This window comes from Amblyomma maculatum, chromosome 1, assembly GCF_055883805.1.
Source record: "Amblyomma maculatum isolate TAMU_Amacu chromosome 1, ASM5588380v1, whole genome shotgun sequence".
Classification (NCBI taxonomy): Eukaryota; Metazoa; Arthropoda; class Arachnida; order Ixodida; family Ixodidae; genus Amblyomma; species Amblyomma maculatum.
Genome location: NC_139344.1, coordinates 236,863,368 through 236,935,456, shown reverse-complemented (window position 1 = coordinate 236,935,456; position 72,089 = coordinate 236,863,368). Strand labels below are relative to the sequence as shown.

Sequence of the window (72,089 nt, the reverse complement as noted above, 5' to 3'; positions counted from 1 at the left end):
CGCTGGTGCCGCTGTAACAGGTTCAGTTTGAATTACCCGCGCGGTGCCACGTGGTTGTGACCTCACATAGCAGCGTAGCCAATCAGAGCGACGGCACAAGATTTAGACGAGTCTTCGTCGCTCTGACCTTCCGGAGTTTTTGCTTTTGAACTAATATACGAAGAATATTTCAGTAGGGACGAGGCTAGTCGCGTTCATGCCCGGGGTGGACAAGAACGCAGGGAAAATGCATGCAGCCGGGACTATCTCAGGCAGCACCGTTTTCTTTATGCTAATCTTTCACTCAAACAGCTGCGCTCGTAGCAACTGGGTTGCTATCACGCCGAAAAAAGAAAACAGGCACTTTTATAGAGTTTTCGCAGTCATGTTTCGGATATCGCTCAGACGTCTTAATGTCCTTCGAGCAATGTGGAAACGTAACGAGCGGTGCAACAGGAACGCGCAAGTCGAAAGATAAATCCTTAGGAACAGACACCATCGCACTGATATTTCCATTTGATCATCGTGGCATAATATATTGACTGCTTTCAATGTTTCAGATGCTGCAAACAACAAGAAGAATCCTAACATTTTGAACTACACCAAATTCTACAACAGTGCCTTGGACCATATCGACCGGATGTCTGAGTACTACTGGTGGCAGTCTCCCGGCAAGCACACCAAGTAAATTATTTTCAGCCTTTCTACGCATATAAAATCTTTTTCTTGATATCATTATAGGCTACAGGTAGTTTTTGAGGTCCTTGGAAAACAAAGACGTTCTAGGTAGGGCGACCTGTACAAAAAAAAAAAAAAAAAAAAAAAAAAAAAAAAAAAAAACAGCCATTTGGGGCCACCTGATGCTTTCAGATTTTACGCCTGAATACATTCCGCACTTGCTACATAAAGGCCCAGATGATGGTCTGTCAGAGAGGACAACTAAAATTGAAACAGTCAATTCAACTTGGAGATCGACAATACAGTGACCATGATCCGTGTGTTGCCGGTGAAGCAAATAAAGAAAATAAAATTATGTGTGGCTAGTGCTAACGATGTCCAAAAGCGTATAAATATTTTGGGCTCAAATTTTCGCATGGTGTTACAATTCCGCCTAACAGGTTCATACTTTCCTGTAGGTTGTTGTACTGCCGGTGCCCTTTTATACTGAGCATCGTAGCCAAGAAATCCATCTTACAGCGAGATTCGGAACAGCAGATGATATTAAATGCAAGGGTAAGCACACTAATAGATCTAGAACATCGTGTACTCGTTCACAGCGACAGCTGCACTAAATTATGTTAAACCCGGCTAGGCCTGCTTTAGTCTAGGCACGCGGTGTTCTTTTCACGTTCCTCTCGCTAACTGTTCCCGCACGCTAAAATGAACGAGATTCTGCACGATTATAGGCACGCTTCCTGATTGGCACGCTTCTCTTCTCTATCATGTTGCGACGTGGAGAAAGGCCACAGTGGACTTTTCCCGCACATTTCTTGAATCACATCTGGTCAGGGAGGACGTTAGGCCGGTGGTCCTTAGAATCGAAGGAGGGAGACGAGGCAGAGCAGGGGGGCAGGAGGTAAAACTATCACCTTCACTTCACTTTAGAAGAGGACAGAAAGCATGGAAGTTTTGAAGCGAAATGTTCACTACGCTAGGTAGAGGCGGTTGTAGAGTGGCACTAAATTTGACCTTCGGTGACCTTGACCTAATAAATCTGGGTGTCCACGATTCCGTGGTGTCCATCCAAAAGTATACTCCGCCTTTCTTTCTCCAAAACCTAGCTGAATTGGAGAGACAGTCCTCTGTTGGTGCGATGTCCGCGCACGTTAAAGGCCCCCTGGTAGCCGAAATTACTTCGCAGCACTTCACTACGGGAACTCTTTCACATTTTACGCTACCACTTCCACCTTCCTCCCTTCCTCCAAGTCTGGCAGATACTGCTCCTTTCCTTCCTTATACAACAATGTACAATTTACAAGAGAAAAAATATGAAAACATGACCTTGACCAGTTTTTGTGTAAGTGTCCACCATAACCGTGGTGCCCATCTAAAAGTATAATTGGCCTTCCTTTCCACACAACGTAACTTAAAGAAAAAATCTGAAAAGAAAAGCAGCGGACTGAAAAGGCGTTGTTACAGAGGATATCGCTGCAACACTCACAGCTTTCGCTCTATCACAAGGTTCAAGCCATGCTTTACCCCCATGTTTTTCTTGTTATTTTTGCAATATTTCAAATTCTGAATTGAAATATATCCTCCGCATAGGAGCCTGCTGAACCGCGCAATTAACCAGGCGCCGGATATTGATTTGTTCTTTCTCAACCTGAACGTTCGAAGGTCTCATCTCGTGTCGGACTCCCTCAACGAGGTGAGCAAGCAACTATGTTACCTTCTTTTTGTGCTTTCGACTGAGCACCGTTCACAAAGAATTTTATGACGCCAGAGAATAACTAGGAACAACACCCATCTTATCGCTGCCGCAGATTTGCCCGGAAACAGTGGGATCTGATTAAAAAAACTCAAAGTTACTTTCGTGGGCGAACCAGGGCTGGACATGGGAATGCTCACAAAGGGCTGGTTTCTTCTGCTTATCACGCAGATATTCTGCCCTGACTACGGTGGGTGATATATCTGGCGATACGTTAGCACGAAATTTACGCGATTAATTCATGCTGTTCATTTACTACTCGTCGTTTCATTGATATTTGCAGCCGTGTTAGTATACAACAACAAAGCGAGGTGCTCCAGTTTCAGCACTACGCAGCTCGGGAACCTACTAGAGTACAACCTCATAGGCGTTATATCCTTTACTGTGCGCAAAGTGGGATGCGTTGTTGAGAAACATGATCGGTACCGAGTATCGCTTGATTGTTCATCTCGATTGTAGTGCTCGTCTCGTCTTTCTTGCCTGCCTTGTCAATATCCTTTAAGCACTATGAACCTTGGTTACTTGTGTGCTACCTGGTACAGGCCTACCTCATCACTAGCAACAAGCTCTCGCGAACTGTAGCGGACTACGTAGAGCGAACGTTTATTCCTTACATTTAGCACCTAATGGAGCTCGCCGTCTATAACTCAATCATTCTGGACCTCCACTTTCCCACGGTGTGCTACAAGAAACCGCTCAACCCTCCCGTCGTCCCGCACAACATTGAGAATTCATACGTCGGGATGTGCAAGTTCACGATAGATGACCTGCAGGAGTGATGCCGGTAAGGTTGGTGCGGCCGGTCTCATTGCTTCGCTTTTTTGTAAGCTCAAGTTCTTTTTTAATTAAAAAAGAGGGGCAAGGAGTAGGCAGTGTGCCATTTTGGGGCTTGAAGTTGCGCCTGCAACTTGGTCCATACGCGACAAAATTATCTGCCAGCGTTCTCCCCTTCTATCGTGTCTCCCGCACACCATTTCCGTTATAAGTTCTAAGTCTGTTCTTTCCGTTATAAGTCTGCGCTTGTACTGAATATATATGTGTAGAGCTCACGGCAGCCTTTCTGAATTGTTCAGTCGAGCAAACGAAAGTTAACAAACTGAAACGACAAAATCGAAGTTTTAGTCTCCCGTCGAACACTGCTCTAGGTCTTGCAATAAAGGATGGCAGAGACATGACCGGCAAAAACCCAATGGCGAATACCATATATTTGGGTATAATAGCGATGGCATTTAACGGAAAGGTGCGAAAGGTAGAATAAAGGTAGAGTGTTTCGGAGTCTGTCTATGCGGACCCCTCGTTCACAGTGCAGGTGAATGGTGAAGGTAGTGGTTTTATACCACATAGACAGAGCCATGAATGTAATTACCTCATCAATGGTTTCCCGCTTGCGATTTAAATCAAGAAGTCTCCAAAACATCTGACTATTTATGCACAACGTGAGGATAAAGTCGCATGGTTTGTTCCCGATGCGCAGTGGAATCTAGGGTGATGCATATAGAAGGGCATATGGCTGAAAGAATGCTTCGTACGGTCACGTGTTGGTCACGGTCACGGTGGCAATGCCGTGGGCACAAAAGAACAGACAGCCGTTGTAGCGCTGAAATCAACACTTTACTGGGCTGACTTGCGCCTTTAAAGTACTGTGCAACTCTGCGGCAGCGATAGCAGCAAACGCGCCCGCTAGTCGCTAAGAAATAAGGCACTAATTATCAATTGGTCCGTTGGCTTGTATAGCATTTTGAGTTAAAATACTGAAGTGACATTGGCTATAAAAAAAAAAAAAAGCACCGTAATTGAGGACTCGGGTAATTTTGACCACCTGGGGGTTGTTTGACAAGCACTGGCATCTCGCAGCATACGGCGTCTTGCGATTTGCCCCCCTCGAATCGCAGCCGCTTCGGTTATAGGATCAAACCCACGCCTTCGGGATCAGCAGTCACCCTATCGACTGAGCCATCAGCTGCGGTGTCAATGGTTCGTTCTATATGAAGTTTTAAGCATACCCAGTACAATAGCACTATTTTTATAAACCAGGACATAAAATGGTTTCCGGCGCAGAAAAGAGAGAAAAAAAAGAAAAAAGCCACGCCCCGCTGATAGCAAGGCGACGAAAAAAAAACATGAGGAAAGCTCGCACTCTCGTGATACCGCGCGCCACGTTCGCTCACGAACTGAGCTCGGCATCTGCCACGTAGCCAACAAGAAGCGCCCGGTAAATATTGTTTAGGGCTCATGCAAGGCTTGCGTCTCATCTTCAGCCATCCGACACCGAACGAAGTCATCACTGCACACTCAATTCTCGTTCCAGGTCAGTGAAGTCACGCTTCTCTACCTCCTTCCACGGAAACTGGACGCAGGTGGCTACCGGAAAGGACTTCGACTGCAGGTGTAGCGCAACAGCTCTTCCATCTGGAACCAAATGCAGCGAACGAGTTCGAAGTCCTGCCGCTGCAAAGGGAGCGTCTCTTCTCTATAGGAAGCTGCTGTTCTCTTCCGTATTTCAGTGGCGCAGCACTGGTCGCAAAATTCTGAGATGAAAGCACGTTCGCCTTGGAACCACTTCTTTGAGCTGGCCGCCTACATCGAGGCAATCTTCCTCAAAACAACGGAAGCAGGAGTTTCTCTTCTCTTGGGTGAGCTCAAGCGCGTTCGGGAGTCTGTCCAGACCCAGGCACTCAATCCTGATATTGCTAATGATTGCGACCTTGCAGCACCCAACATATGCCAACCACCATCTGGCCTCGGTGGCGTCAATGAAGAGGGAGTACGAGGCGGCGAGCTTCCGGCCTTCTCCAGCAACGGTCGCCCTGTCGATGCACCGCGAGCGCTTCTACCATGTGCCCGTGGTGGCGTCAGTCAAGAGGACGTAGATAAGGCCGACTTTCCAGCCTTCGGCAAAGGTCGCCATCTTCATGCACCGCGTACGCTGCTGCCACCTGGCCGCGGTGACGGTGGCTTCAATGACGAAGGAGTACATGGCGGGGAGCTTCTGGCCTTCTTCAGCAAGGGTAGCCCTATTGATACACTGTGTGCGCTTCTGCCATCTGACCGCGGTGGCGTCAATGAAGAGGAACTTCATGTCGCCAAGCTTCCAGCCTTCTTCAGCAAGGGTCGCCCTGTTGATGAACCGCGTGCGCTTCTTTCATCTGTCCGCGGTGGTGTCCACGAAGAGGGAGTTCATGGCGTGGAGCTTCCAGTCATGTACAGCAAGGATCGCCGTCTTTATGCACTGCCTGCGCTTCTGCCACCTGGCCGCGGTGGCGTCCATGAAGAGGGAGTGCATGGGGCGGAGCTTCCAGCCTTCTTCAGCAAGGGTCGCCTTTATGTTGCACCGCGTGCTCTCCTGCCATCTGACCGCGGTGGCGTCAATGAAGAGGAAGTACATGCCGCCGAGGTTCCAGCCTTCTTCAGCAAGGGTCGTCCTGTTCGTGCAACGCATGTGGTTCTGTTATCTGACCACGGCGGCGTCAATGAAAAGGTATATGATGACGAGCTTCCAGTCGTCTTCAAGACAGGCTGTGTTGTTGATGCACCGCGTGCGCTTATGCCACCTAGCCGCGGTGGCATCAATGAAGAGGGAGTACATGGCGGCGAGCTTCCAGTTGTCTGCAAGACAGGTCATGTTGTTGATGCACCGCGTGCGCTTCTACCACCCGGCCGCGGTGGCGTCCATGATGAGGAAGTACATGCCGCCGAGCTTACAGCCTTCTTCAGCAAGGGTCGTCCTGTTCATGCACCGCATGCGTTTCTGCTATCTGACCGCGGTGGCATCAATGAAAAGGTATATGATGGCGAGCTTCCAGTAGTCTGCAAGACAGGCCGTGTTGTTGATGCACCGCGTGCGCTTCTGCCACCTGGCCGCGGTGGCGTCCATGAAGAGGAGGTGCATGGCGCGGAGCTTCTAGCCTTCTTCAGCAAGGGTCGCCCTGTTGATCCACCGCGTGCGCTTCTGCCACCTGGCCGCGGAGGCGTCCATAAAGAGGGAGTCCATGGGGCGGAGCTTCCAGCCTTCTTTAGCAAGGGTCACCTTGTTGTTGCACCGCGTGCTCTCCTGCCATCTGGCCGCAGTGTCGTCAATGAAGACGAAGTACATGCCGCCGAGCTTCTAGCCTTCTTCAGCAGGGGTCACCCTATTGATGCACCGCCTGCTCTCCTGCCATCTGACCGCGGTGGCGTCAATGAACAGGTATATGATGAGCTTCCAGTCGTCTCCAAGACAGGCCGTGTTGTTGATGCACCGCGTGCGGTTATGCCACCTAGCCGCGGTAGCATTAATAAAGAGGGAGTACATGGCGGCGAGCTTCCAGTCGTCTCCAAGACAGGCCGTGTTGTTGATGCACCGCGTGCGCTTATGCCACCTAGCCGCGGTGGCATCAATGAAGAGGGAGTACATGGCGGCGAGCTTCCAGTCGTCTACAAGACAGGCCGTGTTGTTGATGCACCGCGTGCGCTTATGGCACCTAGCCGCGGTGGCATCAATGAAGTGGGAGTACATGGCGGCAAACTTCCAGTCGTCTTCAATACAGGTCATGCTGTTGATGCACCGCGTGCGCTTGTGCCATCTGGCCGCAGTGTCGTCAATGAAGAGGAAGTACATGCCGCCGAGCTTCCAGCTTTCTTCAGCAAGGGTGTCCTGTTGATGCACCGCGTGCGCTTCTGCCATCTGACCGCAGTGGCGTCAACGAAAAGGTATATGATGGCGAGCTTACAGTCGTATTTAAGACAGGCCATGCTGTTGATGCACCGCGTGCGCTTCCGCCACATGGCCGTGGTGGCATCAATGAAGAGGGAGTACATGATGGCGGGCTTCCAGCCTTCTCGAATAAGGGTGATACTGTTGATGCACCGCATGCGCTCCCGCCATTTGGCCGCGGCAGTCTCAAAGGAGACCAAGAAGAGCTTGGCGACCAGCCGTTGAATGCTGCACTGAATGGCTATCCTTTTATAACTTGACTCCATTTCGACAATGTCAAGAAATGTCTGCTTGAAGGAATACGATGAGGAACTTGGTGATAAATTGTTGACCAATTTGTGCATAATCAATATCTGACGTACCGAGTGTGTATATATCAACATGGTCTCGATTACGTCATTGGAAGAGAAGAGAAACTTCAGGTGCTACAGTCTTGAGAAGAGAAACATTACGTGCTACAGTCTTCATCCGACAGTCACAGTTGCCACAGTTACTGACTGCCACTGAGACATCTCAGTACAGTATGGGTGCCGGCAGGATGCCTGCCAGCAGTAAAGCCAATATTTATCAACAGCTTTTACCTCTGAAAACTATATAGAGCGCCATATCTTTTCGATGTCGTTGATAGCTACTGACATTGGTCTTGAATTTGACAAGCGACACCTTCTGCACGGCTATGTGCGTGAAGGAACTCTTCCTGGCAACCTCCTATAGGACAGGCAGCTTTTGAATATTTAAAAGGACCCCGCCAACATGTTATCGATAATTTGTGTTGTATTCAAAAGCTCTGAGAACAGCGTTCGAAAGGATAGATGGTGGAACGCATAATAAATACCAATTTCACGGAATTTGCTCTTGTGTTTTTATTTTCTTGTTTCGTGGTAGAAATTTTGAGAACGTCTTGTAATGAATGGCTTTTTATTTCGCCCCAGACTAAGACGATATTTCATTTTATTGTCAGTCGCCTCTATATTGACTTACCATACAATATTAACCTTTGTTAACCTTAAGGTAGCATAAATACTCGGCTATTTGCGTTTCTGTGTATCGTTTCCAGAAACAACGTTCTTTTTGTGGAGATAATTCGCTAGCTGCTGAACACATAACTGCTTGCTGTGCCGAGGGAAAAGCACTATTTTTTCCCTTCAGTTCAGGGTTTCAGCTTTCAATTAGCCATATGTTTTAGTCCAAACCAGGATGTCGTTCTAGATTAAGTTTCAAATGTGTAGTTTTGTCTGGTAACAGTATGCTCTCTCGCAAACAGCATAGAACAAATGCGGCTACTTCGAACGGGCAGCCTCGATCGTTTTTGTCTCAAGCGAAGACCAAAGGGTTGGTTTCCGACCCGCGTATTTTGGCTCTGGCGGCACACACGAAGTTACACATCTCAAAAGAGGGAAGAAAATGTTTGAATTCATCTCGCTGATATTTTGTTTTTCACTGTGAAGAAGCTTCTCAAGTACCGTCTATAACCTTTACCACCTCGCGATTGCTTAGTGGTATAGGTCGCCTTACTACTGAACTGGAAAAGCTGGGTTTAACCATGTCCGCGCCAGCCGCCTTTCTATAGAGGCAGAATGTGAGAGAGTAATGCTAATTAAATGGAGCTGACTCGAAGTCCTATTCATTGGAGAAGGGGGCAGGGACGCGAATTAGCAGACCATATCCTGTAGGAGCACTCGAGCAGACGACGCTCTGGCGCGGGGATGGATGGATGGGTGGATGGATGGAATATAGGAGCGTCCCCTTTGAAACGGGGTGGTAGCAGTAGCTAACATGCTCATTTTTCTCCCTATATCTTAATTATTGATTTGGAATGGTTAACTAAACCGTCATTCTATTTATTAAATTTTTGTTCCTACATTACTAACAATATGTCACTTCTCTGCTTTTAAGCCACCAATCTTCCAGTCGTTTTTTGCTAGTTTCCACCGCCGGTTTATTCACCCGGCCACTGTTATCTCTAAACCCTAGAGCTTCAGGAACAGTGATTGCGCCTGCATCAACTTCCGGATGGATACCATTACATTCGAGTATAATATGGTCAATTGTTTCACTGGAGTTTCCACATACAGCACAAGCGTCATCTCCATTGTTAAATTTCTTTTTGTAGCTGCGTGTTCTAAGACCCTGATCTAGCTTCAAAAAGTAGGGCACTGCCTCTAGAGTTATCAAAGAAATCTTCCTTCTTGATCTGCATTTTCCACTTTCGGTATAGTTCGTGATTCCTCTGAGCAGCGCCACCTGGCGACAAATAGTAGAAATATTATCTAAACGAATAAGAACGAATTTAAAGGCCACTGTTCCCGTTGTTTTGTGGCGCAATGCATTAATACCGCCCATCTCTTCACTGATGCCACTGAAACATCTGTTCGACTCCCGTGTTGCATTTCTTTTTAATATTTTTTTTTTGTCATTGCCTTCACCTTAATTATTTCCTGCCTTCAGTGAGTGTATGTTACCTTTAGGTTGCGTTCACAGATACCTTTCAGTAACAATCGGTATGGCAACGGTTACACTAAGCAATTACCTTCCCCGTAATTATTTGCTGCCTTTAGTGAGTGTATGTTACCTTTAGGTTGCGTTCAGAGACATCTTTCAGCAATAATCGCCGTTTACAGTGAGTATGTTACCTTTAGGTTGCGTTCAGAGAGACCTTTCAGCAACAATCGCCGTTTAACTAGCTGAGAGCGTCTTTTGCTCCAGTGCGCCTACGGGATATGGTTTGGAAATACGCGGCAGGGACAGGGAGGTCACATTTGGATGTCTATACCTGCCTCACGTGCAAACTCCCAGAGGGATAGCAGGTTGAGTCACGCCCGTGCGTCGTTGCTCGGTGTAGTCCAAGCATTGAATGTGGTGAAATGGCTTGGAAGCTATTTTATTTTGACAACCAGGGCAATCCTACAACACGTGTTTTTTGGGCGAAATGTTGGACAGTTGTGTACTGTACGATATCAGTTCACGTTAAAGAACTCCAGCTGGTCGAATTTACCTGAAGCTCTCCACTGATACGGCGTGCCTCATAGCCAGAGCCGCACCCCGTCATGGTGGCGCAGTGGCTAAGGCGCTCGACTGCTGTAAGCAAGTATGCGGGATCGAATCCCGATCGCGGTGGCCGCTTTTCGATGGAAGCGAAAAGAAAGGTACTCGTGTACTGTGCGATGTCAGTGCACCCTACGTGGTCGACATTTCAGGAGATTTCCACTACGGCGTCTTTGAGTGGAATTGCGACTTTAAATCTCATAAACAAACTAAACCAATCAGTCGTAGCCAGGGGTGCTGTGGGTCATCATTAAAGCTCATGAACCGAACTAAACTATACCGTAAAAAAGCAAGCAAAGTGGCTTGAAGACTTTGGACCAAAAGGCGCACATAGTTATAAGCAACTAGTTATAAAATCATGCGTCATGCCATTAAATCGAGGTGTTGTATAGTTTATCTGCGCCTTCGGAGAGAGTGTGCCATATGCCTGAACAATGTTCCAAGTCTCGAAATGTTCCGGTCAATGAAGCAAAAAAAAAAAAAGAGCGCAAATAAAAGATCAAACTTGAGCGTGCACTAAAGAGGACAAAACAGATCAGCCTAGAAGCATGCCGGCCCTTCTTCGCAGTGGCTACAGGAAAAGTGTAGGTTTCATCGACATCAAACAATGGCCTCTTTTTCTAAAGCAGGAATACATTCGACGGGTACATTTCTACCTTCTTCTGTCCTTCCGTAAGTAAAAACTCGCACACTCAAGTACGGTGGTAAGGGCATTCCAGTTACAAGCGAAAATAGAGCATGGGAGCAATCCATCGTCCCCAAAATTACTGAAAGAGTGAGAGAGAGAGAGAGAGAATCTATAAGGGCAGCTAATCACTGTTGGGAATTCGGCGGTATCGGAAGCTGATACCTTTACTTCGAATTTGATCTCCACCGGTGGCAAAAGCCGAGTGGCACGCGAGGCGCCGCTCCTTTTATACCTTTCAACTGCTTTCAACTGCTTTTTCCAGTAAATATTTTTGAAGTGCACTGTCACCTTTGTCGCAATTCCTGGTTTTCTCACTTCTTTTCGGCGGTCTTTTGACAGTTATGCGACCAGCTGCACATTTGTTTCACACTGAAGGTCCTGCTTGCAATGAACGCCAATGCAATAGAATAACTGCTTGAAATGAAGGAAACGTGAGGCGCTTTCAATTTTATGTATAACGTTAAGCTTTAAGCCCAGCACTAAGGCATGGTAAGAGCGCAATGATGTCAGGATTGAGGACTGGCAGACGAATGTTTGACCGTCCTCGGTCTGCTCGTTCTGGTCTTTGTGTCGCCACGCTAGTACCTCATCTCATTGTGCTAAAAGCTACCAACTGGCCCAGCTGTCTGCATTAAGTGAAATACGTATAAAAAAATACCACTACACGTAAACAACCGTGTCATAACTTGTTTTATGATAAACTGCTTATAGATTTGAAGACAGAAAAGGGAATCAGCTAACGTACATTTGAATGAACTGGTAGACAAACGCACCTTCGAGCGCAGCAAAATTATTGGTGTATAAGCGACAGTACGATTTGCCTCTTCTTGCGCAGAATACGTAGACCTGTCCTCAACAAGGCCATCGCTCAGCCATTTAAAGCCTTCTATCTGGGATTCCACAGCGTTTGAGCTTCGAATGCGCTAATTGTAAGTAGCACAAAGAAAGAGAGAAATATATTATCTCAGAGCTAACGATTCGTGGTTGCGTTGCTTTCAACGGCAGATGCTTCGCCCGGAAGAAGTGGAAATGCTCGTCTGCGGATGTCCGAAAATGGATCTGGACGAACTACGAAAAGTCACCGTGTACGACAGCTTTCAAGAAGACGAACCAATTATCAGGTAACAACTTCTTCCGAGTTCGTGGGCAAGGACATTACGAAAAAAGATCTAAAAGCATCAGCCCTTGATCACCTAAATTATTCTTTTCATCTGCGCGCGATTTTAACTTGGAGAGATTAATAAGCGACAATTTACAGCTGCTCTTTGTCTCTTGTGCTTGCTACCTGCCAGACGCGCAAGACGAGCAAGCCCTGTCAATGCTGCGATAGTGCTCACTGCGTCGACCATTTTGATTGGCCTCCGCCTTATACTAGAGCACCTACTCAGTACGTCTAGCAAGCTGTGACAAGTTCGCAGACAAGTGCAGCCAATACGTTCAAAACCGAGGCCCACAGTACAGGCGCGGATTGATGTGGTGGAAGCCTCCATTATCCTCAGGGTTTTCGCCGAGCCTCAACTGCAATACGACATAACAGCGAATATCCTCATACACTCATTAGTTCCAGAGAGAGACTCAGTATTACAAGTTTGATAGCGGATATCTCAAAATACTGCGACGGCTCGCGGCTTGAGCAGCGACCTACAAGGTCAGAGAAGGAGCGCTCGGATGTCGCACTTGGAGCGCGTTCGTGAAGCCTTCCACAAAGATATGACCACTCAGCGCGACGAGCTATCTCCACAGCTGACGTCACACTATTTGCGCTGCTTTGTGGAAGGTTAAACCTGCATAATTGTGATCTATACAGGTTGTCCATCAGTGGCGAGGCATCGATAAGCAATGGAAGCTCGGCTACTGCATCACCATCTTTGCTATGATGAAACAAGACCATCCCTTGCTCCGCCCCGCCATGCTGCTGTCAGCTGGAGCACACGTTCTTTTGCTTTTGAAGAACAAGATAAATAATTGAAGAGAAAGAAAAAGGAGAAATAATTTTTCAAGGGAAATACAGTGGAGATAAATGAGTAAAAATTGGCAGCGGCTTAACCATGCTTGAACGCAGTTAGCTCAGTTTTACATGGCTTTTGGGGTGTTAAGCGTTTGATTTTGGATGCTACTCATCGAAACCTTTTCAGCGATATGGCTTGACGTTGTGACGTAAAGTTAGATAATTAATCACAATAAAGTAATTATCGGCAATTAGTCACGTCCGGCAATTGCTGTTTTATTGCGAAAGCAATACTGCTCGCAGTTTGAGCCGTCAGCGTGGCCCGGCGGTGACCACCATTGACCTTTGACCTTTAGACGACCCCTGTAGACGACTCCAAGCTGGCAGGAGCTGCCAACTTAGATATCTCGTTTCACATGGGACGGTTATGTAAGAATCAGCCTGCCAGGACCCTGGCATTCACGTTATTCCTAGAGCCCAATAAGGCACGTTCATACGGCTTGGTTAAAGCGGGGCTTTATGTGTGGGCTGAAGAAGAAGAAGAAGAAGAAGAAGAAGAAGAAGAAGAAGAAGAAGAAGAAGAAGAAGAAGAAGAAGAAGAAGAAGAAGAAGAAGAAGAAGAAGAAGAAGAAGAAGAAGAAGAAGAAGAAGAAGAAGAAGAAGAAGAAGAAGAAGAAGAAGAAGAAGAAGAAGAAGAAGAAGAAGAAGAAGAAGAAGAAGAAGAAGAAGAAGAAGAAGAAGAAGAAGAAGAAGAAGAAGAAGAAGAAGAAGAAGAAGAAGAAGAAGAAGAAGAAGAAGAAGAAGAAGAAGAAGAAGAAGAAGAAGAAGAAGAAGAAGAAGAAGAAGAAGAAGAAGAAGAAGAAGAAGAAGAAGAAGAAGAAGAAGAAGAAGAAGAAGAAGAAGAAGAAGAAGAAGAAGAAGAAGAAGAAGAAGAAGAAGAAGAAGAAGAAGAAGAAGAAGAAGAAGAAGAAGAAGAAGAAGAAGAAGAAGAAGAAGAAGAAGAAGAAGAAGAAGAAGAAGAAGAAGAAGAAGAAGAAGAAGAAGAAGAAGAAGAAGAAGAAGAAGAAGAAGAAGAAGAAGAAGAAGAAGAAGAAGAGGAAGAAGAGGAAGAAGAGGAAGAAGAGGAAGAAGAGGAAGAAGAGGAAGAGGAAGAGGAAGAGGAAGAGGAAGAGGAAGAGGAAGAGGAAGAGGAAGAGGAAGAGGAAGAGGAAGAGGAAGAAGACGACGACGACGACGACGACGACGACGACGACGACGACGACGACGACGACGACGACGACGACGACGACGACGACGACGACGACGACGACGACGACGACGACGACGACGACGACGACGACGACGACGAGGAGGAGGAGGAGGAGGAGGAGGAGGAGGAAGAAGAGGAAGAAGAGGAAGAAGAAGAATGCTCGGTCACCAGCAGCTATTGCTTTCGCTCAATATTCGGTTCAGCAGCGTCGAACTCTTCTTATTTTTAAATTACAGTCGATATAAGCTATCGGATAATATATAACTTGATTCTCTAGCTATAAAGTAAATTTTCATCACAATTTTATAAATAACTTTAACTATGGCGCGTAATTGGCGAAGCGATTAGTTTGTCATGTGATCTTATATTAACTTAGCACAATACATCGGCATGTATGACTTGTTATTTTCATGAAGTGCATACCTTTTATTGTCATCCAAAATGTACTGTGCTATAAATGGCTATGTGTGCGCTGAATAAGTATTCATCTGAGCCTAATTAAGCCGTCCTCATCTTTTCGTCGGGATTTGAAGCTGGCCGAAGCAATATGTGCCACGTTATATTAGACAATGTGCAGGAAACTAGTAATAGTGTTTTTCTTTCTTAAAAAAGTTTTCCTATCAAGCAGTGTTCAAACGAAGCGGTTTCCTATATTTATGATATCGCAAAAGGAGACATGCTGTAATTTTGATTAAGCAGTGCTTCAAAATGTTCTAAAACCTTTAGTGCTACGCTCTGTGAGATTTCAGGAGTTCATAAATAGCTGCACACCTTTGGTGGAAACGAATACCTCTAGTGCCTATTGTTTTGTTTTTTCGTAAACACCCAGTATTGGGCAGACTACTCATGGGGGAACAATTCGGTAAACGAAAATTTGGAAAAAGGCAGTAGTTATCATCGCCATTAAAAATTAAAAACCGAAGGAGCCCTAATGCCTGCTTCAATGGCTGTTTACAAGTATTTTCTTGAGCACACATCTATCGGTGGTGTGTTTCTTTTGCTCAGGGACTTTTGGGACATACTCAAGTCTTTCAACCCCGAGGTGCAGAAGCAGTTCCTCCGATTTCCAACGGGCAGCGACAGTGTACCCGTCGGCGGCATGGGGGAAATGGCTCTCAAGATATCGGTTCAGAACAGTAACACAGAAATGTAATCATAGTCGTCGTATGAAGAAGTGTTATTGTATATTGTTAATGCTCACTTCGTCCACAAATAAACTGAATTTCATCACTACGGATCACTGTGCTAGGATCATACGGCCTTTCTTACCAGGCAAATTGCAACCGATGGAAAGTATATATCTCCGCTTGATCTCGTAGGCTGTGTCATTGTGATTTTTTTCCCTCCTTGAAACGGAGGCAACGCATATGGAGAAGAAATAACGCAGTCGTTACCGAAGACTTAAGCATCTCAAACCTAAAAAGTTAGTTTTTTTTATTAATGCTAAAGCTTTTAACGGCTCATACTGTCGTTGGACAAAGTGTGTCCCGCTTTTGCGGCGGCTTTCGCGTCGCGTTCCTTGGCACGCGTTTAAGTTTGGGATTGCAGATGGCAGGAACGCTAGACAAGATGAGACTTCTCAGGCTCTCGCCTTTCATTACTTTAGTTGCTGATGTCCCTCGAAATGTTTTCGAAACTTCACCGTGCATCGTTATTATGACGTTTGCTTCAGTTTCATCGACGCCGCTACGAAACGGGTTTATGCGCTCAAGCCCGTCCACTCGCTTCGCCTGTTCGAAGCTAATTGAACTCGTCACACTCTGAAGTTGAAGGTTCCCCCGTATTACCCGAAACACGCTTCCCAATGAGTTAATACACTCGCAAACCCACAACTAGCCTCATTAGTTTCAGGTGAGACTGTATTCTGGATGGTGTTGTTTCAACCTATCTGATGGCTTCTCTCCCCGACATCGTTGCCCGACACTAGTGCCAAACTTGCTGGTGGAGCTTTTCGATGGCTTCACTGTTTGAAGTCGTTGCCCGACTGGAGTGCCCAACTTCTTTTGTGGTTGATGTTCCAGATGACAGCTCGACATGACTGCCTAACATAAGAGGCAAGAGTGCTGGGCAGTTAATCGCAATCACACTGCAGGTTTTTGTAGTGCTGGCGACACTGACACTAACTGCATTAGAAACGCTCTCGTACATGTGTGACAAACGTTTCTACCATCGATATTGCTTGGATACTGAGAGGTGTATTGGGGATAGGCTTAACCAAAGCGTTTGATAATATCAGCCACTCGGCCATCCTTGACGGCCTGTCAGATATTAGCGTAGGGACGATGACCTTTGATTACGCCAAATCATTTTTCAAAGACAGAATAGCAATTCTACACATGCGGAGCCTCAGCTCGGAAGAGATTAAATTAGGAAACAGGGGCAAACTACAAGGGGTCATCTTATACCCCGTCCTATTTAATGTAGTTATGAAAGGCAAAAATTAGGAAGCATCGAAGGGCTGAAAACGAGCGTCTACGCAGGCGACGTGAACGTTTGGCTTAATGAGGGCAGCGATGCGTCTATAGAGGGAAGGCTCCAGCGGGCAGCCTACATCATCTACCTCCATGCCTAAAGTAAGGGGCTGAGCTTCTCCCCGACGAAGTCGGAACTACTAATCATCAGGTCTCGGACGATGACAGCCAACGCATCTCCTTCCAAAATCTCGATAGAATTGAACGGGAAAGAAATTGCGCAAGTAGATGGGATCCGAATTCTGGGCATACTCATAAGCAAAACAGGAAGCAATCCAACGACTATAGCTAAGCTAGACAAGCGTGCAATCAAAGCGGTAGGCATCATTGTAAGAATCTCGGCCAGAGGTAGAGGGCTAAAGGAAAAGAACACGTTGAGGCTGATCCAGGCCTTCATCTTGAGTCGGATCTGCTACTCCACTCCATTCCTTAAGACAAAAAAAAAAAGCAGACAAAAACAAGTTAGACGCCATAATAACGAAATGCACGACACGAGCTCTGGGACTCCCAATCTCGACCTAAACCGAGACACTAGAGGGAATGGGGGTGCATAACACATGGGAGGAGTGAGCGGAAGCAACGTGAACGGCGCAACTCGAACGCAGTAAGTCTAACTGAGACAGGACAGGAAATTCTAAGCTGGGTAGGACTACAATGGAACAGAGGCACTAAATACCAGACATTCCACATTGAGCCCAAATTTGGAAAGCCCTCACGATCTTACCGATACCCAAGAACATGCACCCGCAACACGATCAGGAAAGACACTAGCACAGAGCCAAACACTTGGTAACAAAACTAAGCAGAATGCTACCCGAAACGGTTGCTATACACAGACGCTGATTTTGACGATGACGGGAACTCCGTCTCAGGGGTAGTCGACGGGTCCGGAATCGAGCAAGACAAGATATATACAAGCGCAGGAGACGACACGGCAGCGGAGAAAGGGGCGATCGCCCTAGCATGCGTTAGTACGGACGCGAAGGCGATCATCAATGACAGCAAATCCGCAAAAAGGAATTTCTGCAAAGGCAAAATATCACACTACGCGTTGAACATATTATCGAAAATCAACATAGACAGAGGGATCACCCTAACCTGGGCCCCCGCTCACTCCAACATACCAGGAAACGAAGCGGCCAACGCCCTTGCCCGAGCGCTCATTATCCAGGGGGGGGGGGGGGGGTACGCCGGCGTCAACCTAACTATAAGGCCGAGACGCTCGCGACCTACAACAAAGTCATCGAGCACTACAAGTTAGGACGGAGGAAATATCCTCCCCCAGATAGGTCCCTCACGTCCACAGAGGCAGTCACCGGGCGCCGCCTGCAAGCCAAGAACATGTTTCCCAGATGGAGATACCTCACGCAAATTGGAAATCCGGAGGACCAATTCTGCAAATTTTTTAAGGATATAGGAACTCTAAAACATATCCTCTGGGAGTGCAGCCACTCCCTGGGATACAATTTATTCAAAGACACGGAAGAATGGGAGACCAGGCTTGTTAGCGAAGACCGGTGACACAGGCCAACATTGTTCGTCTGGCAACAGAAGCGGCGAACCGCTTCGTCTACTAACCCCTGCCACTTAGGGTGACATCGGGCTTCCTGGACGCCTGCGAGCGGTACCGGAACTCCGGTGTCCTCTCTTCCAGACAATAAAAGTTTTCGCATCCACCTGAGAGGTAGAGTGCTTAGTGTTTATATGACCGAGATCTGTTCAGAATTGTCTTACGTTAGCTGCTGCTAAAGCACTTGCAATCATAGCTAGGAAACAAACGTGCAGGCGTTTCGTGAACAGCAGAATGAAATAATTAGAATTGTGTTGATCAGGTATAGCTATCAGCAGAAGATAGTACACAGTATCAAAGAAAAGTGTACAAAGGTTCGAAGCTAACCTCAGTTCACAAGCCAACGTTTTGACGTGACTTCTCTTCAGCTGGGCATGACACCCATCACTGACAGGGTATGCAAGTTATGCCTCGAAAAGACAAAATGTGGTCTAGGCAGACGAGCAGGGCAAAAAATGAAAGGATGGTTTTTGGGGACGGATTTCTCAGTACTGAGAACCCGTGGTTCCGTAAAGTGGAAAATAAAATAGAGGCGACCGCAGGAGAAACAAATTCAGGGCTTAATACAATGTGATGTACAGGTGCCCATGAAAGCTTACGGAACGGCAAAATAAGAATAAAAATTCAACTGTCGCAAATCTACGCGTACAGCAAGGACATGGTGGTGTTTTGGCCGCTTCCTTGTGTGACCTTTACAATCCATCCCTCAATGCCTGGCAGGACGTTTAAATACAGGAAATAAATTTGGCTTTTCATTGTTTTACACATTCCGAACACATTGCTGCTGTCGGCTTTTAATTTTCCTTTTCAGGTAATGAGATTATTCACCCTACGTAAGATCAAGTGATAGGTTTTGGAAATTGGTTTTTTAACGTCTCAGTTCAGCCAATTATGCTATTATGCGTACCATCCATACGCACACTTGTCGGAGAAAGTGTGACAGATACTGTGCCTTTCCTCCAGAAGTCTCATTTTACCTTGCGTTCCTGCCATCTGGAGTCCCACACTTGAACGCGCGCCAAGGAACGGCACGCGACAACCGCCACAAAAGCGCGACATACTTTGTCCACAGCAGTATGAGCCATTAAAAGCGTTTGTCTTACAAGACTTCGACAGACAACGAATGCAAGGTAGGAGTTTCTTCCGTGCAAGGGGACACGGGACAAATGTTTGTGGGAGAGATTAGAACGCCATGTTTAAAAGCGCGGTACATTCAGGTATGTGATAACTCTGCTCCAGTGCTTGCAAAAGTTAATACTGGGGCCGAACTTACCGTTGTTCCGTCATCTTTTCCCGGACTCTCTGTGAACTTAACGAGAGTCGACGAGGTTTTGACAGGCGCGAGTGGTTCACGCCTCAATATTTTGGGCAAATTCGAGGCAAAAATTGCTTGGAAATGGAAACGTTTTCGCCAAGCATGTTATGTGGTAAGCTCGCTAAGACATGTTCTTCTCGGTTTGCCCGCTCTGGAGGCACTAGAAGCTGTGATGTTTGTCGACTCAGTCGCGCAGGAGGGGTCTACCGGTAGCGTTCCGGTCCCCGAAGTTTGCAGTAACCTGGGCGCCATGCCAGGAGAGTATCGGATGCGGTTTCGCTCAGACGCGGTTCCGTATGCAATAACTGCACCATGCAGAGTTCCAATTTCACTCAGGGAACGTGTCCGCCTTGATCGCAAAAAAATTGAGCAAATGGACGCTATTCGTAAGGTTGACGGGCCTATGTAGTGGTGGGCCGGTATACTACCAGTGCCAAAGCCGAGTGGGGATGTCAGGATCTGTGTAGACCTTACACAACTGAATAAGTGCGTTCTACGAGAGAAATTCACCCTCCCCACAGTGGATAAAGCTCTGGGTTGTATATAGCCGGTGCAAAACGTTTTTTATGAGCTGGACGCAAATTCTGGTTTCAATCAAGTACGCCTAAGCAATGCTTTGGAGGAATTTACTATCTTCATTACTGCATTCGTGTGGTACTGTTTCACCAGTTTACCTTTCGCAATTACTTCAGCGCCTGGCTATTTCCAAAAAAGAATGCCGAAATCCTGGCAGACTTGCCTGGAGTCGTCAACGTCATGGACAATATTTTAGTCCTTAAAAACAACCAGCAACAACATGATTCTAGACTTGCTAATGTCTTGACCAGGTTGGCAGAATCCAATATAACGTTAAACATATCCAAGTGTGTCTTCGGTGTTAAAAGGCTTACCTTTTTGGGTCATGCTCTAAGTGAGGAAGGCGTACAACCCGATCCAGCTAAGAAAAATGCTGTGAAAAAAAAAAATGAAGCCACCGAGCAATGCAGCGGAATTACGTAGCGTTCTAGGCATGGCAAACCATTTGTGGCTCTTCTTGCCGCATCTGGATACACTACCGCTCCTTTGCGCGAGCTTTTGCGTAAAGATTGGGCCTGGATATGGGGCCCAGCCATCACCGCCTAGACAAGAAGGCATCAGGGGTCCTTTATGACGTCAGCGTTACGTCATGCAAAGAGGCGTGCTATTCGACAATCGTCTCAATTGCTACCGAAATGGATGCTGCGTTCCCAACGCGTCTGACTCCACAGTGACGGACGCAAGGAGCAGACGCGTGTTTGTGGGCATGCAATCTACCTTTTGTCAAACTAGGTCAATGAAACGCGCTGTGAACGCTAAACAAGATGTTAGCTGGTTTGATTGCTTCTTTTCCGCTGCTTTCCATGAGACTACCGTGTGCGGTTGTCTGTTGACACATTTGCACCACACTGTCATGACTCATGAGAGCCCGTTGCCGGCACAGTAGAGCAGTGTCTATCTAGCCCATGCTTGTTTTTCTGGGTTTCTTTGCTGTGAGAGCTTTTCCTAAAGAATTTGGATGTGCGGTTCTGGCGTTCATGCTGGTTAGCTACAAGTGCTGAAGGCATGTGTGAAGTAGTCATGTTCTTGCTGTAGACTAACATGCCTAATGCTGTGTGCTGAGTTGTGGAAACTATATACTTGTACCGAATGTCTACGCGTTCCATCGGGATCAACTTCCTTACCACAAGGCTGCACGTCATTCTCCGAGAGTATTTGCCAGCGAGGCCAGCTGCGCAGCCCCCTCGCCAAGCTACGCCAGCGTTGCAGATGCCCATGCATCTGCAACGCATGGGCCCATGCAAGAGCCCATGCATTTAGAGGTCATCGTAACTATCACTAACCATCACCTACTAGTTAAGGTGTGTTTAACTAACAGTAATCATACATTAACTAGTACTCAGAAAGTGCAAGTCATGGTTAACTATCACTAACCAATAGTAATGGTTAGACGTTTCGAGACGTCCATAGCCGTCACATGGTGACGTCATCGACCGTGATGTCATGATCAGATTAGAAATCATCATGATGTCACATCCAGTCATGTATAATAACCGGAAGTGATAATGACGTCACATCTGCTCAAGACGTCATGTCTGGTGGTGACGTCACCAGGAGATTCAAGTGTACACGAAGCTGAACCCGCCGGGCATTCCATCCCTGTCTGTGTGGCTCCTTTCATTTGGCGCTTCCTCGAACGCCGCACCACAGAGCATGTGACGTCACCCATCTGCCGTCAGCTATGAGGACCAATTGGGAACGAGTGCGCTCCAACGCCGCCGGGCGGCACTTCTTACCTTCCGTGAGTGACAGATGCTGCGCCTGTCCTTTCCTGTAAACGAATTACAGAGCGCCGGTGAACTTAGACGCGCTCGTCATGGAAGTCAAGGACAGTTTAGCTGCTGGCGAACGGCGCAGAAGACTGGAGAAATTAACTTCTTCTGATCCCGAGGTAGAAACTGCTTTTCGCTACGTATATCCAGGCATAGCAGAGCTAAGCCATCTTTCATTTTTTTTTTTTTTAATGATGAAGACAAAGATACAACGTGCATCTGCATCTTAGTGGTATTTTGTCGGCTACTTGAAGCATCTGGCAGGAACATTTTTTTGAACATATCAGCATTCTTTTTTATTCACAGGCCGAAAAAGTATTGTAGGCCTACCAATGTCACGTGAGTGAAGGTGTCATCATTCGGGAGGATTATCATTAGGATCAACGAGGACCTTTGCCAATTGCGTGCCTGCGAGGATGGCCACACATTTAAATTTGTTTTGATGTATATTCTTTGGTGCAGCACAAACGTTCTACACAAAATCTGTTTTTCCCTGGACGAACGAAAAACGGTTGGCGACAAGTAGATTGAAAAAGAAATGCTAAAACCGTTATTTTACCATCTTAGAGCTTTAATGGCAATGCGAGAGCATTGCTTATCACTCAGAACGTCACTGAGTTATGCTGCTGAGTTAAGTGATACAGTGAAATATTTCTGAGTTCAATCTACCAAGAACCAAAGTAATACTATGTTGTTCAACCTTAATTCGACATAAACCGACCTTATTTTCTCTTAATCTTTATGCATTGTTTTTCAAATGCAAAACATTTATTCTCTAATGAAAGTAAACATGTCGTGCTGCACTGTTGTTTAATACATTCCATCATTGTTCTAACCTAATCTACTCTAATCCACTCTTAATTCAACCCAGTGTAACATTTTGTGATCTTAATTTGCGCTAATTAAAATTATTTTATCGTTCGTACAACTCGGGGGAAACTCATCCTTCTTAGTTAATTCATTTTTAATCAAACTGAATTAAATGCAACCCATTCTCAATTCGTGTGCCATATTTTCGCCACAGCATTCTGACACTCGTTCAACAATCCAATAAGATCCTCGTATAAACCATTGGTTTATGTCTAGCTGTAAGCTCTGTCGACATTTGTTTTGCACGCAAATCTGCTTCGCCCGGCGGCCTTGATTGTTGACGTCACGACGGGAGCACTGCGGCTTCGTTTATCTAGGTGGTGTTGGCCCTGCGTAGAACGCTGCGTTACAAAGTGTAAATCTCTTATCTGCTCCGCGAAATGCTTGGCTTTGTACGACCCCGGCCTTCCCACGATTCTTCTTTCAGCCTGGACGCAGTCCTTTCCCAAACGTAACGTAACAGTGAGCGAAGCCCGGTAGCGTTCGTCTCGCGTTCCCTCACGAAAACTAAGGAGCGCGATGCGCAAATAGAAAAGGAAGCGTTAACCCTGACTTCGGCTGTCGGAAGATTCGACGAATCTTCCGACAGCCGAAGTCAGGGTTAACGACGTCCAGACCTCTGACCTCTGAGGTCAGAGGTCTGGACGTAGGCTTCGAAGCGGACCATAAGCCACTTGTTTCCTTACTAGGAAAAATGCCCGTTGATATTGTCCCGCCAATATTTCAGCGGCTCAGACTGCGGCTCAGATTGCGGCTCATGAGCTATCGTTTTGAGATACTCTATGTTCCGGGAAAACACTTGGTCACTGCGGACGCTCTTTCGCGAGCGCCAATCACCAGAGGCATGCGAATCCTATGCAAAGTCGCGCATTGAGGGTCTTGAAACCGGTGATAATTTTTTGGAAAGAGAGAGAAAGGCTCAAGAAACTGATGCAGTTTCCAAAGCTCTTCGATTGTGTCGCCAAGGCTGGCCAGAAAAACCGAGGCTTCCTTTCCATTTCGTCCATTGGTGGCAAGAGCGCGCCATCGCCACGCCGTAACACATATCCTAGCGAGAAGAACAAATACTTCTGAGGCGGCTTTTTAGGGCGTTTTTAGGCCACCTGCATGAGTTTACAGGGATCATATTGCACGCTCTGTCGAAGCGCGTTACGTGTGTCAGATAACTGGGCTACACCCAGAGCGCCTGGGCAAGGACGTTATCTGTCACACGCCTATCTGTAAGGCTGCTGAACATGCTCGGTCGTTTATCGCCAAGAAAAGCGGCTAACAGCAGCATTTATGAGTGACGCTGCGGAACATTTACAGCGCTACCTATGCAGTGCAGGTTCCCTATAGTTGAAGGCAACGAGTTGCTTTTAAAAGACTCGTAGTGCCTGAGTCCCTCAGAAAAGAAGCGCTAGAAAAGTTGCACGACGGGCATCAAGGTATTTATAGAAGCCGAGCTATTGCTAACGACTTGATTTGGTGGCCAGGCCTTAGCGAACAACATGCGCAGCCGGTGAAAGAATGCGAAACTTGCGCACAATGTGCTGTTCAGAATTCAGAAGCGTTGATACCCACTGCTACTCAGAATTTTGCATGGGATAGAGTTGGTGTTGACTTGTGTGTTATCCACCATCGCCACTATTTGGTGCTGGTCGATTATCTGCGCGGCTGCGCGGAAATTGCGCTGCTCCCATTAACTACAGCTGAAACCGTTACAGAAAGGATGAAGAGCATTTTTGCTCGGCATATTTTTATTTATTTATTTATTTATACACAGTACCTACAGCGCCCTCACAGGGGCATTATTGTAGGGGGATTCCGGAGACGGTAGTGACAGATAATGGACAGCAATTTTCATGCACTGAGTTTGAACGTTTTGCTGTTGAATATGGTTTCAGTCATGTGACTGTAAGCCCAAGACACCCGCAGGCTAATGGGGAAGTGGAAAGGATGGTGCGAACAATCAAGCGACTTGTACTTAAATGGAAAGACCCCTACCTCCTACTTCTCGCATACAGGGCGAGCCCAGGTGTGCTGGGATACAGTCCTGCCTTAATCATGATGGGTGGTCCCCTTAGCACACTAATTCCAATGGCACCTCAGCTGCGGGGCCCAGCACAGAGAAGAATGACTGATGTGACAGCTAAGGTTGGTTGGTTGGTTTGTGGGGTTTAACGTCCCAAAGCGACTCAGGCTATGAGAGACGCCGTAGTGGAGGACTCCGAAAATTTCGACCACCTGGGGTTCTTTAACGTGCACTGACATCGCACAGCACACAGGCGCCTTGCTTTTCGCCTCCATAGAAAAGCTGCCGCCGAGGCCGGGATTCGATCCCACGTCCTTGGGAACAGTAGTCGAGCGCCGTAACCACTGCGCCACCCCGGCGGGGTTGACAGCTAAGGATCATTCGAATCGAAAATCGGAAGCGCGTTACTACAACAAACGTCATCACTCTAGGGATCTCGTTCGGTTCGGTGGTCGGTGATCCTGTCTGGGTACAAAGACTTGAAAACCAAGGCCACTGTAGTTAGGGCTGCAACTACCCCACGGTCCGTCGTAGTATGCACAGAACAAGGTGCTCTGCTGCGCCGTAATCGACGAATGTTAAACCGCTTGCCTATTTTACGGAAAGCAGAAGGAAGGTACGAGCTCCCCAATGAACATAGTCAGGAAGAGCCAGGTGGGTCAGTCAGGGACGCGCCTTCCAGTGTAAACAGCTGTCTTGCCGAGGCAAACGCCGAACACCAAGTGCCTTCGGATCCCGTCACAGGTCGAGAAAAAAAGTTCGCCATCCCGTTCACTGGGGATATGATGAGTGATTTTTTGTGTGTGCGCGCGCTCGCTCTTAGCCATGCGGATGGTTTTTTAAAGAGAGCAAAGCTGTCTGTTACCTGGTTGTAAAGTTTATAAATTTGCCTGTGAAGTAATTATTGCCTCAAATGTGTGATAACGGAATTTCTGATATTGTTCAGAAAGGGGATGTGTTGACATGCGTCTGTATTCGAGTCCCGTGACGTCATCGTGCCTCTATATATTTCATTGCAATAAACAGGCGGGCGTCTTTCGCTCTGGGCTTGCACACGGGCCTCGCTGTTTGACGATGCGTCTCCGCTCCTTTGGATGCTCAAGCTGATAGCGGCCGGACGCCGCTACGACAACCCGAAAGCCTTTACTGCCTCAGGCTGTCGGGGACAACGTGTGTCCCCATTTTGCGGCATTCTGACTGGCCGAGGCGGGATGCGTCCCTGCCATCTGCAATGCCACACTTGAACGCGCCCCAAGCAACGCCACGCGACAGAAGCGATGGTGTGCGGTCCAAACTCACACTTGCCGGAGAAGGTATGATAAATACTGCGCCTTCCTTTTCCTGTAAATCAATATTGTCACGTAGTGGTGACAAGGCCGTTGACACAAAAGGAAGACTCAGGCTTGATGGTACTGAAATCAACTCTTTATTGGGCTGACTTGCGCCCGCAAAAGAACTAAGCAACTCGGCGGCGGCTATAGCAACAAACGTGCTCGTCGAACAAAGAATCCCTGTCGCACTCGTCAACGCTCAATTTAAAGGCTCCTCAGAACAATCTATATAACGCCACAAGCAGCTACCAGCACAGGCTGGAACATTGCAGAAAGACACACGAGTGGCCGGAACCTTCTAGACAGATCTCGGTGCATCTTGCGCTTCAACGAAACTGATAAAGGTGTGACTCGCGACATCGAGCATTAACAAACAAAGAATACGGAACTGATACGCGCATAGAGAAACATATTTACGTGAAGAGCGGACACTTCCATAAGGCCCTGCGGCCGAGCTACTGCACTGCCGCCAGCGCCCCGAGCGGCTGGTCAGACCGCTAATTACGTCTTCCGAGATTTTAGGCCCGTGCTTTTGCTCTGGTTGAGTTTTGGTTTCGATAACAAAGCTTTAGATGCTGATTTACCTTTGGTTGTTAAAATATTCAACTACAACGTCTATAGTGGCGTGTAAGGTCTTCAATGACGACATTCATACCGACGTAATAAAGTCGCGGATCGCAGCGTTTTTACTGGAAATACCAACAAGGTTCTCGAAGAACCTAAGCGCAGCTTACTTTGTTCATGCAGGTTGGAATAATACGATAGAGGCTGTTCTTATTGTACTTCTTTGATGTGATTTAATCGGTTTTCTCAGTTGAACACATAGGAGGCATGGGTTCCACGCAAAAAGTTTATTTCTCTTGTTTTTATTTTGAATTGCACAAAAAGAATACTGGATCACACACTTTATAAAATGCGAAAAAAAAAGAAAAAAAAAGCAACTAGAAAGAAGGCATGGTAAAACACGCTGCACAGTGTCACGAAGAAAAAAAAAATGCGCATACCCGCTGCGTGTTTTTCCTCCGAAACATCACCCGTGAGAGCAGCACAAAAGGAGTTGTGAACGGCTAGACACAAGTAAGGAGGAAAAAATGCAGGTGCAGCCCACGCGGAATCTCTATACTTCAGCCTTGAACAATATAAGCTGTTCAAACATTTAAACACAACACACTGAATACATTATAGTATCACAATACTATGATTATACTCCTGATCGCGATCAAAACTGTCTGCCCGTATGAGAATGGCATTACAGGGAGCTCGCTGTATGCGACTAATAGCAGTAGATGACCTCAAAAATGCAGGCCACGAACAGGCAGCAGCGCTTTTCAGACCACAACGAGAATGCTTTAGTCATGACAAGGAACTATGCATGTAAAAATGTCGCTTACGAACCGGCAAAAGAGCGTGCATTGTACATATACAGCGAAGTAAATATTCCCAATACGATCTTAAACGCACAATACAGTGTTCTTGTAGTGCCAAATAAATGGAACCCACCGATAAACACTGTGTTTTAAACCGTAGGTGTTACGGGTTACTTTAGAAAATTACGCAAAGGAAGGAAGCACATGTCCTTCAGAAAAACACTACCTATCCAAAAACAAACAGTAACTACACACTAAAAGAGCGTCATGGCTCGTATTGTATGTTACATGCGGAAAATACGCTCACGCAGCGCAACAAACGACTTACTTAAAGCATTCTTTGCCCAAGAAGCACCAAAACAATTCTGCAGGCAAAAGGAAACCAGTTACCGGCAAAACGAGGCGACGCATTGAAAAGCTCGGCCGCGAAACGGCTCGAGTGTCCGCTCTTTACGTGAGTATGTTTCTCTATGATACGCGATCCAGAATCCGAGTGATAAGGCCGCGTGCCGACGGCTGTTAAAAAAACAACAAATACAGTTTTGAAGGTTCCGCGGCATTACTCCCCCCTTAAAAAAACATCGCCTCGATGTTGCAAAACAAAGCAACTTAAACAAACCATAAAAAGTTTAAACACCACAGATTCCTTAACGCGCGTAATATGGCTTCAGTCGTACAAGTACAATTTCCGGGCGTGCACATCGCCGTTTTGACATAAAGAGATTGGTAAAGAGCGGACACTCGCGAAAACTGGCCCCAGGAAATGACGTGCGACTTGTTGCGCTGCCGCCGATTGATGGATGGCGACACCAGCGCGGACATGCGCGGACGCGCGCTCGACGGCACTCGCTGCAGCGGTAGCCCGCCGGAGCAGACGACAAAAAGCTGTCGAAGTGAGCGAGCAGTTGTCAGCTCGTGCCTCGCCGCGCCTGTGCGGCCCAGACCGCATATTTTATCTCTCGTGCACTGCTACGCGGAACGACTGTGGTTTGGAACGTCGTCAAGGTGAGCAACGTTTTTTGCTGAACTACGCTGAATTTGAAGCAATTTACCATCACCACGCCGGCCGGTGGCAATTAAGTTTCGCAGCTCGTCAACAGGCGCGCCGGCTGTTCAGGCATAGAGAAGTTCAGGCGCAGTTAGTGACGCTCCGGCAGTTTCTAACCGCGGCGAGGTTTAATATGTTGTGTTCCTGCGAAACTGAGCTGCATTTCGAACAGTTTATCTCAGCACGCTGGACAAAGTGGCATGCGAAGCACCAAAGCACGCCGTTGCGCCAACATGGCGTAGCCGGCCGGTGCGGCTAGGCCTGACGCGGTTTGCCGAACGACTAGTTTTCCTAAGTGTCGCGTTTAACAGGGTGACGGTAAGGTGAGAAACGTTGCATTCTTGACTTTCTTGTCAAACTGTGCAGAATTTCAGGCAGTTTAGCTCAGTACGGCGGCGACTGCGCTTCACAAAGTCGTGCGTGAAGGGCAAGCTAACAAGCATGACAAGGCGTGCTGGCCGCGGCGGTGACGTGACATGGCGTGAGGCGGTTTTGCGAACGGCTAGTTTTGCGTGGTGTCGCGTTTAACAGGGCAACCGCAAGGTGAGAAATGTTTCATTCTTATCAAACTGCGAGGCATTTCGGGCAGTTTAGCTCAGCATGGCGGTCTGCGCTTCACAAAGTCTCGTATGAGGGGCAAGCCAACATGGCTTGCTCGCCAGCCGCGGTGAGGCCAGGCCGCGGTTTTGCGAACGGCTAGTTTTGCGTGGTGTCGCGTTGCATTTGACGGGATAACGTTAAAGTGAGATGTTTTATTATGCTGCACAGAGGTGGGCAACCTCATGAGGTTTCGACCTCATGAGGTCAACCTCAAAATGATCTCAACCTCACGGAGTGAGGTGAGGTCGGCAACACCTGAAATATTTTTGAGTGAGGTCAGCAAATGAGACCTCAACCTCATGCGTGAGGTTGAGTGAGGTCGTAACTTAGGTCGGCTTGTGAGGTCGAAATTGTTTCCCACAGCGATAAAATACCAGGAAAAACACCTTTCATAATGCCTGTCGTGTACACTTTTTTGGCTACCAACGCGCACGTAACCAACAGTTTGCGTCTGTGCGTTTGCGTTCGACACGAAAAAAAAAAAGGGGGGGGGGGGGTGTAAAGCGCAGCGCGGCAAACGAGAGAGGTTGGACGACGGCTGCAGACTCGAAAGAAGGTGAAACAGGATCCCGCCACCATTCCGATCGAGTTTGGGAAGTGAAGAACGTCTGTGCAAACTCGAAGGATTTCCAGACCTACGTGGGTATGTCGACTTCTCGGGAAAAAAAAAAAAAAAAAGCTAGAATAGTAGAAAAGAGGGAAGCGCAAGATCCAGCAACCAAGGAATTGCTTGGGGAGGATGGCACGAGAGAGGAGGTTTCAGAGAGGCATATGGAAAGTACAAGTATGCAGAAAAGACGAGAGATAAATGGCTTGACGAGAAGTCACCCCACGAAGACTGTATTTTAGTAAATAAAATCTGCTTTTGCTATTGTATATGGTACGAGTTAAAACGAAAGAAAGCAATAGGACGGTAAATCGTAGTTGTATCAGTGCAATCCACTCTTGTATTATTATTATTAGTATCATTATTATTATTATTATTATTATTATTATTATTATTATTATTATTATTATTATTATTATTATTATTATTATTATTATTAGTCACTAGACAATAAATTAACCCTTACATAAAAATATAAATTTAATGTGCCCTTCTCGAAGAATCATTGAAGAACAGACAGGTGACTGACGACTGCTTGCAGTCATTCTCATACCCTACGTGAGCTTGCTCCTTTTTCATTTACATGTTTGTTTATCGAGGGCCTCCCCTCTGTTTTACAGCTTGCAGCCAAAGTGGCGGGCGCGCCTTTTGTTCGTAAGCTGGCTTCTGCTCTTTCGGCTCCGCAGCCGGTGTCCGATCTCAACTAGCGGACAAAGCGCGGACCCGGGAGCCCCTCGGCATTTCTTGGAAAGTAAGCCACTGCACAAACGCGCGCCTCTGGGAGTTTGTGAGTTTTAGGTATTTTTAAGTGCGTTTCTGTCAACGGGGCCGAGAGTTACAAGGACAGTGGCAGTGTGGGCGAGAGAGCGAGTTGTGTACGTGGTGCTCGAGCGTGTGAATGCGCGAGTGAAGATCTGCGTCTCCTCTTCTCTTTAGTTTTTCAGTACACTTGCAGCACCCCTATTTTTCCTCACTTCGTGTTTTCGTTTTGTGTGGTCACTCACCAGTGAACCCTGTCGCGTTTGTGCACCCGCGTTTACTCACAACCGGCCTCTTTTCTGCGGTACGGCCAGTCGTCACCCCCCCCCCCCTTCTTCCTAAGAAAAAAAAAACAAAAAACATCAGAAAAAAACAATTCTCAGATTCTTCCTCTCGCAACATTCTTTTTTTTTTTTTTTGCTTCTTTAGCTTTTGGTTGTGCGCTATACCTCCGACTGGCGTATTCCTGTTGGTCTAAAGAAATATAAAGACAGGCCCTTCTCGCTTCTCGGAACGCCGCGGCGGCTGCGCGGACTTCTGTCGCTTGTCGACCATGCAGGCATCTCATCGTTTCGCAGGAGGGAAACACTAGTCAGTGTTCAAACTCTGCTCTTCCTCCCTGTAGACGCGTTGCCACCCTGCTCACCACCCGCTAGTCTTCCTCTCTTGACGAATATTGTGCACTCGAAGAAAAACGAAACAACTCCCGTAGCATGGGTTAAGTGTTCGAGCTTCCTTCTCCCAGTGGGCGTGGTTCTGTCGTCCCGACTAGAAGCTGGTGTCTTAGCCCCACGTTCTCATCGACACCAATCGTTCCTGGAACGTCTGCTTGGAAGTCGCCCCCAAACGGCGTCGGTGAGCCGCCCGAAATCGGCAAAAAAAAAAAAAAAAAGGCAGCATCTAAACGACATGCTGTGTTCTTCGCCATTTACCGTGGCCGTCTTTTTCAAGCGAAGACACGCAGCCATGCCGTGGTCGGCGACTTGCTGTAATTTATGACGGAAGTTTCCGCCCTTTCCAGCTGAGGTCTGCCCTTCTTCTCCGAGGTCTATCGCATTGCTGCGTTCGGCGTTGAGGGTGCATGACATGGTTGCGGTTGTGGCAGGTGTGGTTATGGCAGATACAGCGAAAAAATTAAATATACCGACGATGATGTGTGCGCGCACAGTTGTCTAATTGACGAAGACATCGAAGGCCATTTCTGTTACAATAGCCACGCAAAAGAAACTAAAAGCACTGCAAACTTGGAATGCATTCACTGCGACAAGAAACTGTGTGGACAAGGAAACCAGCTTTTGAGCTTCTCTCGGCATCTCAAGGTAATGTGCGAATTATCCCTAATCCAACGTATTATTTCTTTAACTTACATCAATGATAAAAGGAATGTTTTGGGGCTACAAATTCACCGTTAGTTATTATAAGTAGAAGGGAGGGTAATCTTTCCAATAACTTGTCACGGCGTTTGTTCTATACAGCACAACCCACTCGTCAGGATTATCGAAAGTAGCGCAATGTCAAAAGTCAAGCACGCTTTACCTTTTCGTAACTAAGCGTCTCTGCATATGGCAACATTTTGTTCTGTCCGCCTCTTGTGATAAGTCCCACGTCAGAAGTCAGTTTGATAAAAGAATATTATGGTACTACAACTTCCATATATACGCAAGTGGTTGATCTACTTTTTTTTTTTTTTTTGTAACAGAGACGTTACACTGAAGAAACATTACATTGTTTGTGATTTTGTCATCCGATTCGATTTCAAATTAAAGGAAAATGTCTTCACCAAGAAATTATGACTTGATTGTCATGAGGAAACACTATTTGACGGTAACAGATATGTGCGACGTTTCACTGCAGACCTTCGGGAGTTCGCATCCAGCAGCACCAAGGACCCATAAGCATTACAGCGGGAATTAGGTCAGAAGTCACCATATCAAAACAAATAAAAATAAAATTTGAAGAGTTGAAACTGACCAATTATACTGCCGTTATTCGGTCAGCCTGCTACGAATTAGTAGCCCCGCTGGCAAATGTTCATTTAATTTTTTTTACTTTACAAGTAAGCCTCATCATATTCAATGTTGTTTAAAATTTATGTCGTCATTCTGGCGTGTCACCGCACAGGACTTGTGCCAGGACGTTTTATAGTTAGTGTTCTCAAGTGAAAAACCTTTTTTTTTTTTTTTTTTTGAGGTCGAGCGACCGACCTCAAACTCAGTTTGAGTTTGTGATGAGGTTGAGTGAGGTCGGTGGTGGCATCAGAAAAATTGAGGTGAGGTCATCTGGTCAAACCTCAACCTCAAAGCGTGAGGTTGAGTGAGGTCAGGAAATTTTTATCGAGGTTGAGGTGAGGTTGCACTTTTTGAGGTCAAATGCCCACCTCTGATGCTGCAAGCCTCATTGCTTCAGCTGTTCAGTTCTTTTGATGAATATTGTTAGTTTAGTGGCTGCTATTTCATTCACTGTAGAAATGCATTTTCAGATAGGTTCGGTTAGCCTGCATTTCCTGACCTCTACGTTGCAAGAGTAGCTTTTGTATCAATTTTACGAATGACAGCTTTTCTGTTCTGGACCATAACTGCTACTCGCCAAGTCTTCAGTACGCACCCACATGCACAGATGTGTGCGCGGTGCAGGGGCCTTACAGTTCATTGCAGCCTTCTGCATCATGTTCATTCCTTTTCCAACAGCACTGCATGGACCCACGGACTGCAGCCGAAGCACGGCAGATGCGACGAGTGAACGGTGTGGCCTTCCCCCAAGCGTCAGTACTCCTCTCTGCCCTGAACAATACAAGTTACCCTTGCTAAGGTAGCCGCTACTGGGACTGTGTTGTTTATGTATAAAGCCTGTTTTGCTACATATCATTTGCCATAATTCGGAAATCAACGTTATGCTATTTTTTTTTTTATCTCTAAGTGCTGTTTCTCGCCTTGTGTATATTTATTTTTCTATACTGTGCGCATCGTCTGTGTAAAGTTTTGTCAATGCATCCGTCTACATCTGTTGCATCTCTGATGTGTTTTATATGCAGCAAAATAAATGTTCATTTCACAAAGCACTTGGCGTCTTTTCTGCAATACTGTTTTGCAAAGGCTGTGGCGCAGCTGCGTTGATGGCCAGTTTAGAGAACTGAGAATCTATTTTTTATGTTGTTATGCATGCTGAAAATAAATAGAAACACTAGCAGACCATCTGAAACCAAAATAATGCGCCAAAAGGGCAGGGAAGGGCGCAGCGCATGCTAGCATTCAAATCACGCGCCTTTCAGCAAGACCGGAAGTAGTTGCCGCTGGGCCCTATGGGAGTGTCCGCTCTTTATCAATCTCTTTCTCTATGGTTGTGATACCGACGTTCCGTCGGGAATGACTTCATAGTCCAGAGGTCCGACGCTGCGATTGATTTTGTACGGCCCAAAGTATCGACGCAACAATTTTTCACTTAATCCGCGACGGCGAATTGGTGTCCAAACCCACACTTGGTCTCCTGGATTGTACTCTGCGTGGCGTCGTCGTAAGTTGTATCGTTGGCTATTGGTCTTTAATACGCAGCCGTGCGAGTTATCGGACTTCCTCTGCACGCTGCAGGTAGGCGGCGACGTCAAGGTTGTCCTCGTTGGTTACGTGCGGCAGCATTGCGTCGAGCGTCGTCGTGGGCTCCCTGCCGTACACAAGCTTGAACTCTGGTCGTCTCCTGGACTGCCGTGTTATACGCTAAGATCACGTGCGGTAAGATGGCGTTCCAGGTCTCGTGTTCAGTGTCGACGTACATGGCGACCATGTCCGCGATCGTTTTGTTCAGGCGCTCCGTAAGGCCATTGGTCTGGGGATGGTACGCAGTTGTTCGTCGATGGCTTGTATGACTGTATTCTAGGATGGCTTGAGTCAACTCTGCCGTAAACGCCGTTCCCCTGTCCGTGATGAGCACTTCTGGGGCACCGTGTCGCAAAAGAATTTGTTCGACAAAAAATTTGGCGACTTCTGCCGCGGTACCATTTGGTAGCGCTTTTGCTTCGGCGTAACGGGTAAGGTAGTCAGTGGCCACGATGTTACCCATAGACGAAGCTGGAGAGGGGCCGAAGAGGTCCATCACAATTTGTTGAAAGGGCAGGTCTTGGGGCGGAATCGGGTTTAGTAGTCCTGCTGGTCTGATAGGCGGCGTCTTGCGTCGTTGGCACTCACGACATGTCTTCACGTAGTGGGCAACTTCGGCAGGCAGTCGCGGCCAGTAGTACTTCTCCTGGATTCGACGCAACGTGCGTGCAAATCCGAGATTGCCTGCTGTGGGCTCATCATGCAACGCCTGCAGAATTTCCTGCCGGAGGTTTTTAGGCGCTACGAGAAGTTGCGCTGTCCTGTTGGGTGCGAAGCTCTTCTTCACGAGGAGGCCATTGCTTAACGCGAACGGTGATAAATGTGATAAAGGGGAAGCGGTCTTTTCTTCGAAGTAATCAGCTCAGGGTCTGATCGCTGTTGTTCTGCGAAACTGCTGGCGCTTACCGGCCCCAGAAATGCGTCGTCGTCATCGTCCTTCTGTGGAGCGTCGACGGGAGCGCGGGATAAGCAGTCTGCGTCGGAATGCTTCCGGCCCGACTTATAGACTACAGTCAAGTCAAATTCTTGAAGTCGTAGGCTCCATCTGGCAAGGCGGCCGGAGGGATCTTTCAAATTAGCCAGCCAGCAGAGCGCGTGATGGTCGCTTTGAATGGTCGGCCGTATAGGTGTGGACGAATCTTAGAAATGGCCCAGATGATCGCGAGACACTCCTTCTCGGTCGTCGAGTAATTGACTTCGGCTTTTGTGAGGGACTTTCTAGCGTAGGCGATTACTTTCTCCTGTCCGGCACTCTTCTGGACGAGAACGGCTCCTATAGGCCCACACTGCTCGCGTCGGTGTGAATTTCGGTTTCGGCGTTTAATCAAAGTGGCCAAGTACAGGAGGGCACTGCAGGCGGCGCTTAAGTTCGTGGAAGGCTTCTCCTTGCAGCGCTTCCCATTTAAAAGATGGGTACGTCAGCCTTTGTAAGCTGCGTCAACGGTTCGGCGATGCGCGCAAAGTTTCTGACAAATCGTCGATAATAAGTGCACAGCCCAAAAAATCGGCGCACAACTTTCTTGTCAGCAGGCGGTGAGAATTTTGCGATTGCAGCTGTTTTCTCCGGGTCTGGGCGAATACCATCCTTGCGGACAATGTGACCTAGGAATCGCAGTTCTCCGTAGGCGAAGTGGCACTTCTCTGCTTTTAGCGTTAGTCCTGATGACTTGACGGCTTCCAGCACCGTCTGCAGTCGTTTCAGGTGGTCTTGAAAGTTTGACGAGAAGACAACAACGTCGTCCAAATATACCAAACAAATTTTCCACTTCAAGCCCTCCAGGACTGTGTCCATTACTCGTTGAAATGTGGCTGGTCAGAGCAATGTGGCTGGTCGGAGCAGAGAAATGTGGTCGGAGAAATGTGGCTGGTCGGAGCAGAGGCCAAATGGCATCACCTTGAACTCAAAAAGGCCGTCCGGTGTGATGAATGCGGTCTTCTCGCGATCTCTTTCGTCGACCTCAATTTGCCAATATCCGCTCTTCAAGTCCATCGATGAGAAGTACCTTGCATTGCAGAGCCGGTAGAGAGTGTCGTTGTTGCGGGGAAGCGGGTAGACATCCTTCTTAGTTATGCTATTCAAGCGGCGGTAATCAACGCAGAAGCGAAGTGTGCCGCCTTTATTTTTCACCAAAACGACTGGTGAAAAGTTAGGGGGGCGGCAGAAAGTTAGGTGGGCGGATGAGATTAAGAAGTTCGCAGGGGTCAAGTGGATGCAGCTAGCACAGAACCGGGTTAAGTGGAGAGATATGGGAGAGGCCTTCGCCCTGCAGTGGGTATAATCAGGCTGATGATGATGATGATGATGATGATGAAAACGACTGGTGCCGCCCAGGGGCTGTTGGATGGCTGGATCACGTCATCACGCAGCATTTCGGTAACTTGATCGCATATGGCCTAGCTTTCTCGTGGCGATATACGGCAGGGGCTTTGACGTAGCGGTCGAGCGTTTTCGTCCGTGATGATGCGATGCTTTGCCAACGGAGTTTGCCGCACCTTCGACGCCGAAGAAAAGCACTCGCTGTAGTTTTCATGAAGAGTGCGAATCCGGTCTTGACTGTCTCGGGGGAGCGCCGGGTTAATGTCGAAATTGGGCTGCTTGGCTCGGTTGGGTGCATCGTCTTCAAGTTGGCTGAGGAGGACGAAGACTTCCTGGGTGTCCGCTAGCTCCTCAAGGAAAGCAATCGTCATGCCCTTGTTCAGGTGTCGGTATTCGTCGGTGAAGTTCGTGACGAGCACATCAGCTTGTCCATGACGGAAACTGACGATGCCTCTTGCTATGCCAAATCCTCTACCCAGTAACAACTGAGTGTTTCCTTCGACAACCCCTTCCGTGATTTAGACTTCTGTGGTAACCAGAGGGACGATGACGCTTGATCGGGGCGGTACGGTCAATTCTTTGTCGAGGACGTTGAGGGCGACATGTTGCGTCGAAGTTCTCGTAGCAGGTATGGCTTTGTCGGTCGAGAGCTTGAGTTTGGATCGGAGGTCGATGATCGCTCGATGTTCGTTCAGAAAATCCATGCCCAGAATCACATCGCGGGAACAGTGCTGTAGGACGACGAAGCTGGTAGGGTAGGTAGGTCCATTTACTGTAACCCTTGGGGTTACAGTAAATGGGGGATCTTCGTGTTTTCGCCGTGAAGCAACCTCACCTCCAAAGGTTGCTGTGTTTATTTTCCCCTGCGCGGGCTTGGGGACCTTCCGCGCACACTTTCATCATAGTTACAGCCTGGCGACGTAAAGCGGGCCCTGTACGGCGATGGAGACCTGAACCGACGGCTTGGTGGCGCAACCTCACCGCTACGCAGATAGTTGTCGATTTCTTTCGGTCGTTCACCTGGGCGTGGTCGTGGAGCGTCGATTGCAAATCCGCGGAGACCGATTCGTCGGTACGGGCAGTGCCGCAGAATGTGGCCGGCCTCACCGCAGTGGAAGCATAATGGCCGGTTGTTTGCTGTCCTCCAGGCGTCGCACTTCCTGGGGCTTGGGGGTTGTTGGTAGGCTTGGCGGGCGGGGGCCAAGGGGCGGTTTTCAGGAACAAGACGGTAGCGGCGAGGGCTCGGAAAGTCATCACGTCGGGGCGCAGGGCGACGTAATGCAGCAGCGTAGTTCATCGCTTTTGCCTCTTGTGCTGGAACAGTCGCAGCCGTCGCTTGAGGAACGCCCAGCGCCTGCTGGACTTCTACACGGACGACGGTCGCGAGCGTCGCCACCTGGTTGTTGCGATGATGGCATCAATCGGCGGAGCTCCTCTCGCACGATCTCCCGGATGAGGTCCCGAAGATTCTCTCCGCCTGTAGATGCGCTGGGGTAGTGGCCTGAGCAGCCCGGTTGAATTGGTAGCTTGTAATGGCGGATCCGGTTGTCCAACGTCCTCTCGATGGTAGACTCTTCTGTATCAAATTCCGCCACAGTTCTTGACGGATTTCGCACAATTAAGACCTGCAAAAAGCGACTCTTTAATACTTCGCACTAAAATTTTGACTCTCTCACCTTCGTTCACGTTAGGGTCGGCGCGGCGAAAGAGGCGCTTCATCTCCTCAACGTACGCCAGGGCAGGCTCGTTAGGGAGTTGAAGTCTTGATTGGAGGAGGGCCTGAGCTCTTTATTTTCAGACAGAACTTGCAAAAGACATCAAAAACTGCTTTGAATGGCTCCCAATCCTTTAAAGAGTTCTCGCGATTTTCGAACCAAACTCGGGCATGTCCTTGGAGAACAAAATAGACATGCCTGAGTTTAGCAGCGTCGTTCCAGCCATTCAATTCTGCCACACTGTCGAAAAGGTCCATCCAGTATTCCGCATCTTCACTGGGCAGTCCTTGGAAGATGGGGGGGGGGGGGTGGCTCCCGGGGCTGCACGACGACGACTGGTGCTGATGGCTGGGCCATTTCCAAAGTTCATGCCTTCCTGAGCAGAACGGGGTCAGGCAGTAGACCGTGTTCCGGTTGTAGGCCTTGGAGTCCGCGGCTGGTTCGGTGACCTGTAGGCTGGTCCCCCAGGGCGACAGGAACAAGGCTGGGGTCTTCGCTTGAAGGATTAAAGGCAGCACCTCCACCAGATGGCACGTAGTGGTGACAAGGCCGTTGACGCCAAAAGAAGACACAGGCTTGATGGTACTGAAATTAACTCTTTATTGGGCTGACTTGCGCCCGCAAAAGAACTTAGCAACTCGGCGGCGGCGATAGCAACAAACGTTCTCGTCGATCGTCGAACAAAGAATGCCCGTCGCACTAGTCAACGATCAATTTAAAGGCTGCTCAGAAAAACCTAGATAACGTCGCAAACAGCTACCAGCACAGGTTGGAACATTGCAGAAAGACACACGAGTGGTCGGAACCTTCGAGATAGATCTCGGTGCATCTTGCGCTACAATGAATCTGATAAAGGTGTGACTCGCGACATCGAGCATTAACAAACAAAGAATACGGAACTGATACGCGATCCAGAATCCGAGTGATAAGGCCGCGTGCCGGCGGCTGTTAAAAAACAAATACAGTTTTGAAGGTTCCGCGGCAATATAATTATATGGAGCACTGCAACGAATGCCGACAAGAGGCTAACGATGGTAGGCAAATTATAGGATAGGAAGGGTAGGCTTTCGCCATTCTCCTCTTATAGACATCTTAGAAACCCTCTAATGTTTTACTGCGGATGGCCTGCAGCGCCATCGTGGCTCGTATTTTTACCTCACCCACCTGGTTCTCGACCTTGTCCCTGTCGGCTCCCCCTTCTAAAGGCAAAGCCCACTGTTCCCATCTTGATGTCTTTGCGGCGTCTAACCCTGCATCTGTGCCAGCTAAGGAGCCCACCGGTCAGCATGGACAGCTGAACGTAGGCGCTGTCTCAGCCGGCCGGAGGCACACGATCGTTGCCCGCGTCCAGCCCATGGTAGCTGGTCGCACCGTCCCTGCCTCGGAGCCAGCTGAGGGGCCCTCCGGGCGGCATAGACAGATGTTGACGGCGTCGCAGTCGGCGCGAGGAACGTGATCGTTGACTCCATCTAGCTCATTGTGGCTGGTCGCACCATCCCTGCCTCGGTGCCAGCTGAGGTGCCCGCCGATGGGCATGGACATCTGGACGTTTACGGCGTCGCAGTCGGCGGGAGGCACGCGATTGTTGCTCGCTTTCAGCCCATGGTGGCTGGTCGCACCGTGCCTAACTCGGTGCCAGCTGAGGAGCCCGCCGGTCGGCATGGACAGCTGGACTGAGCCGACATCGCAGTCGGCGGGAGGCACACCACCACCGTTGACTGACGTCAGCCCATGATGGCTGGTCGCACCATCATCGCGAAAGCCACTTCTTGAAGATGGTTCGACTCCTGTGTACAGCCACCGATCCGGTGGCTGATCCCGCTGATCGACCAATCAGATTACTCGAGGTCACGTGATATAGCAACACTTCGACAACGACGAAAACTCGCAATACGGGCCCAGGGCGAATGAATTTGGGTTCGTTTGTGCCGACAGCGAGCGCCTGCGTTGTGGTCGCAAGGTGACCGCTTCGCTCAGGACGGTCAATGCGAGGAGTGATCACGTGTTCTTTAATTTGGCGGAATGTGCGGCCAATTGTAAACACGGAGGCCATCTTGATGGCGGTCGCTGGACTGCTCCCTTCGAACTCTGCCCAGCGGGAGAACCAACCCGAAGCCAACTTTCCGGGATTAGGTTGAAACTGTGGATGATATAGTCCAGCCTGAGCCAGCATTTTCTTACAAATATAATAGTTGCTATCAAATACCTGTCGGTGTACTGCCTTATCGGGTTGAATAAAACACTGAGAACCTGGCATGGCCTATCCTGAGTGGGTACAAACCCTTTGCTGTGAACTGCGATTCAATATTACGTCACTTATCTTTTCACCGAAAACAAAAATTAGTTGTGGTTTAACTCTGGTTAATCCTGGTTGAATTGCGATAGCAACGGCATAAGCTTCTTTTGCCTGCAACATTATTCTCCTATTACGCCCTATCAGTGTAAGGTGCTACATTTTTGGGGACACTTAAGCTCATCCTTTAAGAGTATGACGCGAGAGCGTAAGCTTCCAGCCTTCTTCTTTTTCTGCTTCTCCTCCTCCTCGGCTGTTCAAGGTCAAGCATGTCCTCCTCGGGCCTACGCGACGGCTCGAAACCTGTCGCAGTATTGCTATCGTAATAAAACGCCGATGTGTTCGCTTGTGGCTACGTAGTATTTCGATGAGAACTGCCCTGCACCGCACTTTTTAACGCGACAGTAATAAAGGTCCATTTCTCAATACCTGGCGTCTGCGCTTGCGTTGTAGTTTTTAGCGAAAAATCAGGAAGGTGGTTGTGAGTGGCTGGCATGACATGGCCACTGGTTGGGCGTAGGGTTGTCTGAGGTCACGTCACCAACGACGCGGCTGATCTGACCGGAGCTTCAAAATCGGTGAGATCAGAACACGCGCTGCCCCTAGGTTACGTAGGCACCTCGTTCGTACTGCTTAGTCAATGGGGCTCATATCCATGTCGGATGGACTTTCCCTAGTCATTCTACGACAGACCGCATGTTTCAGATATTAGAGGAAGAAATTAAGGGGTTACGGATCGGAGTAGTAGCGAAGCCCGTGTACGCGAACAAGGACGTTTAAAGAAACTTGGTAAACTGGAGCCATTACCTTTATCGCGTCATACCCTTAAAGACGGAGCTTAAGTGTACCTGAATTTATATAATGCGAAGCGGGTTTGCATAAACTATAGTAAAGCCCGCATTGCCCTCTGCTTGCAGAGTTTCCGCCATGTTACGAACCTCTTTAACCGATTGCGCCACGCTGTCCGCAAACGTTCAGGCGAATTTGAATTTGAAACTCTCTTCGCAGCGTCTGCTGTCACCAAATCAGTGACGCCGGCTGCATTTCAAAACCCTACCGAACAATATAAGGGCCAATTACTTGTCTAGAAAAAAAGGGAGTTTTTAAAACAAGTATCAATCATGAAAACAAGTATCACGTATTATTTTTTTCCTTTTTTTTTTAAGGCCAGATAAAGGAGCTATGGGTACTACGATAAAGAAATCAATTGACTGCATGGTGAAGCACGCTGGTCATAAAATGTGCTGCCTTGTGCTATAAGTTTTTCTTTATTGTACTACGCGATGCAATGATTTATTGTTTTTTTGCGAAGACAACTTCGGCTGAGGTCACTAGCAGTCTTTTTTGAAAAAAAAAAAAAAAAGTACACCGCTGAAATTCGCTTAAATAATCTACAGGCAGTGCCTGCAAAATCAACGTTTATAATAAACGTTATTGACATTCATAAACTCGAGTGTGCCTGAGCAGGGCGTGATGCTGTGGAGACGTTAACTGATTTACTACCAAGATAATTACTAGACTAGCAACAGCATAATCACGCCTATATTAGGTCGTGTTAACTGTGCCCCATTTCAGAAGTAATTACTCTTCAGGCGAAGCTTGGGCGTCCGCTAATGTTTACAAATTACTCCACTCTTCATAGAATTATGAAGAGGATACATATTGTGAGCAATCTACAATCTTAAAGAGAATTACGTGACATAAGCTTCACGAAAAGAGAAGCATGAGCTGCAGAAAAATGTTTTGTCAATATAAACGTCTGAATAAATGTCGCCGTTTCTTTTTTTGGAGCGAGAGCTGCATTGGCCACAGTCTCACTATTTCATCGTGCCTGTCCGTGCTTGTCCGAAGAGCAAAGAAAGGAGAAGTCGTGGGTTGCGGTAGCTGGCAGCTGACATGGCCGAGCACTAACAGGAAGTAGAGCTTCCTGACATTACGTTTGGCAGGAGTCGCCCACTCGGGCCTCTCCTTTCATATGGGAGAGTGATATCAGAATCAGCCTGCCGGGACCCTTGCAATCAAGTTATCCAGCTAGGCCACGTATAGGCACGTTTAAAAGGCTCGGTTAAACCGGGCTTTATATGTTGGCTGGTAGCTTACGCTCTCGCGTCATCTCGAAGGTGGGAGTGAAGACATAGAGAAAGAGGTGCCGTAGCGAAAGGCTTCGAACCGCCGCACGATAGAGGCTTTCGCTTCATCGCACTCAAGTGGTTAAACGTGTTCCCTATGCCATAAGTAAAGCTAAAACCATAGAATAAACTACTATGCGCAAAAGCCAGGTGTTTACTTTCAAGCCGAACCTAAGCGTAGCCATGCAGATAGCTCTCGCGTAACTCAAGGTTTAACTACAAGCTAAACTGCAGCTGGTTAAAAAAAAAAATGTCATTACGACCTGAACAATGCTCAGTCCTACACCACAAATATCCCTTTAATTCATGCTTATTTTATACCGCGGCTTGTAGCCGAATATGATTAATCGGACGACATTCACCATAAGAGTGCACGACGCCTGAGATGTCTGATATCAGTGAGAGAAATAAAGAAAAAAAAATGCCACAACTGCCCTCTCCCCCCCCCCCCCCCCAGTTAGATTTCGTTTTAAAATATTCTACACATTTATTTGTTCTTTCAATCGTTTTTATTCAATGCAAGCCAAATCATTTGCCCATTAGCAAGTGTCACAGTGAACGCATTGTACTGCTAGGATAAACAGAAATGGGGTACGCCTAAACTCCGCCTCTAAGGGAATAACAAAACAGCGATAATTGGTTCCAGTTTGCCGGCTCCTCTAGCGGAACCGCGTTCTTTCGATGCGAAAAGGCTGTGCACTTTCTTTACAAAACTATGCGTAACGATAATCCCTCAGCCACTGAAATTTTTTATTTTTTGTTAAGACGTCCTATTTTTAAGCTCTTCACCGGAGAGGCTTCGGGCATAGTCAAGCGCCTGTTGCAGTTCATCAGCATCGGAAAATTTCCTCCCGCAAACGGGCACAAACTGCCTTCTATTAGTAAGAGTAGGTGGTGGATTCCCTGCTCAACGAGAGTGCTGGCCCTTATCAATGCGCACACTTTAATTCACTTGTCTATTTTGTGGCCGCCCCTCTATTCCGTCGTGCCGCACTTCCTCATTGAACTCAGGGACTCAGGGGAACATAGCCTTTGAGAAAAGCTGCAACTGCTGAACAAATGTATGTTAATCGCAGGCTTACAAACCTTCTTATTTACCATGTAGAGCTGACATCAATTGCTTTATTTTAACTTTGATTATTTTTTTGCTTTATAAGTTCTTGTTCGAAATTGTTCAAGTTAAAAAAATGTTGGTGCCCTGAATTTCGCGAACATGCGCACATCTGATTTTTAAACGAGTAGACGAATATTAACACGTTATAAATACTAATCAGAAATAGTCATCAACGCAATCATGGGACTTCATTTGTATTTTTGATTTTTTGGGGGCAACATTTAAACATCTCACTGCATGCCTGTAAAGCGGGTTCCAACGCGTGCTTGCTTGCTCAATGAGATGCTGACTTTACAACGCCTTTGAGAAGTGCTTTATGCATTTTGATCGATTTCGCACGAGTTGTTTCGAAATAGCGAGTCCGATTACTTATGCCCGCCAAGTCAAGAAAGCTAAATAGTTCCCGCAAGAGATAACGAATACAACAGAAGGGAAGGACGCGCACTCAGAAAGGTGCATATGGTGTGTGGTAGCGGTCTCAATCTTGGCCTATTGAGCTAGTCGGCCGAAATGGATGGTACATGACATGCAGAACAGTAACCGGCGAAACCTGATGTCCTCCAGCGACTTTGAAACCTTTGTTGGCTGGATGTAATAAAAACAGTGATGAAGATACGAACTAAGATATGGGTACTACATTGTGCGTTTTGTTTAGTATGTATATTTAAGTTTATAAACATAATTTTCAAGAAGAGTCAACTTTCTAGAGGCGACAACTCTTGATAAAAGTGCAGAGAATTTCGGCTCAAGTTCTAATATCGTGGGAAAGTGGGTTTGCATTAACTTTATATGGCTATCGGCTTGGTGTACTGCATTTTCAGCTCTACATGTGGCGCCATCCAGGAGCCGCTGTGTCAAATGACAGATATGTTGAACCGCACATAAACCTGATCCAATGCGATGTTCTCTGGCTTGAAAGCACTACAGCAGGTCATGGTCAGTCATTGGTCAGCCATAGGCTCCATCGTTCTCTCTCTGTTGGCTGGCGAACTTGAAATGTCTGTCGAGAAAACTCCCGCGCCGGTGCCGCTGTAACAGGTTCAGTTTGAATTACCCGCGCGATGCCACGTGGTTGTGACCTCGCATAGCAGAGTAGCCAATCAGAGCGACGGCACAAGATTTAGACGAGTCTTCGACGCTCTGACCTTCCGATGTTTTTGCTTTTGAACTAATATACGAAGAATATTTCAGTAGGGACGAGGCTAATCGCATTCATACCGGGGTGGACAATGACACAGGGAAAATGCATGCAGCCGTGACCATCTCAGGAAGCACAGTTTTATTTATGCTAATCTTTCACCCAAACAGCTGCGCTCGTAGCAACTGGGTTGATATCACGCCGAAAAGAGAAAACAGGCACTTTTATAGAGTTTTCGCAGTCATGCTTCGGATATCACCCAGACGTCTTAATGTCTTTCAAGCAATGTGGCAGCGTAGGGAGCGGTGCAACAGGAACGCGCAAGTCGTAAGATAAATCCTAAGGAACAGACACCATCGCACTGATATTTCCATTTGGTCGTCGTGGCATAATCTATTGGCTGCTTTCAGTGTTTCAGATGCTGCAAACAAGAAGAATCCTAACATTTTGAACTACACCGAATTCTACAACAGTGCCTTAGACCATATCGACCTGATGTCTGAGTACTAACGGTGGCATGTCTCCCGGCAAGCACACCAAGTAAATTTTTTTCGGCATTTTTACACATATAAAACTTTTTTCTTGATATCATTATATACTGCAGGTAGTTTTTGAGGTCCATGGAAAACAAAGACGTTATAGGTAGGGCGACCTTTTTCTTGATATCATTATAGGCTACAGGTAGTTTTTGAGGTCCTTAGAAAACAAAGACGTTCTAGGTAGGGCGACCTGTACAAAAAAAAAAAAAAAAAAAACAGCCATTAGGGGCCACCTGCTGCTTTCAGATTTTGCGCCTGAAAACATTCCGCACTTGTTACATAAAGGCCCAAATGATGCTCTGTCAGAGAGGACAACTAAAAATGAATCACTCATTCCACCGTGGAGAACGATTAAACAGTGACCATGATCCGTGTGTTGTGGGCTCAAATTTTCGCATGGTGTTACAATTCCGCCTAACAGGTTTATACTTTCCAGCAGGTTGTTGTACTGCCGGTACCCTTTTACACTGAGCATCGTAGCCAAGAAATCCATCTTACAGCCAGTTTCGGAACAGATGATATTAAACGCAAGGGAAAGCACACTAATAGATCTAGAACATCGTGTACTCGTTCGCAGAGACAGCTGTACTAAATCATGGTAAAACCCGGCTAGGCCTGCTTTAGTCTAGGCACGCGGCGTTCTTTTTACGTTCCTCTCGCTAACTGTTCCCGCACGCTAAAATGAACGAGATTCTACACGATTATAGGCACGCTTCCTGATAGGCTGTTACGACCAAGCATCCGCAATTGCGCGCTCTATTGTTCGCCTGTGGGCATGGAAAAGTATTGTGAAAATGTGGTGATGGTCCAATGGCTCTAAGTGAGCCTGTTTCCAGGAATCATGTTTTGTAAGCATGTTTTGCTTTGTGGACAACCTGCAAATGCCAAATTGACCCTGTCAAGAGAACGTCTGGAAAAACACAAAGAAACGTCCCCCTGAGGGAAATAGCAGGAAGTGCTTTCTTTCTTTTGTTCACCCTTCCAGTCGAGAAGTGCTATCCTCCAGTGATGAATGCCTCCTATCCAAAGGAGACCACAGAGTGACATGTTCGCTGACGTGCAGGACAAGAAAGGAGCATGACTCATACGGCCATTAAGTGATTTCCCGGGAATGCAGGAAAGATTTGCAATTGTCGAAAAGGGACAATGTTGGGAGCCCTATGCGGCGCCACGTGCACTCGGGTTTCTGAGAAGTAAAACCCCTTTTCAGAACCAGCCTGTGGTTTCTTTGTTGAAGAATAGAAATGTACCTCCTCTCCTCGCCGTTCCCAAGTTTTTCCCGCCAACAAGTGATCACGCCCAACGAATGAATGCCGGACCAGTCAGTGCTTCAGACCATCAGTGCAGTGATGTGTTCGATTGGATGCCGATACCTGAGGGGCGTGCCCTGGATTTGGTTGGTCAACATCTTCAGAGAGGGGCTGGACATAGGGGGGTTTTAAGGACGCTGCAGAGCACGAAATGTCGCTCTGGGCCCTGGGTAAACGGCTCATCCAGTCGCTTCTCGCTAAGAACTCTTAACGCTTGTCATTTTGCTGATGTACCCTTCTTTTTCATGTAAATATTCTTGTAAATACGTTTTCTCAAAGTGCCAGTAAACCTGCTTGTACATATTTCACCAACTTAGAAGATTCAGTCCTTCTTCAACCCCGAGTCTCTGCACGCTACCAAGTGAAGGCCGGGTCGACGTAGCCCCAGCGTCACGACAACTGGTGATCAGCGGTGGGATCTGAATCTGCAAGCACAACGACTGGTGCCCAGCGGTGGGGTCTGAATCTACAAGCACAACGACTGGTGACCAGCGTTGGGATCTGAATCTACAAGCCACAACATCTGATGACTGGAGGTGGGATCTGGATCTACAAGCTACAACATCTGGTGATTCGAGGTGGATCAGAATCTACAAGCCACATCTTGTGATCGGAGGTGGCATCTCAAGCAACAAGCAGGCGCAACAATCGGCCAACAAGAAAGCAGCTCGGAACATCGATCGCATGTGTGGGTGAGTGCTTGGCTTTTCTTCTGATGTGGACCAGGTTCTAGAACAGGGTTAGATTTTAGAACTGGTAAAAAGTGTTGAAACGCCTTTAGGTTTGGTAGTTTGCACTGTTGTTTTGGAAGTAGCCGACACTCGGAGCGATCATGGACCTACAAAAGCTGCAGAAACCGGAACTGTTGCAATTGTGTGAGGAATTGGGAATTGATACAAGTGGTTTGGCACGAAAACCTTTGATTATAAAGGCAATCACAGATTTGGGAGCCGATGATGAGGAGCTCAGTGAAGCATGGAACCTCATCGGTCAAAAAAAGGAACAGCTCAGACAGCAGAATGAGAGGGAAAAAGAGGAAAGGGAGCGCGAACGTCAGAGGGAAAAAGAGGAAAGGGAGCACGAACGTGAGAAGCTTGAGAGAGAAGCAAAAAAGCGGGAGCTAGAAATTGAGCTCCGGAAATTAGAAGTAGAGTTGAGCAAGAGGTCGGGCAATTGTCCCCAGCTAGCGGTACCTCTTCTCAACAAGGAGGCAGATTTCAAGATGTCAAAGTACATGCAGCCATATGTGATATCAGGGGATATCGGTCTGTATCTGGGTAACTTTGAGCGAACTTGCGAAGAACTGTCCTTCCAGCGAGACACGTGGTCTCAGAGATTATTGACGGTTCTGCCCTGCGAGGCAGCGGAGGTTGTCGCGCGGCTAAACAAGGAGGACGCGGACAACTACGAGAAGGTCAAAGCTTGCCTTCTGATTTTCGGAGACAGAGATGTGCAGGCCTTAACACGTTCAAAGGCGCGAGAACTAGCTACACTGCTCATACCAGAAAATTCCACAGCGGAGGAAACGGCAGTTAAGACAGTGGTCGATGCGGAAGATAGCGGGTCAGAAAACTTTGAGAGCGAGGCATCTCAGATAAGTCAACTTGAAAGTGAGCTTGATGAGACGCGGAATGAGGACGTTCTTGAGAGTAACCTCTTGCCGCCAGTCTCTAGTAATCTCACGAGACTTCTAAGTGGAACCCGAGAGGACTTAGCTATGGAGCAAGCCAATGATCCCAAGAATAAGCTCGAAGTACAGTGGGAAGGACCTGCTAAAGTCGTTGCAGAGCTTTCTGACACTAACTACGCAGTGAAAATCCCCGATAGGCGTAAAGCAGTGCGCATTTATCATTGCAATCTTATGAAGCCTTATGAGCAGAGGGAAACCATGGTAAATCTAACGTTAAACCTTCCTGAGGAGATTGGGGACAACTTGATTTGCCTCAGCGGAAAAGGAAGCAACGCTCAGGAGCTTCTCAAAAAGACGGAGCAGAGAGGAGAACTAAAGAAATCCCAGCTGTCCGATCTGGGCGAGATAATAACAGAGTTTGAGGCCTGCTTCGTGGACAGGCCAGGCAGAACTGATTTGACTGAGCACGATATTGAGCTGACTTCAGACGTGCCAGTGCGATCAAGGTGCTACCGATTCTCTCCAAGGCAAAGAGAAATTCTGGATAGGGAAGTAACTCGCATGCTGGAATTGGGAGTAATAAAACCCTCGGAAAGCGATTATGCTTCGCCTATGATCTTAGTAGAGGCTCCAGGTAAAGACCCTAGGCCTGTGATAGACTACCGAAAGCTAAATTCTCTCACCAGGGATCAAGTGTATCCTATTCCGAATATTGAAGAGAGAGTAGAACAGGTCAGTAGAGCGGCATATGTGACTACGCTGGACCTTACTCGAGGATACTGGCAAGTACCGCTCACTGAACGCGCCAGCAGATACGCGGCTTTCGTCACTCCGACGGGCAGCTACCAGCCAACAATGATGAGTTTCGGGCTCAAAAATGCTCCATTTTGTTTTTCCCGACTCATGGATAGGGTTTTAAAGGGGTGTGAAACATTCGCAGTGCCTTACTTAGATGACATTGCGGTTTTTTCCGACTCATGGGCGGACCATATGGTACATCTAAGAGCTGTACTGAGCCTTTTGCGTCAAGCTGGACTAACCGTAAAGGCCGAGAAATGTTGCCTGGCAAGGGCGACCGTGGACTACTTGGGTCACAATGTAGGTCAAGGTTTCAGGAAACCCAGCGAGATTAAGATTTCTGCGGTAGCAGACTACCCGCGGCCGAGCACGAAGACGGAAATTCGGGCATTCTTAGGGCTGACGGGATACTACAACCACTACATCCCTCACTATTCATCTTTGGCTAGCCCTCTGACCGACGCTCTCCGCAAGACAGAACCGACAAAAGTAGTCTGGGACGAACAAAAGGAAGCCTCCTTCGTAAACCTGAAGGCTGTGCTGATTAGCCGTCCGGTATTGCGAGCTCCAGACTATGACCGAGAATTCACGGTCCAGTGTGATGCCAGTGATCGAGGGCTAGGTGCTGTTCTCTCCCAGAGAGATGACGACGGTAATGAGCACCCCGTGCTCTACCTGAGCAGAAAACTGAGTTCTAGAGAGAGGGCTTATTGCGCGTCAAAGAGTGCGCTTGCATTGTATGGGCCATTCAAAAATTGCAGTGCTATCTTGGAGGGGCCAAATTCACCGTAGAGACGGACCATTGTCCCCTGGCTTGGCTGCAAACTGCGACATCGAAGAACAGTCGCCTTCTTAGGTGGAGCTTGATTTTACAGCAGTACAATTTTGAAATAAGATACAAAAAGGGGAAGTTAAATGGGAATGCGGACGCGCTTAGCCGCTCTTTCTAAGCGGTCCGAGATGTTCCTCACCATGTATCCAAATTGATAATCAGGTTTTTTTTTTTTTTTCGTGCGCTTGTATATGTGTGGCTATGTAAAGCAGCACGTTTGGTTTTCTAGGAATACGTGGGTCCTGAACGTCTTGAGAGTAGGCTTTTCTCGAACAACAATGGCAGTTTTCTTTTAACCTGGTCTCTTCAGACGGGAGCCGAGTGCTTGCTTCGACATGTGGTTGAGTTTCAGACAGCTCGAGCAATTTGGCCTACAACAATCAAGACAACGCGACAAGCAACAGCGAGCTTCAAGCGTTCACGTGCAGGCCATTAAGTCGTCTCTTCATGCAGCAGCTGGGACTGCTGCCCTCCGAGACTCTTCTGGCGGGGGAGGAGGCTGTTACGACCAAGCATCCGCAATTGCGCGCTCTATTGTTCGCCTGTGGGCATGGAAAAGTATTGTGAAAATGTGGTGATGGTCCAATGGCTCTAAGTGAGCCTGTTTCCAGGAATCATGTTTTGTAAGCATGTTTTGCTTTGTGGACAACCTGCAAATGCCAAATTGACCCTGTCAAGAGAACGTCTGGAAAAACACAAAGAAACGTCCCCCTGAGGGAAATAGCAGGAAGTGCTTTCTTTCTTTTGTTCACCCTTCCAGTCGAGAAGTGCTATCCTCCAGTGATGAATGCCTCCTATCCAAAGGAGACGACAGAGTGACATGTTCGCTGACGTGCAGGACAAGAAAGGAGCATGACTCATACGGCCATTAAGTGATTTCCCGGGAATGCAGGAAAGATTTGCAATTGTCGAAAAGGGACAATGTTGGGAGCCCTATGCGGCGCCACGTGCACTCGGGTTTCTGAGAAGTAAAACCCCTTTTCAGAACCAGCCTGTGGTTTCTTTGTTGAAGAATAGAAATGTACCTCCTCTCCTCGCCGTTCCCAAGTTTTTCCCGCCAACAAGTGATCACGCCCAACGAATGAATGCCGGACCAGTCAGTGCTTCAGACCATCAGTGCAGTGATGTGTTCGATTGGATGCCGATACCTGAGGGGCGTGCCCTGGATTTGGTTGGTCAACATCTTCAGAGAGGGGCTGGACATAGGGGGGTTTTAAGGACGCTGCAGAGCACGAAATGTCGCTCTGGGCCCTGGGTAAACGGCTCATCCAGTCGCTTCTCGCTAAGAACTCTTAACGCTTGTCATTTTGCTGATGTACCCTTCTTTTTCATGTAAATATTCTTGTAAATACGTTTTCTCAAAGTGCCAGTAAACCTGCTTGTACATATTTCACCAACTTAGAAGATTCAGTCCTTCTTCAACCCCGAGTCTCTGCACGCTACCAAGTGAAGGCCGGGTCGACGTAGCCCCAGCGTCACGACAAGGCACGCTTCTCTTCTCTATCATGTTGCGACGTGGAGAAAGGCCACAGTGGACGTTTTCCGCATATTTCTTGAATCAAATCTGGTCAGGGAGGACGTTAGGCCGGTGGTCCTTGGAATCGAAGGAGGGAGAGGAGGCTGAGCAGGGGGGCAGGAGGTAAAACTAGCACCTTCACTTCACTTTAGAAGAGGACAGAAAGCATGGAAGTTTCGAAGCGAAAGGTTCACTACGCTAGGTAAAGGCGGTCGTAGCGTGGCACTAAATTTGCCCCTTCAGGTGACCTTGACCTAATAAATGTGGGTGTCCAGGATTCCGTGGTGTGTCCACCCAAAAGTATACTCCGCCTTTCTTTCTCCAAAACCTAGCTTAAATGGAGAGACAGCCCTCTGTTGGTGAGATGTCCGCGCACATTAAAGCCCCCTGGTAGCCGAAATTACTCAGTAGCCCTTCACTATGGGAACTCTTTCACACTTTCCGCTACCACTTCCACCTTCCTCCCTTCCTCCAAGTCTGGCAGATACTGCTCCTTTCCTTCCTTATACATCAATGTGCACTTTACAAGAGAAAAAATATGAAAACATGACCTTGACCTGTTTTTCTGTAAGTGTCCACCATTCCATGGTGCTCATCTAAAAGTACATGGTTTTGAATATTTGGGGGCTGGGATTTAAAAAATTCCTATGCAAAATCTACTACCTCATTCGAGCTGAAATATCGTTCACAAAGTAGCAAAATATAGTCTACGTTATCTGATAAGTGAGAGCAGTTTTTTCTCGATTTCGGGAAATCTAGGCGAGTGCCGATGTTGAAACAATTATCAGATAACGTAGACTATATTTTGCTACTTTGTGAACGTTATTTCAGCTCGAATAGGGTAGTAGATTTTGCACAGGAATTTTTTAAATCCCACCTCCCAAATATTCAAGACCCTGTATAATTCGCCTTCCTGTTCACACAAATATGAAAAACAAAAAAAAAACAAAAAAGCCGCGGATTGAAAAGTCTGTGTTACAGAGGATATCGCTGCAACCCTCACAGCTTTCGCTCTATCACAGGGTTCAAGCCATGCTTTACCCCCATGATTTTAATTGTTATTTTTGCAATATTTCAAATTCTGAATTGAAATATATCCTCCGCCGAGGAGCCTGCTGAACCGCGGACTTAACCACCAGGCGCTGGATATTGATTTGTTCTTTCTCAACCTGAACTTTCGACGGTCTCATCTCGTGTCGGACTCCCTCAACGAGGTGAGCAAGCCACTATGGTACCTTCTTTTTGTGTTTTCGACTGAGCACCATTAACAAAGAATTTTATGATGCCAGAGAATAACTAGGAACAACACCCATCTTATCGCTGCCTCAGATTGCTCGGAAACAGAGGGATCTGATTAAAAAAAGCTCAGTTACTTTCGTGGGCGATCCAGGGCTGGACATGGGAAGGCTCACAAAAGAGTGGTTTCTGCTGCTTGTCATGCAGATATTCAGCCCTGACTACGGTGGGTGGTATATCTGGCGATACGTTAGCACGAAATTTACACGATTAATTCATGCTGCTCAATTACCACTCGTCGTTTCACTGATATTTGCAGCCGTGTTTGTATACAACAACAAAGCAGCGTGCTCCACTTTCAGCACTACGCAGCTCGGGAATCTACTAGAGTACAAGCTCATAGGCGTTATATCATTTACTGTGCGCAAAGTGGGATGCGTTGTTGAGAAACATGGTCGGTACCGAGTATCGCTTGATTGTTCTAGATTGTAGTGCTCGTCTCGTCTTTCTTGCCTGCCTCATCTCGTGTCGGACTCCCTCAACGAGGTGAGCAAGCCACTCTGGTACCTTCTTTTTGTGTTTTCGACTGAGCACCATTAACAAAGCACTATGAACCTTGGTTACTTGTGTGCTGCCTGGTACAGGCCTACCTCATCACTAGCAACAAGTTCTCGCGAACTGTAGCGGACTACGTAGAGCGAACTTGTATTTCTTACATTTGGCACCTAATGGGGCTCGCCGTCTATAACTCAATCATCCTGGACCTCCACTTTTCCACGGCGTGCTACAAGAAACTGCTCAACCCTCCCGTCGTCCCGCACAACATTGAGAATTCATACGTCGGGATCTGCAAGTTAACGATAGATGACCTGCAGAAGTGATGCCGGTAAGGCTGGTGCGGCCAGTCTCATTGCGTCGCTTTTTTTTAAGCTCAAGTTCTTTTTAATTAAAAAAGAGGGGCAAGGAGTAGGCAGTGTGCCATTTTGTGGCTCGAAGTTGCGCCTGCAACTTGGTCCATACGCGACAAAATTATCTGCCAGCGTTCTCCCCTTCTATCGTGTCTCCCACACCCCATTTCCGTTATAAGTTCTAAGTCTGTTCTTTCCGTTATAAGTCTGCGCTTGTACTGAATATATATGTGTAGAGCTCACGGCAGCCTTTCTGAATTGTTCAGTAGCAAACGAAAGCTAGTAAATTAAAACGACAAATCGAAGTTTTAGTCTCCCGTCGAACACTGCTCTAGGTCTTGCAATAAAGGATGGCAGAGACATGACCGGCAAAACCCCAATGGTGAATAGCATATATTTGGGTATAATAGCGATGGCATTTAACGGAAAGATGCCAAGGGTAGAATAAAAGTAGAGTGTTTCGGAGTCTGTCTGTGCGGACCCCTCGTTCACAGTGCAGGTGAATGGTGAAGGTAGTGGTTTTATACCACATAGACAGAGCCATGAATGTAATTACCTCATCAAGGTTTTCCCGCTTGCGATTTAAATCAAGAAGTCTCCAAAACATCTGACTATTTATGCACAACGTGAGGATAAAGTCGCATGGTTTGTTCCCGATGCGCAGCGGAATCCAGGGCGATGCATATAGAAGGGCATGTGGCTAAAAGAGTGCTTCATACGGTCACGTGTTGGTGGCAATGCCGTGGGCACAAAAGAACACACAGCCGTTGTAGCGCTGAAATCAGCACTTTACTGGGCTGACTTGCGCCTTTAAAGTACTGTGCAACTCTGCGGGAGCGATAGCAGCAAACGCGCCCGCTAGTCGCTAAGAAATCAGGCACTAATTATCAAGTGGTCCGTTGGCTTGTATAGCATTTTGAGTTAAAATACTGAAGTGACATTGGCTATAAAAAAAAAAAAAAAGGTACCGTAATTGAGGACTCGGATAATTTTGATCAACCTGGGGGTTGTTTGACAAGCACTGGCATCTCGCAGCATACGGCGTCTCTCGATTTGCCCCCCTCGAATCGCAGCCGCTTCGGTTATAGGATCAAACCCACGCCTTCGGGATTAGCAGTCACCCTAGCGACTGAGCCATCAGCTGCGGTGTCAATGGTTCGTTCTATATGAAGTTTTAAGCATACCCAGTACAATAGCACTCTTTTTATAAACCAGGACATAAAATGGTTTCCGGCGCAGAAAGGAGAAAAAAAAAGCCACGCCCCGGCGATAGCAAGGCGACGAAGAAAAAAACGAGGAAAGCTCGCACTCTCGTGATACCGCGCGACACGTTCGCTCACGAACTTAGCTCGGCGTCTGCCACGTAGCCAAGAAGAAGCGCCCGGTAAATATTATTTAGGGCTCATGCAAGGCTTGCGTCTCATCTTCAGCCATCCGACACCGAACGAAGTCCTCACTCCATACTCAATTCTCGTTCCAGGTCAGTGAAGTCACGCTTCTCTACCTCCTTCCACGGAAACTGAACGCAGGTGATCACCGGAAAGGACTTCGACTACAGGTATGTCGGAACAGTTCTTCCATCTGGAACCAAATGCAACGAACGAGTTCGAAGTCCAGCCGCTGCAAAGGGAGCGTCTGTTCTCTATAGGTAGCTGCTGTTCCCTTCCGTATTTCGGTGGCGCAGCACTGGTCGCAAAATTCTGAGATGAAAGCACGTTCGCCTTGGAACCATTTCCTTGAGCTGGCCGCCTACATCGAGGCACTCTTCCTCAAAACAACGGAAGCAGGAGTTTCTCTTCTTTTGGGTAAGCTGAAGCGTGTTCGGGAGTCTGTCCAGACCCAGGCACTCAATCCTGATATTGCTAATGATTGCGCCCTTGCAGCACCCAACATATGCCAACCGCCATCTGGCCTCGGTGGCGTCAATGAAGAGGGAGTACGAGGCGGCGAGCTTCCGGCCTTCTCCAGCAATGGTCGCCCTGTCGATGCACCGCGAGCGCTTCTACCGTGTGCCCGTGGTGGCGTCAATGAAGAGGACGTAGATAAGGCCGACTTTCCAGCCTTCGGCAAGGGTCGCCATCTTCATGCACCGCGTACGCTGCTGCCACCTGGCCGCGGTGACGGTGGCTTCAATGAAGAGGGAGTACATGGCGGGGAGCTTCTGGCCTTCTTCAGGAAGGGTCGCCCTGTTGATACACTGTGTGCGCTTCTGCCATCTGACCGCGGTGGCGTCAATGAAGACGAACTTCATGTCGCCAAGCTTAAAGCCTTCTTCAGCAAGGGTCTCCCTGTTGATGCACCGCGTGCGCTTCTTTCATCTGTCCGCGGTGGTGTCCACGAAGAGGGAGTTCATGGCGTGGAGCTTCCAGTCATGTACATCAAGGGTCGCCCTCTTTATGCACTGCCTGCGCTTCTGCCACCTGGCCGCTGTGGCGTGCATGAAGAGGGAGTGCATAGCGCGGAGCTTCTAGCCTTCTTCAGCAAGGGTCGCCCTGTTGATGCACCGCGTGCGCTCCTGCCACATGGCCGCGGTGGCGTCCATAAAGAGGGAGTGAATGGGGCGGAGCTTCCAGCCTTCTTCAGCAAGTGTCGCCTTGTTGTTGCACCGCGTGCTCTTCTGCCATCTGACCGCGGTGGCGTCAATGAAGAGGAAGTACATGCCGCCGAGCTTCCAGCCTTCTTCAGCAAGGGTCGTCCTGTTCATGCACCGCATGCGTTTCTGCTATCTGACCCCGGTGGCGTCAATGAAAAGGTATATGATGGCGAGCCTCCAGTCGTCTTCAAGACAGGCCGTGTTGTTGATGCACCGCGTGCGCTTATGCCACCTAGCCGCGGTGGCATCAATGAAGAGGGAGTACATGGCGGCGAGCTGCCAGTCGTCTGCAAGACAGGCCATGTTGTTGATGCACCGCGTGCGCTTCTACCAGCTGGCCGCGGTGGCGTCCATGAAGAGGAAGTACATGCCGCCGAGCTTACCGCCTTCTTCAGCAAGGGTCGCCCTGTTGATGCACCGCGTGCGCTTCCGCCACCTGGCCGCGGAGGCGTCCATAAAGAGGGAGTGCATGGGGCGGAGCTTCCAGCCTTCTTCAGCAAGGGTCACCTTGTTGTTGCACGGCGTGCTCTGCTGCCATCTGGCCGCAGTGTCGTCCATGAAGAGGAAGTACATGCCGCCGAGCTTCTAGCCTTCTTCAGCACGGGTCACCCTATTGATGCATCGCGTGCTCTCCTGCCACCTGACCGCGGTGGCGTCAATGAACAGGTATATGATGAGCTTCCAGGCGTCTCCAACACAGGCCGTGTTGTTGATGCACCGCGTGCGCTTATGCCACTTAGCCGCGGTGGCATTAATGAAGAGGGAGTACATGGCGGTGGGCTTCCAGTCGTCTCCAAGACAGGCCGTGTTGTTGATGCACCGCGTGCGCTTATGCCACCTAGCCGCGGTGGCATCAATGAAGAGGGAGTACATGGCGGCGAGCTACCAGTCGTCTCCAAGACAGGCCGTGTTGTTGATGCACCGCGTGCGCTTGTGCCCTCTGGCCGCAGTGTCGCAAAAGAAAAGAGGAAGTACATGCCGCCGAGCTTCCAGCCTTCTTCAACAAGGGTGTCCTGTTGATGCACCGCGTGCGCTTCTGCCATCTGAGCGCAGTGGCGTCAACGAAAAGGTATATGATGGCGAGCTTACAGTCGTATTTAAGACAGGCCATGCTGTTGATGCACCGCGTGCGCTTTCGCCACCTGGCCGTGGTGACATCAATGAAGAGGGAGTACATGATGGCGGGCTTCCAGCCTTCTCGAACAAGGGTGATACTGTTGATGCACCGCATGCGCTCCCGCCATCTAGCCGCGGCAGTCTCAAAGGAGACCAAGAAGAGCTTTGCGGCCAGCAGTTGAATGCTCCACTGAATGGCTATCCTTTGATAACTTAACTCCATTTCTACAATGTCAAAAAATGTCTTCTTGAAGGAATACGATGAGGAACTTGGTGATAAATTGTTGACTAATTTGTGCATAATCAATATCTGACGTACCGAGTGTGCTTATATCAACATGCTCTCGATTACGTCATTGGAAGAGAAAAGAAACTTTAGGTGCTACAGTCTTCATTCGACAGTCACAGTTGCCACAGTTGCTGACTGCCACTGAGACATATCAGTACAGTAAGGGTGCCGGCAGGATGCGTGTCATCAGTAAAGCCAATATTTATCAACAGCTTTTACCTCTGAAAACTATATAGAGCGCCATATTTTTTCGATGTCGTTGGTAGCTACTGACATTGGTCTTGAATTTGACAAGCGACATCTTCTGCACGGCTATGTGCTTGAAGGAACTCTTCCTGGCAACCTCCTATAGGACAGGCAGCTTTTGAATGTTTAAAAGTACCCCGCCGGCATGTTATTAGTAATTTCTATTGTATCCAAAAACTCTTAGAACAGCGTTCGATAGGGTAGATGGTGGAACGCACAATACCAATTTCAAAAAATTTGCACTTGTTTTTTTTTTTTCGTGCTTCGTGGTAAAAGTTTTGAAAATGTTTTCTTAATGAGTTGCTTTTTGTTTTGCCCCAGACTAAAACGATAATTCATTTTTTTGTCCATCGCCTTTTTCTTGACTTGTGATATAGTATTAACACTTGTTAACCTTAAGTAGCATAAATAAAAGGCTATTTGCGTTTCTGGGCATAGTTTCCAGAAGCAATGTTCGTTTTGTGAAGATGATTCGCTAGCTGCTGAACTGTGATCTGCTAGCCGTGTCGAGAGGAAACCACTACTTTGGCCCTTCACTTCAGGGTGCAGTTTTCCATTAGCCATACGTTTTAGTCTAAATCGGCTACAAGCTCAGTCGATGTCGTTCTAGATGAAGTTCGAAGCAAAGTGTATTTTTCTCGGTTAACAGTATGGTCTCTCAAAAACAGCATACAACAAATGGGGCTACTTCAAACAGGCAGCCCCAATCATTTTTTCTCTCACGCGAAGGCCAAAGGGTTGCTTTTTGACCCGTGTATTTTGGCTCTGGCATCAACGCGAAGTTACGCATCTCAAGAGAGGGAGAATGTTGTGCTCATCAACGCGACATACCACACCGTCGGCTTCTGGTCTGGCGCCTGCTCGTCGAGAGCGCAGCTGCGGGGCGTGCACTTGAGAGCCGGAGCGCGGTGCGTGACTTTTCGTTCATTTGCCGTGACCCTGGATCGCGGATCGCCTGGCTGGCGCGGATTTCAAGTCGCCGACGCAACCCCGCCCGCAAGACGACTCCGGATGTCCCGCGTCGGCAAGGCGAGCAGCACTATTCCGAACCACAGATCATCCACGGTGTGTGGAGGTGTGTTTGTGTGTGTGCGAGCGCTGGGCTCTTGTGTAAAGGAGCCGCGGAGGCCAGGAAGCTCATTCCCACGGGACTCGGGCTGTCCGGCAAGGACGTACGTGACCACGGCGGCGGATTTGAACTCTGGAATGTGCACGCGTGATGTTGTGCGTACAGGATGACGGGAGTGAGGAGGAACTGTGCTGGAGCCTATTGGCCCCGCCCAGAGAGTTTACTGCGTCCCTATTGGCAATTGGCGCAATGATAGGGGCTTTGTTTAGGGAGTCTATTTAACGAGCTGTCAGGGGTAATTTCAAAGAGGAGAGACCAGTTACAATAAAGTTGCTGTAAACCTGGTTCGACTCCGGGTAGTACTCCAAGGTGCCCAGCAGGTACAACTCAACAGACCGCCGGTCAGCGCAACCGAGCACGGCGGGTGAGAGGAGAACCCTTTCGAATCCCAGCAGCTGAACAGACCGTCGCCCTCTGGACGAGCACGGCGGGTGACAGCGTGGAGAGCGGCTTCGAAACTTAACTGAGAAAAACACTTGAACTCATCCCGCTGATACCATTTCGCAATGAAGAAGTTTCTTAAGTGCCGTCTATACCCGTCCCGATTTCTGAGTGGTTAGGTCGCCTGACTACTGAACGGGAAAGGCCTTGTTTAACCATGTCCGCGCCAGCCGCTTTTCTATAAAGGCAGAATGTGGGAGAGTAATGTTAATTAAATGGAGCTGACTCGAAGTCCTATTCAGTGGAGAGGGGGGCAGGGGACGCGAATTAACAAACCATATCCTGTAGGAGAACTCGAGCAGACGACGTTCTGGCGCGTGATTCCTCTGAGCAGCGCCACCTGGCGACAAATAGTAGAAATATTGTCTAAACGAATAAGAACGCATTTAAAGTCCACTGTTCCCGTTGTTTTGTGGCGCAATGCATTACCACCACCCATCTCTGCAGTGATTCCACTTAAACGTCTGTTCGACTCCCGTGTTGCATTTCTTTTTAATATTTTTTTTGTGATTGCCTTCACCTTAATTATTTCCTGCCTTCAGTGAGTGTATGTTACCTTTTGGTTACGTTCACAGATACCTTTCAGTAACAATCGATATGGCAACGGTTACACTAAGCAATTTTCTTCCCCGTAATTATTTCCTGCCTTTAGTGAGTGTATGGTACCTTTAGGTTGCGTTCAGGGACATCTTTCAGCAATAATCGCCGTTTACAGTGAGTATGTTACCTTTAGGTTGCGTTCAGAGATACCTTTCAGCAACAATCGCCGTTTAACTAGCTGAGAGCGTCTTCTGCTCCAGTGCGCCTACGGGATATGGTTTGGAAATACGCCAGAAAACACGTGTTGTAGGACTGCCCTGGTTATCAAAAGAAAATAGCTTCCAAGCCAGTTCACCACATTCAATGCTTGGACTACATCGAGCAACGACGCACGGGCGCGACTCAAGCTGCTATCCCTCTGGGAGTCTGCACGTGAGGCAGGTACCGACATCCAAATGTTTTCTGGGCGAAATGTAGGACAGTTGTGTACTGTGCGATATCAGTTCACGTTAAAGAACTCCAGCTGGTCGAATTTACCTGAAGCTCTCCACTGATACGGCGTCCCTCATAGCCAGAGCCGCACCCCGTCATGGTGGCGCAGTGGTTAAGGCGCTCTACTGCTGTAAGCAAGTATGTGGGATCGAATCCCGATAGCGGTGGCCGCTTTTCGATGGAAGAGAAAAGAAAGGTACTCGTGTACTGTGCGATGTCGGTGCACCCCACGCGGTCTACATTTCAGGAGATTTCCACTACGGCGTCTTTGAGTGGAATTGCGACTTTAAATCTCATAAACAAACTAAACCAATCAGTCGTAGCCAGGGGTGCTGTGGGTCATCATTTAAGCTCATGAACCGAACTAAACTATACCGTAAAAAAGCAAGCAAAGTGGCTTGAAGACCTTGGACCAAAAGGCGCGCATAGTTATAAGCAACTAGTTATAAAGTCATGCGTCATGCCGTTAAATCGAGGTGTTGTATAGTTTATCTGTGCCTTCGGAGAGAGTGTGCCATATGCCTGAACAATTTTCCAAGTCTCGAAAATTTCTGGTCAGTGAAGCAAAAAAGAAAAAAAGAACGCAAATAAAAGATCAAACGTGAGCTGCACTAAAGAGGACAAAACAGATCAGCCTAGGAGCTTGCCGGGCCTTCTTCGCAGTGGCTACAGGAAGAGTGTAGGTTTCATCGACATCAAACAATGGCCTCTTTTTCTAAAGCAGGAATACATTCGACGGGTACATTTCTACCTTCTTCTGTCCTTCCGTTCGTCCGTCCGTCTACACAGGGAAGAAATAACTATTTCAAATGGACGATATAAATTCAGGAACTAGTCAAGAGTCTACGAATTGACGCCAAATTTCTCACGAATATGTTTCCGTAACCTGAGGAAAGTAAATTAGCTGAAAAGGGGAAAATTCAATTGGATGGAATGGGAAAAACAGGACCATCGGATTGCGAGATGGGCACACTACTCATACAGTTCGCTGGTTCAAACTGAAAAGCGTTTGAGATGAATGCGGCCACCTGCTTTGAAGGAATGCGTAAGCAGGTCCCGCGTTGCTAGGCTGCGCCATGACGACACTGCGGCAGCTACTGTAGCAACCGCGTCTTTTGTATCTCATATACTCGTTACGTAGTTTTGGACTCCTTTTTTTCTTACGTTTGCTTTAATTGTACTTCGTTTGATTAGTTAACACGATTTAAACACTCTCTGACCCTTTTCTCTCATTATATTCAGCTCTTTCATGTCCAAAAGCGTCCATATTCGGGTTTATGACATCGCGCATTGACGCCATATCCGATGTCGACATAACTACGTCACTATTCCGATGTCCTCATAGGTCACGTTGCCGGAAGTGAGGTACCACGCGATCGCTTTGGACATCAAAATCAACCCGTTTCAAGATTTCAACGTATATTTGACTGAATTGGCTATAATTAATTTACCAATGACTCCGAATGCACCAAATTTCTTCTCCGACGACATTTTTCGATCGTCTATCGACTACAACCATTTTCTTTTCCTATCTGTTCTGACTACGACCTAATCCTGCCAACAAAGTTCTGGAGACAAACTCCTTAAAAATATCTCCTTAATGCTTACACATTAATAAACATAGGTGTAATGAATGTTCGATGTGAAAGGGACGGACAGAGTAATACAAACACGGTCAACTCTTAAGCAAACATTTTTTTAAAAAAGGCGTCATAGAAGAGAGAAATTTTATTATTGAATGAATGCTTTATATCCTCTCGGTATGACCAGAAATAAGCTTCTTGGAAACGTTTTTTTTTTTTTTTTTTTTTTTACATAACTTTTGAATGCATAGGGCACCTTTCTTTATGGCGCGTTCTCAGTTGCTTAGAGAATGCTCTCGTAGCCTCCTTTCTCGTGCGTGTTCTTTTGTGCGCTAGCATGTGCTTGCAATGGTCGCCTTCTTTTTCTTTGTTTGTGGTTGCTTTTGTGTGTCTGGTTGGGTCGTCATCACTTGCACAAAATGTATGTGAGTATGCCTATGCGTATGCTATGACATCTTCGATGCTTGCATCCACCAGACCTCGCCTTCGACGAACCTCGCCTAGAACACGGGACGCGAATGCTTAGTAAAAGAAGTAAGAAACAAATGCTTGAGCTCAGACGCCGATAATAGATGAGGGGTATATGCGGTATACGCTACGTCATCTCTGCTGCCACATGGGTGCGGTATAATTAAAAGAGTGCACAAAGGCTACTTTAGTGGCACTCTTCTCAGTGCTTTCCTTGCGTATATGGATGACATTAGAACTTTGAAGAACATGCATGTGTTCCGCAGTGAGATAGCCTAGCTGGAGGATGAAGTTGAGGGCACCTTTTTTTTTCGATGCGCTATTTTGTACTGCACTCTTTTAACTCTGGTGGCCGCTCACGGCCGACATGAACGCAAAAGCCCGTAACAGTCGTGTAACACAGGCGCAAGGAGCCATTCCTCTCATAATGGCGTGATTCGCTTATGCTGGATGATAGACTGTCCATTTTGTGAAAAATATCCGCTGGTTCTAACTAAAAATTCCCCGGTCAATCATGGTTTGCGCTTACGCAGAGGTGTTGTCAACATCGCCTCAGTTTTTGTTGCCGTAATATGTGTTTGGTTATATTTGCGCACGACTCATATGTCACATGACCTTACGAGAAAAAGGAAAACTATTTCTGTGTACGCCTTCATCTCTTTCACTTTCTGCGTCCAGGACGTCGCTGTGGGTTTGAACGAGCTGCTGGCATACGAAGGCAACGTTGAAGAGGACTTCTGTATGAATTTTCAGGTAGTGAAAGCTCCAGAAAACTAGCATTTGCATAATTCGTTCTCGCTCTTCCATCTTTTGCGTGCGTTTGAACTATGCAGGCGCGACTGTTTCTTTTTTTCTCATGAAAGGTATCCGTCGCAGAGTATATAGAAGTAAACACTCACACCATCAAGTACGGCGGTAAGGACATTCCAGTTACAAGCGAAAAAAGAGCAGGTGAGCAATCCATCGTCCCCAAAATTATTGAAAGAGAGAAAGAGAGAGAGAATCTATAAGGGCAGCTAATCACTGTTAGGAATTCGGTGGTATCAGAAGCTGATACCTTTACCTCGAATTTGATCTCCACCTGTGGCAAAAGATGAGTGACACGCACATGGAGGCGCCTCTCCTTTTATACTTTTCAACTGCTTTCGATCACTTTTATCACTAAATATTTTTTAAGTGAATTGTGACTTTTGTCGCAATTATTGGCTTTCCCACTTTTTTTCGGCGGTCTTTTGACAGCTATGCGACCAGCGGCACATTTCTTTCCCAGTGGAGGCCCTGCTTGCAATGAACGGCAATGCAATAGAATTACTGCTTAATGGAGGCCACGTGAGGCGCTAAACGTTAAGCCTTAAGCACAGCACAGAGACATGGTAAGAGCGCAATGATGTCAGGATTGAGGATTGGCAGACGAATGATTGACTGTCCTCGGTCTGCTCGTTCTGGTCTTTGTGTCGCCACGCTAGTACCTCATCTCATTGTGCTAAAAGCTACCAACTGGCCCAGCTGTCTGCATTAAGTGATATACGTATCAAAAACTACCACTAGACGTAAACAACCATGTCATAACTTGTTTTATGATAAACTGCTTATAGATTTGAAGAGAGAAAAGGGAATCAGCTAACGTACATTTGAATGAACTGGTACACAAACGCACCTTCGAGCGCAGGAAAATTATTGGTGTATAAGCGGCACTACGACTTGCCTCTTCTTGCACAGAATACGTAGACCTGTACGTGGACTTGGTTCTCAACAAGGCCATCACTCAGCCATTTAAAGCCTTCTATCTCGGATTCCACAGCGTTTGCACTTCGAAAGCGCTCATTATAAGTAACACAACGAAAGAGAAAAATATATTATCTCAGAGCTCACGATTCGTGGTTGCGTTGCGTTGATTGGCAGATGCTTCGCCCTGAAGAAGTGGAAATGCTCGTCTGCGGCTGTCCGAAACTGGATCTGGACGAACTACGAAAAGTCACCGTGTACGACAGCTTTGAAGAAGACGAACCAATTATCAGGTAACAACTTCCTCTGAGTTCGTGGGCAAGAACATTACCAAAAGAGATCTAAAAGCCTTGATTCCCTGAGAAACCTAAAAGCCCTTGATCACCTAAAATCTTCTTTTCATCTGCGCGCGATTTTAACTTGGAGCGATTAATAAACGACCATTTACAGCTGCTCTTTGTCTCTTGTGCTCGCTATCTGCCAAACGCGCAAGACGAGCAAGCCCTGTTAATGCTACGATGGTGCTTACTGTGTCGACCATTTTGATTGGCCTCCGCCTTATACTAGAGCACCTACTCAGTACGTCTAGCAAGCTGTGACAAGATCGCAGACAAGTGCAGCCAATACGTTCAAAAGCGAGGCCCACAGTTCAGGCGCGGATTGATGTGGTGGAAGCCTCCATTATCCGCAGGGTCCTTCGCCAAGCCTCGACTGCAATACGCCTTAACAGCGAATATCCACATGCTCTCATTTGTTCCAGAGAGAGACTCAGCATTACAAGTTGCATAGAGGACATCTCAAAATAGTGCGACGGCTCGTCGCCTGAGCAGTGACCTACAAGGTCAGAGAAGGAGAGCTCAGACGTCGCAATTGGAGCGCGTTCGTGCAGCCTTCCACAAAGATATGACCACTCAGCGCGACGAAATGAGCTACCTCCACAGCTGACGTGAAACTCGTTGCGCTTCTTGGTGGAAGGTTAAACCTGCCTAATTGTGATCTATACAGGTTGTCCATCAGTGGCTAGTCATCGATAAGCAATGGAAGCACGGCTCCTTCATCACCATACTTGCTATGATGGAACAAAGCCTTCTCAGTGCTCCGGCCCGCCATGCTGCTGTCAGCTGGAGCGCACTTTCTTTTGCTTTTGAAGAACAAGATAAATAATTGACGAGAATGAAAAAGGAGAAACAATATTTTGTGGGAAATACAGTGGAAATAAATGAATAAAAAGTGGCAGCGGCCTAACCATGCTTGAAACGAAGTTAGACGAGCTTTAGCTCGGTTTTACATGGCTTTTGGGGTGTTAAGCGTTTGATTTTGGATGCTACTCATCGAAACCTTTTCAGCGATATGGCTTGACGTGGTGACGTAAAGTTAGATAATTAATCACAATGAACCAATTATCAGTAAGTAGTGAAGACCCGCAATTGCTGTTTTTAATTATACTCGATATAAGCTATCCGACAATATATGACTTGATTCTGTAGCATTAAGTTAAATCTTCATCACAATTTTATAATTAAGTTTAATTATGGCGCGTAATTGACAAAGCGAGTAGTTAGTCATGTGGTCATATATTAGCTTAGCACGGTACATCGGCATGTATGACTTGTTATTTTCATGAAGTGTATACCTTTTTATTGTGATCCATAATGTATTGTGCATTAAATAACTATGTGTGCACTGGTTAAAAATTATTTGAACTAAATAATCGGTCCACTTTTTTTTGTCGGGATTTGAAGCTGGTCGAAGCATTATGTGCCACGTTATATTAGACAATGTGCAGGAAACTAGCAATAGTGTTGTTCTTTCCAAAAACATTTTCCTATCAAGCACTGTTCAAACGAAGCGCTTTCCTATATTTATGATCTCGCAAAAGGAGACATGCTTTAATTTTGATTAATCACTGCTTCAAAGTGTTCTAAAACCTTCAGTGCTAAGGCTCTGCGAGGTTTCAGTTGTCCATGAACAGCTACATATCTTTGGTGGAAACGAATACTTCTAGTGCTTTTTTTTTTTTTTTTTTTTTTTAAATCCCAGTATTGGGCAGACTACTCATAGGGAGAACAATTCGGTAAACGAAAAGTTTGAAAAAGGCAGTAGTTATCATCGCCTTTAAAAACTGAAGGAGCCCTAATGCCTACTTCAATGGCTGTTTACAAGTGTTTTCTTGAGCAAACATCTATCGGTGGTGTGTTTCTTTTGCTCAGGGACTTTTGGGACATACTCAAGTCTTTCTACTCCGACGTGCACAAGCAGTTCCTCCGATTTGCAACGGGCTGCTACTGTGTGTACCCGTCGGCGGAATTGGGGAAATGGCTTTCAAGATATCGGCTCAGAACAGTAACACAGAAATGTAATCATACTCGTCGTATGAAGAAGTGTTATTGTATATTGTTAATGCTAACTTCGTCCGCAAAGAAACTGAATTTCATCATGTGGGATTACTGTGGTAGGGTCGTACGGCTTTTCTTACCAGGCGAATTGGAACCGATGGAAAGTATCTTCTCTTGATCTCGTAGGCTGTGGCATTGTGATTTCTTTCCCTCCTTGAAACGAAGGCAACGCAAATGGAGAAGAATTAACGCAGTCGTTACGGAAGACATAGGCATCTCACAAGTAAACAGTTAGTTTTTGTTATTAAGGCGAAAGGCTTTAATGGCTCATACTGTGGTTGGACAAAGTGTGTCCTGCTTTTGCGGCGGCTGTCGCGTGGCGTTCCATGGCGGGCATTCGAGTTTGGGATTACAGATAGCAGGAACGCTAGACAAGGTGAGACTTCTGAAGGAAAGGCGCAGTATCTGTTACACTTTCTCCGACAAGTGTGCGTTTGGATGGTACGCCATCTCTCCTGTCGCGTGGCGTTCCTTGGCGCGCGTTCAGTTGTGCAGATGGCAGGAACGCTAGACAAGGTGAGACTTGTGAAGGAAAGGCGCAGTATCTGTTACACTTTCTACGACAAGTGTGCGTTTGGATAGTACGCCATCTCTCCTGTCGCGTGGCGTTCCTTGGCGCGCGTTCAGTTGTGCAGATGGCAGGAACGCTAGACAAGGTGAGACTTGTGAAGGAAAGGCGCAGTATCTGTTACACTTTCTACGACAAGTGTGCGTTTGGATAGTACGCCATCTCTCCTGTCGCGTGGCGTTCCTTGGCGCGCGTTCAGTTGTGCAGATGGCAGGAACGCTAGACAAGGTGAGACTTGTGAAGGAAAGGCGCAGTATCTGTTACACTTTCTACGACAAGTGTGCGTTTGGATAGTACGCCATCTCTCCTGTCGCGTGGCGTTCCTTGGCGCGCGTTCAGTTGTGCAGATGGCAGGAACGCTGGACAAGGTAAGACTTGTGAAGGAAAGGCGCAGTATCTGTTACACTTTCTACGACAAGTGTGCGTTTGGATAGTACGCCATCTCTCCTGTCGCGTGGCGTTCCTTGGCGTGCATTCAGTTGTGCAGATGGCAGGAACGCTAGACAAGATGAGACTTCTCAGGCTGTCGCCTTTCATTACTTTAGTTGCTGAAGTCCCTCGTATTTTTTTCGAAACTTCACCGTGCATCGCTGTTATGATGTTTGCTTCAGTTTCCTCGACGCCGTTAAGGAACAGGTTTGCACGCTCAAGCCCGTCCACTCGCTTCGCCTTTTCGAAGCTAATTGAACTCGTCACACTGTGAAGTTGAAGGTTCCCCCGTATTACCCGAAACAAGTTTTCCAAATGAGCTAATACACGCGCAAAGCCACAACTAGCCTCATTAGTTTCAGGACAGACTCTGTATTCCGGACGGTGTTGTTTCAACCTATCTGATGGCTTCTCTCCCCGACATCGTTGCCTGACACTAGTGCCAAACTTGCTGGTTGAGCTTTTCGATGGCTTCACTGCTCGAAGTCGTAGACCGACTGGAGTGTCCAGCTTCTTTTGTGGTTGATGTTCCAGATGACAGCTCGACATGAATGCCTAACATTGGAGGCAAAAGTGCTGGACAGTTGAGTGCAATCACACTGCAGTTTTTTGTAGTGCTGGCGACACTGATACTAACTGCATTACAAGCACTCTTGTATATATGAGACAAACGTTTCTACCATCGACATTGCTTGGATACTGAAAGGTATATTGGGCATAGACTTAACCAAAGCGTTTGATAATGTCCGCCAGTCGGCCATCCTTGACGGCCAGTGAGATATTAGAGTAGGGAAGATGACCTTTGATTACGTCAAATCATTTTTCAAAGACAGAACAGCAACTCTACACATGCAGAGCCTCAGCTCGGAAGAGATTAAATTAGGAAACAGGGGCACCCGACAAGGGGCCATCTTATCCTCCTTCCTATTTAATCTAGTTATGAAAGACCTCCTGCGCAAATTAGGAAGCATCGAAGGGCTAAAAACGAGCGTCTACGCAGACGACGTCAACGTTTGGCTCAATGAGGGCCGCGATGCGTCTATCGAGGGAAGGCTCCAGCGGGCAGCCGACATGATAGACCTCCATGCCAAAAGTAAGGGGCTGAGCTGCTCCCCGACGAAGTCGGAACTACTAATCATCAGGTCTCGGACGAGGACAGCCAACGCGTCTCCTCCCAGAATCTCGATAGAATTGAACGGGAAAGAAATTGCGCAAGTAGATGAGATCCGAATTTTGGGCATGCTCACAACCAAAACAGGAAACAATCCCACGACTCAGCTAAGCTAGACGAGCATGCAAACCAAGTGGTAGGCATCATTAGAAGAATCTCGGCCAGAGGTAGAGGGCTAAATGAGAAGAACAAGTTGAGGCTGGTCCAGGCCTTCATCTTGAGTCGGATCCGCTACTCAGCCCCATTCCTTAACATAAAAAAAGCAGACAAAAACAAATTAGACGCCATAATAACGAAATGCACCAAACGAGCACTGGGACTCCCAACCTCGACCTCAACCGAGCCACTAGAGTGAATGGGGGTGCATAACACATGGGAGGAGTTAGCGGAAGCAACGTGAACGGCGCAACTCGAACGCAATAAGTCTAACTGAGACAGGACAGGAAATTCTAAGCTGGGTAGGATCACAAGGGAACAGAAGCCCGAAATACCAGACGTTCCACGTTGAGTTCAAAATTAGGAAAGCCCTCACGATCTCACCGATACCCAAGAACATACACCCACAACACGATGAGGAAAGACACCAGCACAGAGCCAAGCACTTGGTAACAAAACTAAGCAGAATACCACCCGAGACGGTTGCCTACACAGACGCCGCTTTTGACGATGACGGGAACTCCTTCTCAGGGGTAGTCGACGCGTCCGGAATAGAGCAAGGCAAGATATATACAAGCGCAGTAGACGCCACGGCAGCGGAGAAAGCGGCGATCGCCATAGCGTGCGTTAGTACGGACGCGAAGGCGATCAACAGTGACAGCAAATCGGCAAAAAGGAATCTCTGCAAAGGCAAAATATCACACTACGCGTGGAACATATTAACGAAAAGCGACATAGACAGAAGGATCACCCTAACCTGGGCCCCCGCTCACGAAGCGGCCAACGCCCTTTCCCGAGCGCTCATTATCCGGGGTGGACGCCGGCGTCAACCTAACTTTAAGGCCGAGACGCTCGCGACCTACAACGAAGTCATCGAGCACTACAAGTTAGGACGGAGGAAATATCCATCCCCAGATAGGTCCCTCACGTCCACAGAGGCAGTCACCTAGCTGGCGCCGCCTGCAAGCCAAGAACCACATGTTTCCCAGATGGAGATACCTCACGCAAATTGGAAATCTGGAGGACCAATTCTGCAAATTCTTTAAAGATATAGGAACTCTAAAACATATCCTCTGGGAATGCAGCCACTCCCTGGGATACAATTTATTCAAAGACACTGAAGCATGGGAGGCCAGGCTTGATAGCGAAGACCCGGTGACACAGGCCAGCATTGTTCGTCTGGCAACCGAAGCGGCGAACCGCTTCGTCTACTAACCCCTGCCACTTAGGGTGACATCAGGCTCCCTGGATGCCTGCGAGCGGTACCGGAACTCCGGTGTCAGCTCTTCCGGACAATAAAAGTTTTCACATTCACCTGAGAGGTATAGTGCTTAGTGTTTAAGAGACGCAGATCTGTTCAGAAATGTGTTACGTTAGCTGCTGCTAAAGCACTTGCAATCATAGCTAGGAAACAAACGTGCAGGCGTTTCTTGAATAGCAGAATGAAATAATTAGAATTATGTTGATCAGGTATAGCTATCAGCAGAAGATAGTACACAGTATCAAAGAAAAGTGTACAAAGGTTTGAAGCTAACCTCAGCTCACAAGCCAACGTTTTGACGTGACTTCTCTTCAGCTGGGCATGACACCCATCACTGGCAGGGTATGTAAGTTATGCCTTGAAAAGAAGAAATGTGGTGGAGGCAGACGAGTAGGGCGAAAAATGAAAGGATGTTTTCTTGGGGATGGATTTCTCAGTACTGAGAACCCGGTGTTTCATGACTAGGAAAATACAATAGAGGCGACAGCAGCAGAAACAAATTCAGGGCTTAACACAATGTGATGTACAGGTGCCCATGAAAGGTTACAAAACGGCAAAATAAGAATAAAATTTCAACTGTCGCAAATCTACGCGTACAGCAAGGACATGGTGGTGTTTTGGCCGCTTCCTTGTGTGACCTTTACAATCCACCCCTAAATGCCTGGCAGGACGTTTAAATACAGGAAATAAATTTAGCTTTTCATTGTTTTACACATTCCGAAAACATTGCACATTTCCCTGCTGTCGGCTTTTAATTTTCCTTTTCAGGTAATGAGATTATTCACCCTACGTAAGATCAAGTGATAGGTTTTGGAAATTGGTTTTCTAACGTCTCAGTTCAGCCAATTTGCTATTATGCGTACCATCCAAACGCACACTTGTCGGAGAAAGTGTGACAGATACTGTGCCTTTCCTCCAAAAGTTTCATCTTATCTTGCGTTCCTGCCATCTGGAGTCCCACACTTGAACGCACGCCAGGGAACGCCACGCGACAACCGCCGCAAAAGCGGGACACACTTTGTCCACAGCAGTATGAGCCATTAAAAGCTTTTGTCTTACAAGACTTCTACAGGTAACGAACGCAAAATACGAGTTTTTCAGTGCAAGGGGACACGGGACAAATGTTTGTGGGAGAGATTAGAACGCCATGTTTAACAGCGCGGTACATTCAGGTATGTGATAACTCTGCTCCAGTGTTTGCAAAAGTTAATACTGGGGCCGAACTTACCGTTGTTCCGTCATCTTTTCCCGGACTCCCTGTGAACTTAACGAGAGTTGACGAGGTTTTGACAGGCGCGAGTGGTTCACGCCTCAATATTTTGGGCAAATTCGAGGCAAAAATTGCTTGGAAATGGAAACGTTCTCGCCAAGCATGTTATGTGGTAAGCTCGCTAAGACATGTTCTTCTCGGTTTGCCCGCTCTGGAGGCACTAGAAGCTGTGATGTATGTCGCCTCAGTCGCGCAGGAAGGGTCTACCGGTAGCGTTCCGGTCCCCGAAGTTTGCAGTAACCTGAGCGCCATGCCAGGAGAATATCGGATACGGCTTCGCCTAGACGCGGTTCCGTATGCAATAACTGCACCACGCAGAGTTCCAATTTCACTCAGGGAACGTGTCCGCCTTGATCCCGAAAAAATTGAGCAAATGGACGTTATTCGTAAGGTTGACGGGCCTACGGAGTGGTGGGCCAGTATACTACCAGTGCCAAAGCCGAGTGGGGATGTCAGGATCTGTGTAGACCTTACACAACTGAATAAGTGCGTTGTACGAGAGGATTTCACCCTCCCCACAGTGGATCCAGCTCTGGGTTCTACATAGCCGGTCAAAACGTTTTTCTAAGCTGGATGCGAATTCTGGTTTTTATCAAGTACGCCTAAGCAAGGCTTCGGAGTAAGTTACTACTCTCATTACACCATTCGGGCGGTACTGTTTCACCAGGTTACCTTTCGGAATTAATTCGGCGGCTGAGTTTTTCCAGAAAAGAATGTCCAAAATCCTTGCAGACTGTCCTGGAGTCGTCAACGTAATGGACGATATTTTAGTCTTTGGAAGCACCCAGTAACAACATGATTCTAGACTTGCTAACGTCTTG

The 72,089-nt window shown here is 47.5% G+C and overlaps 1 protein-coding gene and 1 pseudogene across 1 annotated transcript; both read left to right on the top strand.

Annotated features, from left to right (window-relative positions):
* Positions 1-11,844: 11,844 nt before the first annotated feature.
* On the top strand, positions 11,845-15,183 carry LOC146205966 (putative E3 ubiquitin-protein ligase HECTD2). Its single transcript, XM_084608255.1, has 2 exons — positions 11,845-11,954; positions 15,036-15,183. The coding sequence occupies exons 1-2, from the start codon at positions 11,863-11,865 to the stop codon at positions 15,181-15,183; spliced, it is 240 nt and encodes a 79-aa protein (XP_084464381.1). The 5' UTR covers positions 11,845-11,862.
* Positions 15,184-39,612: 24,429 nt separating this feature from the next.
* Positions 39,613-66,377, top strand: LOC146205965 (putative E3 ubiquitin-protein ligase HECTD2; annotated as a pseudogene).
* The last annotated feature ends 5,712 nt before the right edge of the window (positions 66,378-72,089 follow it).

Coding starts and splice junctions, on each gene's coding strand:
- LOC146205966 (XM_084608255.1), top strand. CDS start 11,863: ATGCTCGTCTGCGGATGTCCGAAAATGGATCTGGACGAACTACGAAAA. Junction 11,955..15,035: donor GAAGACGAACCAATTATCAG/GTAACAACTTCT, acceptor TCTTTTGCTCAG/GGACTTTTGGGACATACTCA.